We start from the raw sequence: 58,003 nt of genomic DNA, 5'->3' as shown, positions 1-58,003 counted from the left end.
ATTATCTTACTTCTCTCTAGGTTATGGTGACATTCACCACACAGTACTGCTGACTGCAGAAGTTGGATGCACTTCACAACATCCCCTCTCGCCTACTTAATCTGCTCAAAGCCTGCAAAGAACATATCTTTATGGTCTTTTCAAATTACCTGTCAATTGGAAATTAAGCTTAATCAGCAAATCTGAAGTCACAGCAAACACACCAGCATTTAGATTGGCAAGAAGCCCAGGTATTAATCAAGGGTAGTAGTCCTTTCATAGACCTGTGGATACTTCTGTGGATACAGAATAAAGCAAAGCTGCTTTAGGATTGCTCAGAGGAAGCAATCCAGATTTGTATATTCATAGTGTCCTGTGAGAAAAGACAGTCTTTAGACTACATCAGTAGAGTATCTATGGGATCCTGGCCAATATAAGGTGTTTCCAGCAGCTACCACAGCAACACTCAGAAGCAAGAAGGCAATGCTGAGACTCAAAATGTTGACAGAAAGAGTAGAGCCAGTGTAGAAGAGTCAAAGGCAGCACGAGTTCCACATAATATAAAACAGACAGACAGACAGGTAAAACTTAAGCCCTGTGTGTACATATGTAGAGATATACAGAGAGACATGTTCTTTGTATCAAAGCTTTCTGAAGTTCAAGCCTTTGTCCCAGCTTTGTTAGATTCTCAGGGTTCAGCTCTTGGACAACTGCAAAAACAACATCCAAGCCATTAGCCCAAGGCGATGCGAAGATAATTCAGCGCAACCCTCCGTCATTTCAGACTAAGCTAAGCTGCATTATCTCACATTTGCTAGGGAGTAAGGGTGTACATAGAGACTGTTTCCATGGCACAGCTGCTGCAAGGGAATTTCTTAAGTAACTTGACTGAATCCAAGCCCTCAGACCCGGGGCTGATCAATGTCTACTTTTGCAAACAAATGTTATGGACTGGCTTGGGGAAAGTTGGACACTTTTAAACCTCTTGCCTCAAAATATTTACCATCTGTGGAGTACAGCATAGATAGACGAGCTTCTCATAACTCATCCCAGCAGCTCAGACCACTCACCGGAGAGTTAGGACAGAAGTCTCCTTCCTTCACAGAGACAACACACTCCACTCCTGCGTGTTACCCACGACCTGCGGAACAGACAAAACAAATTAATCACATGTGGTGAAAAAAAAAATCTGAACAAAATAGGTGGCCCCAAACAGTTGTTTTCTCCATTGCATTTCCACAACACTGATGCGCAGCAACAGAGTTTTGTGCAAACACTCTAATGTTCCTTAGATAGAAGCATTTATTTCTTTTACATAAAAAACTTGAATTCTCTCATTTTTTATTTTTCACTAGGCCTCTTTGGTTATTTCTAGCCCTCCCCTATCTACATGGGCTTTAATTTTTTTCTTTGGCTTTTAAAAAGCAAAATGTTTCATTTCAACTAGAATCAGAGACATCATGTCTGATTCTAAGCAACCCTCCTCCATTTTACAACTGCAAGCAAGGAAGGATTGTTCTGTTCCTGCATATGGATCTCTTCAAAAAAAGACTGAATTGTGAGATACGTAGATCTGATCAGCAGTGAAGCACACACTGAAGTGCTAAACTGCTCCCCCAAAACTTGGATATTTGCTGCCTAAATAAGATCTGTTCCCAAAAATGAATTCTCAGTACTAAAAACAGATCTGGGATTACTGTGGGAACAGCTATCATAAGTGTAATAAAGTAGCAAATGCTTTAAGTTCCTCTGACAAGTAGAAGCTGGTTGATTTTTCTCTTCTTTTACCTTTGCTGCATGTGCAGTAAGGTCCTGCAGCTTGCAAAAACTTAGCTCAGAGCTCAAATAAAAAGCCATGATGAGCTGCTAGTATTTCTGTTCCTCGTTCTCACAGAAGCTACCTTTCTTGTCCCACTTACACCCATACACTCCTGTCTAACACACCAGCCATGGATGCAGTGATGGGAGATGACAGTAATTCAGAGATCACACTCCCTCAAGCAGAGAAGATCTCAGTGTACCTACAAGGAGCCAGATTCCATTTGTTAGCAGTGTGAAGAACAAAGCACATGGTTTATGGGCTCAGCACACATAAATCTGCTATTATATCTGTTCTTTGCACACACATGGTCCCAAATGATTGCTGGTTTTATTTTGAGGGAGATTTGTAACCTGCACCCTCAGTTTGGACGCTTAAGTTCCTCAGCTGTAAAAGGATTGTTCCCTGACAGTGTCTACCATCCACTGTGCACCTCTCTCCTCTCCCTCGTGCTGAGGAGTGTCTGGCTGCAGCACTTGGAGGGGAGCTGGGGAAACAAGTCCCACAGAAAGGCACGATTTCATTAAACAGCAGACAGTTCATAACTCCTAGATCTCAAAACAGCATCTTCAAAGCGAAAGAGCTTATTTTCAAGCCATGCAGTTGTTTAATGGAAGTATTTTCCACAGGGAAAGCTGACATTTTAGTTAAAATGGCATTTTTCCCATTGACAGCAATATCATAGTTGGCCCTATTACCTAAGAACTGGCACTGAGGTACTTCCAGCTTGGCATCTTGCTAAGGACAGTTACTAAGCACTGGGACTGTGCAGGATGAACCCCTCCATCCCTGGGAACCAGGCAATTAGGGACTTCCTGGGCCAGACATTGCATCCAACCATGTCATCTGACAGCTGTTAATGGGCTACATCCCCATAGCGTGGCAAACCCCATCCTAATGAATTTGATAATGCCTGAAACATCGTTAGGCCCTGTGCAAAAAGCATTCCCTTTCGTACACCTCACACCTGCCACCTGATCTCATCCTTTAGGCCTCATGCGGTAAGAAGTCTCTCCTAATCGCCCCTCTTGAGGCTGCTCCCCGCTCCACCATAGCCTCTAGTCTTTCTTTCTTCTGTGGAGACCCACCATTTTACCCCCTGACCACTAGCGACCTTCCTTCTCCTTGGGGGATTCTGCCCGTTCCCGCCGGGCTGGCAGGCGCTGGGCTCCTCAGGGCGGGAACCGAGGGGGTGGTGAGGGAAGGGCGGGGGCGCTGGGCCGGGCAGGCGGAGGGAGGCCCGCGGCCTGGCCCCGCTGCCGGACCGGGCGGTGGGCGGGAAGCGCGGAGCTCGGAAAGTCCCCGAGGAGAAGGAGGAGGCGGGGACGGGCCAGTCAGCTGAGCCGGGCCGCCGCCGCCATGGGCGCGCCGTGAGGTGGGAGTGAGCGGGGAGAGGCTCGGCCGCGGTCGGCGGGGGCTGCCCCTGAGGCGAGCCCGGCGCGGGGGGACGGCGGGCGGTTTCCCTCACGGTCGCCGTGGGCGGGCTCGCCCGGTGACTCGGCGGATCCGGGGTGGGCCTGCGGGGAGGGCGGGCCGCGCCGGAGAAGGGCAAGCGGGGAAACGCCGGTTTGCGGCTCCCGGAGGCCGGCCCCGGCCCGGGGAAGAGGCGGGGGGTGCGGGGCTGCAGCGGGACGGAGCGGCCGTGCCTGGGCAGGGGCGGGGGCCTCAGCCTTCCCCGCTACCGCGGCGGGGTGCCGGGTGTGCGGTGGAGAAGGAAAAAAAAGGGACAAGAAAGCGAAAATGAAAGTTAAAAGTCAGCGGAAATGGCCTCTCGGAGTGAAACGCAGCGTCGGGGCGCGCTGAGGCCGAGCGGGGCGGTGGGAGGCGGCGGCGCCGCCGCAGGCCCCGTCAGGGCCCGGGCGGGCGTGGGAGCCCGCTCCCCTCGGGGCCGGGAGCTGCCGGCGCCCCGAAACCCTGTCGGGCTGCGCATGCCAGGGCTGCTGAGGGAGAGAGGAGAGAGGGGGTGACACAGGGGTGCTTCTTGTCTCCTTCCCAGAGGAAGGCGCTGCCGAGGAAGGGTTGATTAGCCCGAGAGGCGTCTCGGGGATCAGTTGCTTTATTCATGCCGGCCTGGGAGGGGTTAATGGGATGTGGAGACTCTGGTGTAGCGAGGTCAGAGGGACTGGAAGGTGCCAGGGTGTTATGACAAGATGTGTGCCTTGCTTGTCATAATAGGATGAAGGTATGCGTATGTTTTCTTTATAAACATCTGTTGGGCAAGAAATTGAAGAGTTTTCTCTTTGCAAACCTCATAGCAGATGCTTCAGAGATGTCCAGCAAGTTGAAGAGCTGTCCTACTGAAAATGGAGAGCATCCTAGGAGTAAAATGGAAAACAGAACAGACAGCATGGCAGCCCCTACCCTTAGTACCTACACCCCAGAAGAGATGGTACAACAGATGAAAGAACTAATCGCTGAGAACAATGACTTAAAAGGTGAATGTACATCTGAACTGGTCTTGAAATGCAGAAGCCCTGAGTCTCTTCTATGACCTTTTTTTTGTCCTATGAGTATGAATTCTGTGCTCATTTGCCCTTGCTGGATAACATTTTATACCTGGGTAGCATTTATTGCGTAAGAGACTCTGCAAGTGGTGAGGCCAGTTTGACAGGACACATCAAATTGAATCGGTGTGGAAGATGAGGGGAGAACAGCCCAATGTACGGGTGACTTATTTGCTTTAGAATTATGCATATAAGCAGTATAGCACTGTATTTTAGGAGGTGAGATGAAAAATCTCTTGCTATGATGTTCTCTTTGCTCATCAACCTCTAAAAGCTTTTTTGGTTTGTATTTTAGGACTTTTGGGCAGTCTAACATTTTTCCATAGCTGCATCAGAAGGAGTGGGTATTATTGCACAGTGCCAAGAACAGTTTGGGTTGGGATGCTGAAAGGAGCTGCATCTTCTCGGGCAGAGAGGGGAATTGGAGCAGGCTGTTCTGCATTGTATGTAGCGATGACTATGAATGGTTAGATGTGTCAGCACCTTCTGTACTTCAAAATGAAGTGGTGGCCATGGCATGGTCTGTCTGGGAGAAACTGATAGTTTTCCCTGAAAATGCCTAATGATTTGAGTCTTTCAGGCAAGATAGATTTGAGTTTGGATCCCAGGAGTTTAGGTGTCAGATATTTTTTTTTTAATGGATAGAGCAAAACCCAAGGGATTGGGAATTTTCTGTGTAAAAGACAGAGATACCTCATTGTTTATATGGCAGCAGAGCACAAAGTCGCATATCCTGTGTGCGGTGGTTTTACACTAGTGTATAAATTCTGTCTGAATCATTTTTGGATGTGATCCAAGTTCTCAGCCTTGGAGTCTCATGGGTATCTGGCAGAAAAGTTGTTTCTAGAAGTGCCTCTGGTATATTGCTAAAAGGTCCTATATCATAAGATAATGTTTCGGGACCTTATTTACAGCTGCTGTAACTCATACCTTGCAGAATCATTCTCCAGAGCGGCATTTATTTACATAGCCTGAAGGATTTGTTGGCAGTTTATAATATGACATCAGGACATAATGGTAGTTACTGGAAAATGTATAAAAGATTTTCAAACAACTGGCTTTGAGCTTGTTGCTTTAAAAAAATCAAGTCTGAAATACTTTCACTGACTCTGCCTAAAAATCTTGTAAGCATTTCCGTAGTGAGACTGACGTTACACACTGACTTTTCTACATACACATGGCTTCCCAACCAGGGGGAACTGACTTTGCTGTGACTTGTTTGGTATATTTTTTCACTGCTTTCAATCAAATCTTAACCAAATGTTCAAGTAGAGCATTGTTGGGCATATTTGAGACATTTGATTTGATAGCATCTGTTTTCATGCAGTAATTTACCAGTCTAGGATGTCTGTTTTCCCTACCAAGTCTCAATAGTGTCAGAATCTCAATTCAGTAGTTTATTTGGGTTGATCATGTAAATAGCACATGCAGCAAGATATCAAGTACCTTGCTTATACTTCTTGGTTTAGGAATAAGTCAAGAAGTGAGAGAGTGTGGGCATGTGATTTCAGCAGCAGATTTGACACTATTTATTACAGAGCTAACGGACTATAATAAGTTTAGTTCTGGTTTGGTATTTAAGGTACACAAGAAGTAGGTTCACATTTCATGCCCAGTTATTGCTAACCCATTTGATACTGAAGAATGTTGAGCTCAGCGTAGTGGAAATCTGCTGTTTCATTGTCAGGCTATTAATGTGAATCAATGTCTTGTCTCTGGCTGTCGTTTAGAAGCCATGAAGTTGCATAACCAAGCTATGAAGGACCGATATGAGGAACTTTCCATCTGGCGAGAGAAACAGAAAGAAGAAAGAGAATTTTATGAGTTAAAGTTTAAGGAGGCTAAGGAGTGCTTGCTAGCCAAGTGCATTGAAAATGAACAGCTACAGCAACAACTTCAGAGCTTAAAGGAAAGCAAAGAAGGAGCTGAAATGGTAAATAAGGAATTGGTTGGATTTTCATGATTTTAAATTGAAGTCTGGAGTATTTGTGTCCCTTCAGCACATTTGGAGATTTGTTAACATTTCCATTTTTATCCTTATGCTCTAACAACAGGTCTTGGCCTGACTTATTTTATCAAGTGAGTTTTCTCAGAGTGTAGTAATTGTGCCACAGCTGAGATAATTTACATTTTAATTAACATTTAATTAATAATTAACATTCTTGACATAACATACAAGAAATTAACATTTCTTGCTAACTTTTCATTCTTTATTTTGTTTACTGCTGGGTATCTCTTGACTTTATCCCTCCCTTTGCTTGTTAGATTATCTCTCATGATTGTTAATTGCTTTCGTATTTGTGTTTCCAGGGAGAAGTTGATATGTAAGAAAAAAAAAAAAAACGACCTGCCATCTATTTTTATTATATCATTCTCCTCTCATGAAAACTCTTTTACTGAGGTCAGATTAGATCCGTACTTCTGCAGCCCCGTTTGAGGCTGACTGAGTTTCCTTGCCGTGTCTTACCTTTGGCTCTGTAACGTCATTTCTAACGTTGCAGGTGATTGCTTAGTAGCCAGGCAACATTCTGCAGGTAGTACCGAAGACATCTATGGACAAAGCCTATTAAAACAAAACCTACTTTGTGTCCCATGTGGTCATGTGAAAAGGTGTTTAATGAGAAGTTTCATGCAGAGCCAAACTGATGCATCCTGGTATCTGGTACCTCTGGGCCCCATGTGGATTCTCTGTTGCCTGATGAAGGATGTGTGTATTAGCCTTTTTCTCAAGAGAGACACTAGCAGACTCACCTTTCCTCTCCTGAATGCCTGCTTTATGGAACTCTGTAAGAAATTTTTGAGCTTGTAAATCAAAATTGGCCAGTGAGTTCAGAAGTTACAAAGGGGAAGAAAGTCATGTAGAAATAGTGTTATTGTGTAAGTAATACTTACACAGTCTTTACAGGCTAAAGGTTGTGTTTCAGGATTGTCAAGGAAACTCAGAATTTCATAAATCTGGAATAGTTTTTAAGGGGAAGTAGAGGATTTATTCTGCCTCTACCTATACTAGAATTTCTTGTACTTCTAATACTTAAAGTATATTATTAACTGAGTGATCCAACCTGCTCAAGTAATCCAACATATGGAAAAGTAAAAATATATCTCATCTCATTCCAAGAACTTCATCGAGTAAGCCCTGATTCTTCTGTGATTTTTTTGCAGTTTTATCAGCCAGCGGTAACTTTAAACAGCAACATTTTCATTTCTGATTACATTTTTCAGCCTGACAGCGTCATTTAAGCCAAAATCGCTTTCTCTCTTGAATGCCTTAGTTCTACTTCATTTTTTTTTCTTTTTTTATTGTTTAGAAAGATCATGAAAAGTTTTCCCTAACAGAAAAACTAACTTAAAATTAGTCTAATTTCTCTCACCTCTGTGTTTTACTATTAACTGGGATAGTCTGTAGTCCATTGCTACCATTAAGTGACATCTCTGTTTCACTGAAAGTAAATCAGAGATATATTGTGTTGCCTCCCTTAGCGATAAACTAGCATTCATAAGAGGGTTTCCTCTCAAAACCATACCTCTGTAGCACAGGTTGCTGTAAAGCTCTCACTTCACAGGGGCTGACTCATTGCATCCTCTTAAGCATAAGCACAAAATCAGAGACAGCAGAGCAGGGTGGTACTGCAGGATGAGAGACACTGTCAGCATAGCAAGAGTTTGAGATGTGGCATGCATAATAGATTAGAATGTAATTCAAACTCCAGGAATTGTCCAGAATTTACTTTAGTGGTATGTGGTGTAAGGAGGTGGAGGCTCAGATTACAAAATCAGGAAGAAACAAACTCACAGAGGAGGTTTCATAATGGGGAGAGGCATTTAAAGGAGAGAAAAAGAATGAGGCTTCCTGATTATGTAGAGGCTTAAGACAAGGTTTTGAGGAAAGGGAAGAGGCAGAAGGTGAAGGAGACTGTCATCACTTAATGGAGACATTAAGTTTGAGGGATGGAGGCTTTGTGGAAGGGATGTAGGACTTTGTGTGAAGGTCAGGGAGAGATTTATACATGGAGATGGGCTACAGAGAAGTTGTATGGTGGGGAAAGGCTGAAAGTGGAGTGTTTGGAAAAGCTCTCTGCCCCCTGATCTTTTTTCCCTAAAATCTTGGGTATATTTGTAAAAAGAGGAATAAGTATGTGGGTGAAAAAATACAATAATTCTGTAGGCTGGCTGAGACCCTATGTAGTAGTGAGAGGCATAAATTCACGCAGATTTACATCCTAATTAGCTGTGCGTTCAGAGAACTAGGCCCATGTTTTTCAGAAGCATGACGCTCATCGTTTGATTAACTAGGTTTCCCAGTTTAAACTTCTTGCTGTCGAGTGCACCAAAGCATTGTTCATGGATCTGTACGCTGGGTTTTTCCAGGCAAACCTAAACAGAGAAGAAGGGATGTGGGACACTGTTGTTATGTTTAGGCTCTGTGCTCCTTAGCTGGCGTTTCCTTTTGGTTGGCTAATGCAGGGTTTGTTTATCCCAGGAGGGCTGCATGACTCCCGAGAAGGAAGCGAGGCAGCTGAAATCCCAGGTGCAGCGGCTCCAGGCTGAGAAGGTAGATCTTCTAGCAATCATTTCAGAACTGCAGGTCAAGCTGAACATCTCCTCAGCAGAGGATTCCTTTGTGGAGATTGGGATGAATGTAAGTGAAGGGGATAAAAAGAACACAGTGACCTGTGGCCAGAAACTTTGGGTCCAGCTTGTTCTTCCCTTTTTTTGCAAAGTGAATTTTCTTCTTGTACCAAGCTAAATGATTAGTAAGTCGGGTCTGAGTGTAATCTCAGTGATAATGTTTACTTGATGACATTCTACAGTGAGGTATGTAGAACCCTGTCTTTCTTTAGTAGAAAGGGTGAATCTATACCCATGTCAGTGAAAATATTTATGCTTCTTTGAGAGGGAACAGCAAACTGCCAGCCATAGCAGTAACACAAGATATAATCACAGTGGATTTGGGAGAATAGTTGCATGTTGAACTCAATGATCTTAAACGTCTTTTCCAACCTAAAAGATTCGGTGATTCTATGGTCTCTTAGATTACCTGACACAGAGCACTTGTGTGTTACAAGATGTAGTGGTAAAGGACTTGGAATTTATTTTTGTACTTCCACTTTCATGCTCAAAGTAAATTAATATCCTAGGTAGCCTCCTCCATTGCACTAAAAATATTCTCTAAAAACCTAACACAGTCCAGCAGGTTATTTCGAACTAATTAAAGACGTTAAGTGTATTATCTTAGTTGAAATTGCTGGGAACATCAGTACTGTTTTGTTAAGGGGCAACGCATATGCATAGAGGGGGGCATTTTCTTTTGAGAATGGGGCTCACTTTCTAGTGACAGAGATGCAGGCAAACAAAACTCAGTGCAAAATGTTCACTAGAGGCACAAAAGTCTACTTTTTCTACTGTTCTGTATCTGAAAAATCTTCACAGGTGAAATATGAAAATGTGGATCTCTGCTATCCCCGTAATAGCAGAGCCCTCTCTGGAAAGTCCGAGTACAACAAGAAATTAAGATAATTTAATTAAAACTTGTTTGGAGTTGTTGAAGAAAACTTCAGACTGCAGGAAACCTTTAAGGATGCTTTCTCCTTTTTTTGCTGCAAAGATCCTCCTTTGGGCTACAAAGATAAAAGAGTGAGTGTATGAGTTTTGTAGTGGAAAAGAAGAGTGGTTCTTTTAGGAGGCAGGAAAGTGGATTTTAGGCTTATAAAGTCACCTACAGTGATGCTGGCTGTTGCTGTGGTGCCCAGTCATCTTTATAGGGGAGAGTGGCCATGGAACTTGCTGATAAAAGGAGAAGGCCAAATCTCATTCTTGTTCCTCTTCTCTGATCAGTCTGGATGAGATACAGGGAAAGGCACATGAAGTATTCAAGTTAAGAATTTCCAAACATGAAACAAATCTGTAAGAGTTTTACGTTTTATTTATTTTTATTGCCATGATTGTAGTTTCCTCTGGTTTTCTTTCTTCCTTAACTCAAATAAATAAAACTGTGTCCTGCTTAGTCCAAATACCAAGCTGATAGTGTTTTTTCTTTCCTAGGAAAGAGAAATAAATAGAACTGCAGAGGAACATCAAGAGAATAGTGGCAAAATGACCAGTAATGTTGCTGTCTACATGTACGTAGGTTCTTGTGGGATGTGTATGATTCAGACTTCTGCAACGTGTTTTGTTTTCAGTGCAAGGGAACTTTCTTTTTATGGGGAATGCACTAGAAAATCCTGGTTTTCTGTGGCCTTCCATCCCTCCATTGCAGTAGCTCTGCCTTCCTACCATGTCAGAAAGACCCTCAGCTCTCTGACATTTTTTCCTTCCATTTTTTACTAGCTGATGAGAAGGAGTGCATATTCTAGCCAGTTGGCCAAGCATTTATGTATGTGCTGATTTGCCAACTTTTCAGGCTTTTAAAGGAGGCCAAACAGAAAATACAAAGATAGAGGCTGCAGGGACTCCATCCCCTCTAATTTTTGGAGACCATCTAATAGAGTATCTGTTCTCTACTCACTTATATTCATGTTGGTAAGATTCAGAGCTCTTCTAGTCTTTCAGATCTGAACCTGTCTGTTCTGTTTGTGTGTAGTTGGTATAAAGTGTATCATGGTAGGGTAGACAGGCAGTGCAATTACTGAGTAGTCCTGAGTTTTTCAGGTTACTAGGCTTAAGATACCAGCATTCTGTTTAGGTTACTTCTCAAAATTTGATCTTTACATCAGCTCTAGGGCACAAGGGACTTTCTTGCCCCTAGCTGAACCTTTACTCCTCATGGACATAGACAGCTGATACTGTTAAACTTTCCATTTTGGATACTGCCCAGTTTAGCAGCTAGATGGTTGTGGCTGAACTCTCTTACTAACTTTGTGGCCTTTGGTTTTGGAAGGAGAGGATATAGAAAATGCTAAGGGTGTAGCAGGACAGAAAGCTGTGCTCTACATACAGATTTTTCCCTTAAAGCCCTGTCACTCCATACATCACTGCAAGGGAGAACGGCGCTTTAATGTAATGACATAGAAAACTTGTCCCTCAGCATGCAGTTAAGAATTCAAGGCAGAGAAGAAAAGTTGTGGTCACAGATGAAACTGAGAGAGTTGGTTACCACAGACCAGGCTGCAGGTATTCAGGTTGTCGTTAGCAGTGCCTTGTGAGAAGACATTCTGTGTGTGACTTGCTTACCTTTTGTTGAGTTATCTGGGCCATATCTATGAGAACAGGGAGTATATGTACCTCTTAAAATATTTTCTGTGTCACCACGTGTCTTTGTCCAGCATTGAAACTTTAGACTGGTGCTGTTAACAGGTTCAGAGAAATGTGATCCACTCAGGACAGGTTTATTTCTGTAAGAGTAGAACTGTGCACTAAAAATCCCCTGATAAAAGTTATTTACTTAAAATATCCTGGCTGAACCCTGTCTTTGCGGTATTGAATTTTGCTCACTGAAGATTTCTAGCTCTCGGGAGTACATAGAGGACTGTGCTTTCCTTTCTGTTCTGAACTACAAAAGCAAAGTTTTAAACACATGCTGTTTTACAGCTGAGCTTCTGAGATAGGCAGGTTATATACACTGTACATCCTACCATATAGTTAGGGGATTTTGGCTTTCTGTCTAGATGGACATAAAAATGGAGGGAATGGCATATAGTATTTTATCAATAGGAAATTACCTTATTTTTTAGATAGTTTTGTATTTGTTTTGGTTCACTTCTACAGTAGCATAATGCAACTTTGAAAAGAGCTGTAAAATATGAGGGAGGTGAAATACTGAAGCAATTTATTTTCTGAAAAAGAAAGCAATTTCTGATGACCATTTTTAGTGGAATGTGCCTCCTTTTCCTGGGGCAGATCTCTGTCCTGAGACAGAGATAAGAAATGTTGCATCTTTCTTTGTAAAAAAATGTTACTTTGGGAACAGACAGCAGCACTTTACAGAAGGGGCTGCAGAGTAGGTTAGAATAAATGCACTGGAGTCTGTATTGACTTGACTACTTTTGTTTTCCTTGCTTAAGTGCTACATTGTTCTCCCAGGGACTGTCTGAGCACTGCACAAAGCAAGGACTGCATTTGCACGCGTGGGGACTGTGGCTAGGGGCTTGTGGGCAGGTCTTGGTTCTTGGGAGCAAGCCCTTTGCTCAGAAGGTTGGTTTTCCACACCATATGAAATGGTGGCCTCAGACCGGCTCCCAGAACTAGGGATAAGGGAGTGCTCTAGAAAAGCCGTAGCTTTTGTTATTTACATCTGATTTTGTTTGAAGTAGGAGCAAATCTGCAGATGAATCAAAGAATTTGGAGTCTGAGGAGTTAACTGTGAGCCAGCTGCTCTGCTGCCTTAGAAATGAAACGCAGAAGAGGGAAAAACTTGAGAAGGAGCTGCAGGATCACAAAGAGAGGTATGAAGCAGGTGCACTGTAACATTTGGAGCTGTTCACTTTCAGAGCTGCTGTAGTTATTGAGTCTGTGACTGATCAGAGACAAGCTGAAATATCAGTGTGACCTGGATGGGGAATTTGCCAAGCACTCAGTAGCGATAACTTATTTTTGTGATAGTCCTTATAGGGATAAACCACAGGTTCTCTTCTGTAGGCAAAGGAGTTTCCACATTGTTATTATTTCCTATAGCACCACAGGTCAAGACAAATTAGTCATTTCCTATTGGGTTCAAACTTTCCCCAGGTTATGTCAGAATGATATGATGACTAGTTGAGGATGTTCTCTCCCCTCACTCCTCCATAGTTGTTTTTGTATGAATCATCTGCGTGTGGGGCCTTAAGCAAATCACTATGTATAAAACAGGGATTACAGTCCTCTTCGTGATATTGGCAAGCTACATTTAGCAATGTGTGAGCTTGGAAAAGCTCCTTAGAAATGTCTAAAATAAGTTTAATTCCAAACTTGTCTAAGAGAGTTTTTCCAGTGAGACCTACATGAGGGTCCATTTCAGCTCAGTTATATTGGTATAAATTGGCATGACTGTTCAGATGTGAAAAATTGCCTAAGCAGTAGGTGTTCCAAATCTCCACTTCACAGATAGAAAGTAAGACTTCCTGGACATTATCTACTATGAAAGGTTAGTGTCACAGTAATTGCTTCTACATGATCTTCTAGGAGAGGTAATGAGCCATAACCAAATGATTCTTAGAAATCTCAGCTTCTGAAAATATCAAATCAAAGTAGAGGCAATATTAATTACTGGACTCAGTGAACAGACGGACCCATTTCCAAAGGGATAGCAGTTTTGGACTGTACCAAAGGTCAGTCACTGTGAACTGAATGTCACTGTCCTTCACCACACCTGCAGATTCATGCATCCATTTTAATTAAAGATACGTGCTGGGTGTTCTGTGTTCTTCAGGAACCCCCACTCTTGTGCAGGCTTTCCTGCATGTCTGTGCTTTCAGTTCTGCTTCTCATTTGTGGCAGTGACGTTAGAAAGAGAGTACATCAGTTACATGAAATCCTTAAATAGTCACAATCTCACATTAAATGAGATTCATCATTGGTTCCTTCTGTTTTCCAGACTGTCAGAGCTGGAGAAGGAAACCAGCAACTGCCTGGAGAGTGGGACACAAACTGAACAGGAAGAAGAGGAGAGTTCAGAGGCTGTAAGTACCTGTCCTCCTGAGCTGAGATTTAACAACATACAGCTTACTTGTTGAGGCCAGTAACCTCAGGGCCTAGATTTCCATTTACACTCAGGAAGGAAGGGGCAATCATCCTGCACAGGGTATGGAAGTGAATTTTGAACTCTGCGATCCATATCTTAGAGGTGGTTCCAAATTACACCAGCCACCAAAAAGGGGTGAGATTGGTGACCAAAAATTAAGGAAGCATGGCATAGCTGCTGGTATACCTTATTGGTCTGGCCATGCCCACTAAACAGGGAGAGATGCAGTCCTTTCTAGCTTCAGAAAGTCTTCTAGACTGAGCAAATTTCCTTCCTGCTGGCTAGGTCAGCTTTTGGATTGAAATCCAATTACAGTGTACTGTAAAACAGACTTTAAAGGTGGAGCTCATATATGGCACTTGGTTTGGGGGTTTTTTTTATGATTTTGGTGGGATGTATTGGAATGGTGGGGCATAACTATTTGGGACTGAGACACAGTTCCAGGCAAACTCAGTCCTGATGTTTTCAGTTAAGGGTTTGAATGGATGTTGGGGTTGAGATTCAGCTCCAGGTTTAGACTCCAACGTTTCTTTGCCTACAGTTGTCAGCCTCTCTGTGAAATAAGCATGTAAGCTCCCGTAGCAGTGGAGATCCATTCAGGTTCAGTGCAACTGCATAATGCAGGCAACTAAGAGTGCCTGTATGTGAGGTAGTGTGGGTTATCTGAGGTGCTAGTAAATATGCTGTGGGATCTGCTGGAGACCTGTGCCTTTCTGAAGGCCAGGAAAAATATTTTAGGGCAGGGCTGGCTTAGTTAAACAAGACCAGTTTGCAGTCAGGACAAGCAGGGGAAAGCAGATGATGTCTCCGTTAATTCTTTCCAGTATTTTTATCTCAACTTTGCGTGGGTTACAGCTTGAGCCAGATGCTCCTCATCTAAGTGCTGATATTGAGGTCAGCTTAGTTACGTGCCTGTGATGGCAGTCGTTTCCATTTATGTGCTGTTGGGTTTCTTCAGAGGGCTCTTGTCAGCAGAGTTCATGTTATCTGCTCCTATTGTAAAATGTAGATCTTTAATGAAACAATGCGGGGGAGCAGTGTGGACTATTTTTGAGGGCTCTGCATTTGAAGACATCCTTGGAGAGAGGAAGAAGTTTTGCTTTGGATCCATTTGGAGAGTAAGGAGGGGCTGGGGGAGAAGAGGCTAGAGCACATCCTCTGCTAAACTGCAGCTGGATGCTAACCTCAGCCAGGTCTCCTGGGATGAGTCATCTCAAAGCACCACCACAGTTATTGCTCTGCCTTCCCTGGGAAGCTGCTCGTGAGCTTCCCAGAAGCAGACATCCGGGAGGCTGTGATTTAGGTGTTGCTCCTTTCCTGAGCAGGGTAAGAAATGGGTGTTGAGGAGAGACAGTCCATACTGTGGGATGGGATGTTCTGAGTCGGGTTACCCTTTTCTTTCAGCCAGGCTGCCAGACTTGCTATCCAGAAGCATGGATTGATTGTGTTCCAATTAAGTAAAATAGCTTGAATTACAATTACTTTCACCAAGGACCAAGAATTCACAGTCCAGCTGTATTAGAAGTCAGACTCTTGCCAGTGATACATGGTTTTATTTGTTGACACATTGTCTGTTAAGGCAATTTCTACTGATGTTGAGTTTTTTTGCAAATTGGAATGCCATCACCTTACGAAAATCACTGCTTTCATCTGTGAGTGTGATTGGATTCATTGGATTGCTGCATAAAATGTGGCTTGTCTTGCAGCTATGATGGTAGAAGAACAATCTCTCTTTGCTTCTGAGATAGAAAAAGCATAGTGCAATGTGCTTTGTGAGTGTTTACACCATTTTATTCGGTCCCTTTTGTTTAGTATGACTGGTGAATGATATCAGCTTGGGCAGCTTGTGGAGGGTGTTCTCAGCAACATCTGTCAGTAGACAATTGTGTACTGTCTGCCTCTCAATCACACTGGCTGTGTTTCACACTTCTGCTCTGAGATGAAAGCTGGAAGTGTTCACAGGTCATCAACTTCTATTGCTTCAGTTGCCTGGGGAAGTGCTGGACTTTCCCTATTAGAAAAATGGAGCTTTTCTTCAAGGAAATAGGACAGCAGCATGCTCTTGATACACCTGGTTCTTTTAGTCACAGCCATCCAGCTCTTTCCCATACTGGACTGGAGACTTTCTGTGCATTTGATGAGATAAGCTGTTATCAGTGAAAATTATGGTACTAGGGACAATGAAACTGTTGCTAAGCGTGATGATGAGATTCAGATGTTTCTTTAAGGAATGCTCCAGGATGTACCTCCAGAGACTACAAACCAGCAGGAGTCAAAGGTTTCACATCTTCCAGAGTGTGGGGATATATTTTAAGAATTGAAATTCTGAGGTGTCCTTTGTATCTTGGGTTGGAGGAGAACCCAGCTGCTGTTTCCTTTCTCCTCTTGTTTTTTTGACTGTCTTTAGGATCCTTCAGTGATCTTCCTGTGGTCAGAAGGCCAAATGAAAGGGCCAGAAACTCACAACAAAAGTGATTACGGTTTTACTAGAAATCATCTTCTTGGTTTGCAAAGTTGATTCATGAATGCATGGTAATGGAGTTACCATTTGGGGTTGTATTTTCTCCTTCAAAAAGTCAAGAACTGAAGTCTTCCGGACCTGTGGTTCTCATGCGTGTGGCGTGGGAGAGGCTGCTATATGTAGGGAGTGTGCCAGTTGGCTGGAGGGGTTTCATGTGTAATCAAAATAAATTACAATCCATAAAAAATTCTGTGTTCTCTGCTTTCTGCCTGAAACAAGAATGGAGGAAACTAGAATGGAAGGGATAATGACAAAGTAGGATGTAACTGGGAGGAGAAAGCCTCAGGTTTTAGTCTGCCTCATTTACTTCTCTGCTTCCAAACTGCTGCTTCTAATCTACAATGGCTGTCATGTGTCTTTCTAAAGAGCACACTGATGCTAGCAGGCTGGAAGCCTACCTAGAGATTGACTGATCATTTATGTTTCTTTGACAGACTGTAATTATTGCTTAGAGGAGTGGCAGTAATCACTAAGTCTGTCTGCTTTTCTCATGTGTTTTAAATTGGGAACTCTTGAAAAAGAAAATGTAGATATGTTTCCCATCTGCATCAGGTGTATTCTAGCCCATGTTGGAAAGTCAGAAATAGTGTTATCTTTGAGTCATAGGGGTTTTATGGAAGTGTTAAGTCAAACTGGGGTTTTGCCATATTTAGAAATAACTGGTGATTGCAAAGCCTTGTGGATGGAGCCCTATGACTGAGTATAGAGTGTAACAATGCATACTGACTGATGATGTTTTCTCTAGAGAAGGAATGATACTTCCTGCCTAGATCTTGTAGCCTGCAACTTTGCTATCTTGAATTGTCCGTATGTAATTTTCCTTTTTTTTTTTTTTTTTCTCTAAAAGGTTGGCAGTGAAGTAGAAACCCTGAATTTGCAAGTTTGTGCTCTGTTTAAAGAGCTTCAGGAAGCCCATGAGAAGTTAAAAGAAGCAGAACTGATTCAGAAGAAGCTTCAAGAAAAGTAAGGTTCAGAAGAACAAAAGTTCTGCTGTGACATCCAGTATATATTTCTATGACAACTCCCACCTTAGGGAAACTCACAAGCTCTATGAATATCAACTTAAATATCTGTTTCATAGAAATGCTGTAAAAGATTGCTTCTTCTTTGTAAGTGGAGATGAAAGTACAGAAATACAGTAATTGTCAGAAAATCTTAGCTGCCAACCTAATTCTACAAATAGAACCCCAGTGCCTTGATTTTGAAAATTTGGGTTTTAACCCTTCCTGATATAAAGGAAAATGTTTTCTATTTTCTGCTTCACATAATCAATTCCTGTTCTAGTCTTAGGGGAAGAAGATACGGGACCTGGCTATGACCCTTTTCACATGAACTGTCTGTGCTTTCGAAGACCAATTGTGTAGGTTATAAAAAAGTGGTTATGAGACCCCCACTTTAGTTGCTTAGTTTTCTGTCCAATTTCAGTTCTTTGAGATTCATAACAGTATGAAAGTAAGTGCTGGTTTCAGTAGCTTTGTTTTCTGATGGTTGTGTATAGATTAATTTTTGTCTTTCCTTGTTCTCTGTCAAAATAAGCTTTAAAGTGAGCCACACAAAAAATTTCTTTTTGTAATATGCCTAGTGTGCCAAATCCATCAGGAATGATGAACAGGGGAGATCAACCTTTTTTCCTTGTTCTGTCAGGTGCCAAGTACTGGAAAGAAAAAGCTCGGCTGCTGCCTCAGAACTGGAGGAAAAGCAGCAGCTGATACACACAATCAAGAAGCTGGAACTTCAGGTGGAGAGCATGCAGGCAGAGGTCAAACTGGAACAAGCCAAGACACATGAAGAAAAGTGAGTCTGACTTGGTTTTATATTTCAGGGAGGTATTGTCAGTGAGGAAGGGAAGTCCAAGGGAATGTGGCCAAAGGGGAATTGAATCTGAAATACTAGTTTTATGTTCTGCACCTTTTGAAACCATGTAATATTTGTAGAGTCTGAACTAGAAACCTGCATTCACCTCAGCATCTATGTCACTTTGCATCTGGAGTCTCCATGTTAGGCCCAAACTGTATTCTTTCATCTACTGAACCCCTCACTTAGGAAAATTGGAGCTGTAAGCTCTGACTTGTATCTTCCTTTTGTTGTAAAGTCAAAGGTGGAATAGGGTCGGGTATAACATACAAGTAGAGAAAGCAGAAAAGTGACCATGAACTAGCAGGGGTAAATGCAACCACATCTTGAAGGGCAGGGACAAGTCAGGTGGTGGCGATGATGGGAAAGTGGCATTAATGAAGAGGTCTGCAGTCCCTACAATACATTTGCAACTAGGAGACGTAAGTGTGCAGTGAAGCTGAGGTAAAGAGATGCTGTTTGCTTTGGCTCCCCACTCCCTTTCACGTGCAGTCAATGTAAGGAGTGTGAAAATGTCAGTCCAAGCTGTACAGAGGGGCTCAACTTCCTGAAGGACCTGGAGAAACTCCTCATTATCTTTGGAGTTTCTGTCTGGTTCTTCTCCTGATGCATTCTCCTTCACTTCAAGTATCTGAGTCAAGACTTGGATGTCTTCCTAAGAGAGGTGTTAAATTTTGAACAGAATTTGTGAGCTTGATATAAAAATATTGGGTGATGGATTCTTCAATATGAAATACAGACGATCAGTAAGGACATTTGTTTGGACTTAGTCCATGGACAGAGCAGCACACAACTCATTGGAAGAGAAATGTTGAGGCATGGAGCTTGATTTTTTTTTTTTTTTTTTTTTTTCTCATCAGAAATGCAGATTCATTTGCAAGGAGCTGGTGGTGGCTTTTTTCTAAATTCTAACATTTAGATTTCAGAGAATTTTTAAGTGTTTTAAACTTTCACATCTTTTCTTGTCATAAACAGGGCAAGATACAGTAGTTTGCAGGATGCATATAGCAAACTCCTTCCTGAACTCACTGAGGCAATGAAAAGAATTGATGAAATGAAGCTCAAAGAGGTAAACTCATCACAAGAAGACATCGTAATTAATTAGGGGGAGTGGGAAGGGATGGGAGACTCCATCTAGGAACAAATTTCAGCAGGAAACAATTGTCATCCCTTCCACATAATATAGCGTCCAACATAGCAGCATTGCTCTGATAAACATAGATCTTCTGCTGTCAGTTACAGAAAACTTTATCCACACATCAGTGCTTCCGTGGTGTTTTCTAGACAAGGTCTAATCTACAGCGCAGCATGGAGTCCAATCCTTAGGGATCAGTGATATGCAAAGGCATGTAGGTATTCCTGCAGCGTAATTTGTAAATGTGGGAAAGTAGACCTCTAAACATTTTTGTAACTTCAAGTAGAATGCCTGCCACAGTGAGGTTTTGCTCATAACTGAGGCTCCATGGAACTGCTAGATTCTTCTGTGTAATTTTAGAAAGAGGGAAAACATCCTTTGCAGTGTCCATTAGGGAGTTCTCTTTTGATTTGATACAAGGTAGTTTGAAAGCTCAAAACTAATGTTTAAAGTAAAATATCAATCACCACTGCTGTCTTAGTCCACTAAGTTCCTTTAATGACCAAAATTGGAAGCTTTTCCAAGGGCAGGAGGACTAAGAAGCAAACTTTCACTTCAGGCAGGGTCACAGTCTGAGTTCATCTCATAATCATAGTTCTTCCTTGCAGCTGGACAGAGTGGATAAAGTTGTGGTGGAACAACTGAATGCAAAGGTGGAGTTGGCAGAACAAGCCCTTGCTGCAAAGCAGCTCCAGATAGATGAAATGAAGCAGATAATTACTAAGCAAGAGGAGGACCTTGAGACCATGGCTGTGCTCCGTGCTCAGGTATCAACTCTTCTGCGGAAATTGGCTAGTTCCCCCATCCCATATTCAGAAATCAGAAGGAGGTATTTATTGGCTTGCTCTGGAATACTGAATACGTTTCCTCAGTTGCAAAGCATAATTCCTTTATTCAGCCTGCCTCGCAGATCCCTGCAGAGCCTTTACCACCATATCCTACGGTTCTGTAGGAGGAACTGTGTATGCTGGAGTCTGGCACAACAAACAAAAGTTGGGAGTAGATGTGTTTGTGTATTTAAAATCACTGTCTTAAGAATCACTGCATATGTTTTAGGGATGGTTTTACTCAAACCAGTGTATGTAAACAGTGACTCAGGAGGGTCTGCCTCACATTTAAGGCACAGAACTGGCATCTTGGCCCGGTTCCACTGTCTGTGCCACAGATTTGTCTGTGTCATCGGTCAAGTCGCCTCCTCGCTGCTGGTTTATGCCTCATTTCTGCCTCTGTACAGCAGAGGGCAATAGCGCTGTCCCAGACACTTGAAGTAGCTTACACAGAATCCAGAAACTGTAAGTAGTGCAGGTCTTCACTTTGCAGTGTGTAGGTGCTGTAGGAGTGTTTTGAGTAGATGCAGGCTATGATACAGATTTTCTGTTTTGGCATATATGACTATGGTTCAGTCTATGTTACAAATTCTCAGCATGATTTCACTTCTCTGATCAGATGGAGGTTTATTGTTCTGATTTCCATGCTGAGAGGGCAGCAAGAGAGAAGATCCATGAGGAGAAGGAGCAGTTGGCTGTCCAGCTGGCATACCTGCTAAAAGAGCAGCAAAACCTTGAAGATCTTGGCCGGTGAGAACAGACTTTGGCTGAGCTGCCTTCGGACTGTCTTGTTGACCAACATAGCCTTGCTAGCATCTCAGCAGAAAGGCAAACAACTTCGCAGACATTTATTTCTTGCTTAATTTGAATTTTAAAAGAGAAAAAAAATGAATTGGCTGACTTTTCATTTTAATTTCGTGATAAAGTCTCTGTAAGATGTGTGTTAGTTCTTACTTGGGTGCCTTAGCAAGTTTTCACTTTGGATGATTCATGCTTGGTAAATTCTCCCTGCTGATTCATGTGAGTTTCTTTGGGTTCTGACCTCAATTTTAGTGGTGAATCTGCAGCTAAACTTGCTGCATGTGTGCCAGGGATATCTGCTGCTTCTCCAGGTGGCAGTGGTAAGTGAGTACCTATAGTTTAAAGTACTGTGATACCCTGGAATTGCACCTTTAGCACTCTAAGCTGTAAAAGAGAAAAAAGAAATATCTGTGTATTCCCTGCTCATATTGTAGGGGCCATGGGTACAAGAGGAGTGCCCAGAATTTGAAGAATCAAGTTACATTTCACATTAACTGTACACTGAACCCTTTTTCTGGTATAACTTGCTTTTCTACCTTAATCGGATTTGCAGTTTGCCCTGAATAGCTGAGAGTCCTTGGAGTTTTCCAGAGGAGCATGCCCCAGATCCCTAGGTGTGTAGCTGCCCAAATCTGCTGGTGTCAGTTGTATGACCCTGATTTCAGCAGGACCCTGGCACAATCTCACAAAGCAGCAGCATTTCTAGGTCCTGTTTCTGAGCAGCAGTTGTGAACTAAATGCATGACCAGTTGACACGATTTACTTGCAAATCCTTTGCTTTATGTTGAATCCTCTTACCTTTTCTGGAGTTGAAGGGAAGATACTTTTTGCTGAGTCTTTTTCTAGAGCCCTTGACTTATTTATTCTCTGCAGAAACTCTCTGGCAGAGATGCAGAATCGCCACGGAGCCAGGGCACCAGATCAGGAACACTCACCTCACCTTGTCCAAAGAGGTACTGAAAGCCACCTCTCCAGCTCCCGGGGCCAGGCCCTGCTGTGTTCAGTTTAAAACAGCTTTGCTTGGCTGCAAGCAGCTCCCCAGCTCCCCTGTGGCTATTCTGGCAACTGAGTAGCTGCAGAGAGCACGATTCTCTGGCTGTTAGGAACAAGCCAGTCCCCTCTCAACCCTCCACAAAAAGAGTGGAAAAATCAAGTAATATAACAGGTAATCCTTTATCTTCTCTACTTACAGGAACTGGTAGTCAAGACTGGCCAGAACAGCGGAATATCTCAATGTATTCATGTCCCAAATGTGAAGAAATTCTACCTGATTTGGACACGCTGCAGATTCACGTTATGGACTGCATTAATTGAGTGATGCCCTCCAATTCTTCGTTTTCCGGTATTTCACCTGCCAAACACATGTTTTTTTCTCTTCCTGCTTAAATGACGCTCAACTCTACATCCCATGAAGGAGGTTTTCAGAGTTTTTCTCAGTAATTCAGTGGGAAAATAGTAAAACTCCTATCCTGCCCTGTACTCACTAATCTTGTTTTAATCTGCTTTAGGAAAATAATTTTTATAGGTTAACAACATGGATGCATTAAAGAATTTCCAGTGTGTCTGCTGCTATGAAATCTTTAAGGAACATTCCCCCGATGTGCTGTGCTGAACGGGGCATAATCACTGAAGTCAGAAGGGAGATGGGATATATGCTGATCAATTAAAAGTACTGTGAGCCTGTAAATACTTCATCTCTCATATAGTATATATCAGGATACTAATACATTGAAAAAGCTGTTTGAGAAGCTTTCAGCAAAATGGAGTAGTGCTGTATTCATTGAGCATTTGAAATGAACTCTGCTTTTTCTCCAGATGGCAGTTTTATTGCTGCCCTTGTGACCATACTAATCTGATGTTAAATTTTTGATGGCTTATGTAACTTCTTGCTTTAGCCAGATGGGGGTAAGGTTTAAAACAGATCATTTAGGTCTGATACATTTAGCTCCTGGTGTACCCAAGTCACTTCGTTTTACAGAACTGTTCATTTTTAAGGTGGTGTCTTGATTCTTCTTTATTATAATAAATTCATTTGAACCTGTACAGTGTTGTGCTAGAAGGCACTGAAATGGATGTAACCTACTTTAAAAAGGGGAGTATAATGGATTTCCACATCTCAAAATAAATCTATTACAACTATAAAATTATCTATGCCTGTGACTACTTTGGAGGCTGAAACAGGATTGCAAATCCCTATGGCTGAAAAGCTCGTGTAGAAGGAACTGTAGTGTATTAGTTCTGTTCTTGCCCTCCCTGCTGTTTTTATCTCAACAAAAAAAACCAGTTCTTAATTTGCCATTGCATAAGGGAGGAAAATGCACAACTCTTAACAACATATGACCCAGCATGAATGGCAGGAAACAATTCGAGCAAATTGCTGGGATCCATGCAAATGAGGAGTTTCATGTCTTTTGCAAACAGCTAATGTTTGCACTGTTGAAAACTGGCAGGGAAGGGAAGTAAAAGATGCATGAAAACCTTCAGCCAAAATGGTGTCTCCTTACAGCATCATCTTCCTGCTGAAGAAAAGAAAGCATTGGCCACTTTGGCCCTGCCCAGATGGAAGGAAGCATCCAAGTGGTTCTGAACTGATCTGCCAATCCTGGTATAGGGAAAGACTTTGATTTTATTTTTTTTTTTCCCTTCACTATTCAAAACTGAATAGCTGGAAGCAATCATTACAATCAGTAGTTAAATCTGTGCCATCTTGTTCTGCGGTAGGTCTGTTAGGCTCATTGAGGGGCACCAGCAAGGTTTGTTTGTGCCCAGTCCGCTTCATTCTGATTGCCAGAATTGTGAGCTGGGTGTTCAGAAGGAGCAGGGTAGGATGATCACACAATCTGAATATGAAAGTTTAACTTTATATTTTTCATATCACTTTATTACTTCTTGGCTCACCCTTCCACTTCAAAGTTCACATTATAATAAGCCTAAATGTTTCCTGATTTGATATTACAGTGCACTGGTCTCAGGAGTGTTGGGCTGCCGGAGTGGGGAAGCCTTAATTCTCCTTCATATATAGGCAGTGTGATCTGTAGAAATACTGGGATCTCTACAAGATAAAATGCAAGAGAAAATGCTTTTATAACTAAAGCGCACCTATAGTAGAGTAGGTTTATGTCAAGGACAAAACTGTAACAAAATGCAATTGTAATTAGCTCCTGCTTGTACTGTTGCAATGGCTTTGACAAGATACAGGGTGCTCTGACCCCCAAAACTTGCTGTAACCAGGAGGTGTGCTTATCTGAGGGACTCATTGGTTAAAAAGTTATTCAGAATAAAGCCAGGCAAGCAGGAATTTGTGTCTCTGGATTTTAGGCAATTGCATATTCCTAATGCAGAAAGAAATGAGAAGGGAAAAGGTGAGGGAGACGTTTTTTGTGAAGACAGCTAACATCCCCCTGAAGGACTGTGGACCTTAAGCTTCCCACAGAATTAGTGTGAGCGGAAGTGACTGACTTCATGTATCCAGCTTCATTAGGATAGTGCTACAGTCGTCATAAACTGCTAATGCTGTGCAGTCTTGATCAAAATACTAGCTTTTCAGCATTAGTCTAACAAAATGGTTAAGTTTATTTAATAAAAAGGACATGAATTCTACTCAGAACATACAAGACCATTGTAACACTAATTATTCACCACGAAAGTAGCCCAAAGTGGGAATTTCTGAACAGAAAACTGACATCTATGATGACAGTATTTACTGTGCCCCTTTGCAGGAGTTATGGGAAATAGCATTAGGTTTAGTAAATCAGGTGAGGGACAAAGGAGGTGGGACCGAGCAAGATGAGTTCAGGAATTAACAGATCTCCATCAGCACCATCTTGTCTTCATATGAAAAGTACAGCTGTTTCCATACCTGTTGTGCAGATAATCACATAGTACGATTCAGTCAGAATATATATTGAAAAGTCTTAAATATGAGAAGAAATAATGATATGACTACACTTAGCAATGGTTTTAGTCCTAAAATCTGGGTTTTCTTAGTTTCCATGTACACCAGAAATGAAGAAAGCGATTATCACTGCTGAGCTACAAAAGAACAATCCTTTCCCCAGAAGTACTACACCAGGGAGGTAAGACCCAGTGTTCAGACACGTCTCCTCACACATCTGATGCCCTCACTGGAGTGTTTGTGTATGTGAAAGTGTCATGTGTTCCCTCTCCCTGACGTGGCTTAAGAGCTGTGTCATCTGTCCATGAGAAACACGAGACTGCTTTATGACCAACAGCAACTGGTCTACGGCCTTTATTGCTGACTTACTTCATGGAGGGGTTTCACTTCCAGAACACTGGATTCCCATTTCAAGAGAGATTAGCTAAAAGAAGCATCCATTTGTGTCATTGCTTGTCCTCTCCTCACTGTGTTCATGGGGTCTTTGAGTAGATCCTAGGTCACTGCTTTGATTGGTGAAGAGAAAGGGCACTGGGAGAGGGGTTGTGGTTTGGGGGTGGCTGTTCTAGCATATTGAGGTACATAGAAAACCACTGGGCCCCCAGCATCGGACGAGGTCATGCAAACCATCCTCAAGGAAAAGAAGTCAAGCTGTAGTACGAAGTCCAAGCGTTACCACTGTCCATCAGTGACAGCTAATAGAGAGCAGCAGAGCTTTTCAGGCACAGGGACAGGAATGCTTTTCTTCCAAATGAAGGTAAAGACCAGATCACGTGCGGCTGGTCAACATGCTTCTGTACTCTGGAGTTCTGACCGTTGAACGGATGGTACAACCTGTGAGAGATGCTTGTGCCGTGAAATTTATATATATTGCTTATGTCATCTTGAGATGTTGAGCTAAGGAGAATAGAACAGCTCTGTAGGAGAAAGCCTTAGGGATGTTGGATACCACAGCTGAATGGGCAGAGTTACAGCAGATGTTTTGTACTTGTATGTGACAAATTCTCCTGTCAACCTACTTCCATAAATAAGTGCTTCTCCAAATTGTCATGTGGATGAAGATCCAAATCACAGAGGAGAAAACACGCTGAACAGATCAATAGCAGAATTAGAAATAAAAAGTTCGGTGACCCAATATTCTGCTTCAAACATAAAATAGAAACTATGATTAATTCAAACAAAGGCCTCAATAGTGTAAGATTTGTTTCACTCTCAGCAGATGAATATTCTTAAAATATACACAAGAAAAATACCTGTAGATGTTTCTTGGGCCAAAGAAAATCTTCCTTCAGTGTACTTTTCATGTCATGCTGTCAGTGAATTCTTGGCTTCCAATACCAGGAGAAACAATCCCGATTTTGTCCTTGTAATTAAAGTGAGGAGTTGCTTTTATTTTGCTGGTTGTTCTCATTATCTCTTGTAGACTCTGGATTCTTCTGTTAGCTATAGCTCATGTTCTCACACAATTTCATCCATAATTTCAGGTAACGCAAGAGCTGTCTGAAATCTGTTGTGAAGAGGTATTCATCAGCTTGGTTGCAACCTTCATCAATTACAAGTACTCCCAGCAGATGCAATCTCTTATTGGCTTTTAATTGGTTCTTGTAACAGTAGGATTTATGGACTTTTTTCCCTGAATCCAATTTTATTACAGGAGCTTTGTGATAGTTATGGATTCTGCAGTGATCAAATCTGATGGAAGTGCTACTAGGCCAAAATCAAACTAATAGAATGATAATAGAGCTGATTTCATCTGAGGAGCATTAACCTTAATGAAAACACAGAAAATCAATGTGAAAGGCCAAGGGAGGAATTACATATGCATCTGTCAAGTCAAAATTAATCATTTTAAGAGGCTTCAGAAAGAGAGGGGATCTTAGCACAGGAATACTAACATAAAGATGCAGACATTAGCTGAAGTAGGTCTTCACAGAAAGATAATAGGTCTAATAGTGCAAACCAGGAGGCACAAGGAACTGCAAAGAATAAAACCACAATACACTGAAACCTGTTCATGCAACAGGGAGGATTATTTTTCTGTTGTTTTCACCATAAACTGCAATCCAGAGGGCAGATGAGCTATCATGACAGGTGGCCATGGCCAGCAGATGCTCATTAGCACAGGTTTAAGTGTAATTCCCATTCCCCTTTGTTTTCCCTTAGACGAAGATAAGATAAAATGTATTTGTGTTTTAAAGTGACTAGATGCTACGTATCCATGAAATACTACTTGTCCACTTATCTCTATTTTTAACAAAGGACATTCTTGGTGTAGCAGCATGTCCCTGGATCAGCACCCTGACGATATGGAACAGGAGCCAGAAGCATTTCCTTATATTTCAGATTTGAAATCCAGACTGGGAAGGGCCCATAACAGTCCTGTGGAGTGGGCTTGAGATTTTTGAGCAGCAAGGTATCTCTGGATTTCCAGACTTCAAGTCATGGGAGCATGCAAGCCGTCACCACTCCAGCCAGATGGAGAGTAGGGGCACTTGGTGGTGCTCTGTGATTAGCCTGGGGCTAATTACACAAGCAACTAGCAGACAGAGGGAGAGAAAATATGAAAAACACAGCATTCCGATGCCTGTCCATGGATTTGCACCCATGCCAAGATGGGGCACAAGGTGTTTCCCCATCTCCATCATGGATGAGCAGCAATATGGAGGAGCACCCTCAGCCCCCACATGCTCCTCCCCGGCTCCTGTCATTATTCATTGTTCGGTCTCCCCTGAAGCACATTTGCATGAGCATCACGCTGGTCGATGCATACAGAATGAGTTAGCCCAGCATGTCTGGGCTAGGCATGTGGTTTTTCAGAGAAAACCTGAAAACAAGAGAGTCTAACATGACATGCACTGGACAGCTTGGTTGACAACTATTCAGCAGAGTATTTCAACCGCTCAGCGGAGCATTTCTCTCTTTGAATTTTTTCCTGCCATCTGCTGGAACTTCTTCTTGATTCCTTCAGCTAGCACAGAAATTCTATCCTTAATTTGGCTTTCCTACCTCGCTACTGGTACTGCTGGCCTTTAAATACCAGAGGCACCCTCTCTTTCTTTGTGTAGAATGTACTACCTTGTGCCGAATGGACTTAGTGCAAATCCTTCTTAGCTCAAATCCTTCTGGTTATGGGGCAATTTTGGGGTGATTTCTGCATTTAACTGATATAAGGAGGAAGGGACTAGTGCAATGAGCTCATACATACTCAGAAATATTAATTTTTCACAGAATCATGGTTGCTCATACCAAAGAAATACTGAACCAGACTGCAAATCCCCTCAACTGAACACAGGGCAACAATACACAAGTTTTAATTTGCTGAGTTAACACAAGATAATTTAGGTAATTTAGATGCCCACAGTGCCTGCTGTAACCGCCCCTGGAGGTCACTCCGACTGGACACAGGCACTATTTAAACCGAAAGCGGGCTCAGCCACAGCTTACCCAGAGGCAGGTTTCACACCACCGAGCCGCCCCACAGGGCAGGCCGCGACACGGCACAGGGCTCCGCCGAGGCGGATCACATCGCCATCCTCACGCCCGTGAGCAGCAGCTCTTCCCTCGGCCGCCGTCACCCCCACCCTTGGTCCAAACCCCCTCCTCGCCTCCCACCCACAACCAAGATGGCGCCGGGGGCGCCTCTGCTGCCAGCACTAACGATGGCGCGGGGGCGCCCCGCCGCCACGCCCCCCCCGGCGCTGCGGCCCGCGCATGCGCGGGAGGGGGCGGGGCCAGGTTGGAATTTTGGCGGGTGCCGAGGAGCGCGCGGCTGCTGGTGAGTGGGGCCGGGGGAGGGAAGGGCCGGGGGTGCGGGGACCGGTACCCCAGAAAGCGATCCTCGGCGCTAGAGGCTGGAGTGGGGGGCCGGAGAGCCACGGGAAGCCCTGGGGGAGGTCGGGGTTCCCCTGGGTGGGGGAGGCGGCCGAGCGGAACGGGGAGCGGGGTCGCCTGTGAGGGGGCGCTGGGTTCCGGACATCCGTGGGGAGCTGGGATGGGGATCCCGCGGCTGCTGTGGGCCCTGGGGAGAGGGGAGGCGGCGGTCCCGACACAGCGAGCTCTGCGGGTCCTTGGGAGCCCGGGGCGGGCTGCCAGGAGAGACGGGGGAGGCGCTGGGGTGACCCGGGCGGCAAGACCCGGGCAGCAGCAGGGTGGATCCCTGGGCTGGTGTCACCAGCAGGGCCGCGGGAGCCCGAGGCTCTGCGGTGGTCGCTAACCACGCCTGCTCATGTGTGCTCTTGAGTTCTGTTTTGTTCTTTACTGAAAATTAGTATTGTGAAGCGAGATAAAAGAGAGAACTATTAAAAGTGGAGTTTATGGGCAAAACAAAAGTCTCTGCAGCAGGGAGACCTGTAAGTACGGAGTTAGTCTGGGTTTGTGAGTAATCCATCCCCAGTGGATTTCTTTTCTTGTTATCCAGTCTTCCCTTGGCCATTTATGTCTGCCTGTGCTGGTTATATTTCATGGACACGTGTCCATGAAATGGAGAAGCTGTGAGACGTGTAGAACGTATGCTTTTAAGAATAAGAACTATGTTGTGAGGAGAGAGTGAAACCCTGCTACCTTCTTCCATTTTCAAATCAAGACTGAATCCGTTTTGGAACACTTGCTTTAGTTAAGTGCTAAATTATGATTATAACAGGACTGATGAGGTGGGAATGGTTATTACTAGGAGAACATGGTAGGCATTTCTTAAAATCTGTGTCTGTTATGTATGTAATGCCCTTATGCTGCAGTGAGTTCAGCATAGGTCAGACTTTAGATGTAGAAAATGTAAGTGAGAGTTTTTAATTTAGTGGAGCCCTCATCTGCAGCTGGAAACAAAAACAAGCTGTTCGTTTGCAAATCATCAAATAAGGAGCCTGAACACAGTATGTATTTCTAGTGGAGATGTATCTACTTTAACAGTATCGCTGTTCTTCCCATAACAGAATTTTTTCCTTGGGGAGCTCTTGAAGAAATCCTTGGTGAAATCATGGATGGTAAGGAGGAAAGTACTCTCTTACTTTCAGTAGGAAATTGTCTTCTGAACAATATGTTAATAAGTTCAAGCAGAAAGCTTCATAAATGTTTTAGCAAAGGAAATTATGTTGCACTGAAATTATGTTCACTTGTGGAGGCCTTTGAGTTTGCCCCTTGCCTTCATTGTTGTCACCTTTCTGTGAGGCTGCTCTGTCCCTTCCCAGGTTTTGTTTCCTTCAGCAGCAAATGCTGAGTAAATCTGTGTTGTTCTGAATTTGAGTTCTGCTCTGTCTGTCCCATTCCTTTCTCAATCAACTTGATTTTTCTTTTTGCTATTATTTGTCCCTTTGATCCATGTTTCTTTGCTTTCTGCTCTCTTCTTTCAGCAAAGCATATCTGAGGATATGCTTTCTTGCCTGCCTTGCATCTTTCTCTTCAGCTTCTGTTGGCAAAAAACACATGGGTGTGTCTGTAGAGCTCCTGGATACACCTTTACAAGTCCCCAGGCTTTTCTTTGTAACAGCAGCTATTGTACAAGCAGCTGCATAGGAGGAAAAGCCAGCACTAAGTATTCTGCAAATTTTCTGCTGACCAGCCAGCCTGGATCATAAACTGAGAGTGTCTGCAACCACGTTTCCATCCAACCAGATGGCAGAAAGCTGCTTTATCTTTCTTTAGCCAAAGTTCAAGTAGTGTTTGAAGAATGCTGCTTGCTCTTCTGATTTACTTTTGGCTGTCATTAGATTGTGCTTAGGGTATCATGGATGTTTCATTCCATGGCAACTTTCCTCTAACTGGAAAGCAATAACTCTGAGTTTAATTTTTGCCTTAGCTGATGATGACTTGGATCTGTTGGCCTCCCTCCTGGAAGAAAGTGAGGCAACTGAGGAGGGGAATTCTCCTGAGGAAGAAGATGCCCCAGAGGATGAGGGGGGAGAACCAGATGAATATGATGAGCTCTTTGATGCAGAAGATGATGCGTCCTATACTGAGGAGGTCAATGCTGAGGACGATGTGATTGATGAACAGAAGGAGAACCTGGCTACACTGTTTGGAGATGTAGATGACCTCCTGGAAGAAGAGGAGGCAGAAAAAACTGTCCTCACTTCAGCTTCCAGTCAGGCAAAAGAGAAGACCAACCAAGAACTGCAAGGTTTCTGTAACAGCATATTTTATCAGTTTTATCATATATATCTTGTATTTAGAGAGCTAATGTGCAGAAGGTAGGTCCTGTTGCTTCTCAGGTTAGAATGGTGCCCAGATGGGGAAATGCAGAAAGTCCTTGTGAAGGTTTCTATGTCCAGTTTTCAGTGCTCAATGGCAAATTTCACCAAACCTATTTTCCCAAAAGAAAGACAGAGAACTGAAGTAAGCCAGGGAAGCTAAACTAGGTCTGCTGAGCAGTATAGAGAAGGTTGCTTATGTACCTGCGCCTTGTCTGATGAAGAGCAATGTTGCTTCAATCTTCAGGGCTGTTACCCTGGCATCTTTCACCAACACAGCTCTCCCTTCCCCCTCAATACTTATTGGCAGGAGGTTCTGCCATGCCAGCCGGTGTGAAAATAGAGCTGGCCACTGAGCCTTCCTCTGTCCCGGCCGCATATTTTATTATTATATTAGAAGCATTTCTTTACAGTAAGGAGCACAATCATCAGCTGTTTAAATTGTCTTATGTTCAATAGGAAAGATACATGACCATGGTATGTTCCTTGTCATGTTGTACGTTGAATATTTATATGAGAGGAATCAGCTTCAGGTTGTATGAAAAAGCATCCTCTCACTGTGAGCTATGTATAATCAATTAAATCTGTACTCTGGTTCTAGTCTTTGTTTTCTAAGTTCCTATGAGGTAGTAAAGCTGCCAGGCTTCCCAGAATCATAAATCTCTGTAATGGCTTCTCACTGTCTTCGTTATTATCCTTTTTCTTCTCCTTTCTTCCCTAGCTGAGCTTAGAAAATTGCAAGAGCAGATGAAGATGTTACAGGAGCAGTTGCAGAAGACTGCTATTGGGCAGCAATCCAGTTCAGGCCCTGAGAAGGAAACCCCTGGTAATGAGACTAATTAAATGGGTTTATGATTTGTTGGCCTACCAACATGCAATTTATAGGCCAGACTCCAGATAATCCTAAAGTGGGCACTGAGTAGCAAAGAAGAATGTTGGTCTGGTGTATTCCTGCACAGGTTGTTTCCTGCAGCTACAGACTAAATCAGTGAGCTGCAGTTTTGGTATCTGTGTCATGGATTGATTCTAGATGGGGCAGCTTTCATGACTGAAGTGCTTCAGAGTCTTCTGGAAATGTCCCTTCTTACTGGCAGATGTTGGTACACTCAAAATACAGCTATGTTGTTGCCATAGCACACTGGGTGTAGTAACGAAACTAAACAGGAAAATTGGAAAGCAAGGGGATGTTCCTACTTTCCACAGCTTTGTGGTTTCAGTGACATCCAGAATTTTAGGTCATCATGGGGAAGAGTCATTGGGGCTTTTTCAGCTGTTGCATTTCAGATGCTGGCAACTTAGCTGAAGGGTTTTCATGTATGACACTGACTTGGTCTTGTTATTCAGAGAATTACTTAGTTTGGAGCAATTCTTAGTGTTTGAGTCCAGATCGAGATCTCATATTTTTTTGTTTCCTTGTCCAGGTAAATCTCCCTGTTCACCCTTAAAAGAAAGGAAAGTTCAGAAGCTGCAAGAGTCACCGTATTTCTCAGCCCAGCTGGGCAGTCCTTTACCACCAGCCAAGCGAGGAATCCAGAAATCAAAGGCAGCCTCAGCAGGTACCATTCTCAGTCTGCCTTTCACTGAAACACCCTGGGCTTTTGTTGAAAGCCTGTCTGGTTCACAGCAGCAGTGTGGACAGATTCAGGATAGTTTTATGCTAGTCACTGCACCAGTAGCAGTCTGGTAACAGCAGAGCTTACTACAGAGTTAATTATTGTATTCTTTGCAATGGGTGCTGTGCTCTGTACTGCTATGGTTAACTTGGACACTGCCAGCAGTCTTTCTTACATCTGTGTATCCTACCCTTTAGCTTGCCTGGAAAATGAGAGCTCTTCTGGGAAGCTCCTCACCAGGCAGAACTCATTGCTCGAGTTACGTGTGACTTAGCTGGGAACTGACAGCTCCAGATGATTGGGAGACCAGTTCAATACAAATAAGACAGTTTTACACCTTTTTCTTAAGTGTCTTATATTAGACTTCTGTCTCTGGTCAGTGTAAGTTAGTGTTATTTTTATTTTCTGTTTTCTATTTTCTTTCATCATCAAGACTTTTTTCCTTGCTTTTTTTTTTTCCTGCTAAAGAGAGCAAGACGACTCCTCCACAGCAAGTTCTCAGTCTGGCATTCCAGCCTCTCAAGTCTGCCACAGGGAATACACCCAGTAAGGTGATCAGAGAGAAGACTCTTCACATGCCTGCATGCTCCAGTGCAACAACTCAGCCAGTGTCTGTGGAAACCTTCTCGGGACTGAGATTAAGGTCAGCAGCCCAGCACTGAGCTCTGTCTGGGGACATCACCCTCCAGTCATGGGAGAGAAAAAGCAGTCGGTCCAATGTCCTGTGGTGCTAGTGACACAAGTGGTGCATGGAGGACTGGATTTGTGATTTGATGTATATACATCATTTAACCATGTCAGATTAATCAATTGTCATTAGGGGTTATAACACAAAGCCACAGCATTGTCTGATTGATCAGTAAATAGATAACATTGACTTTTGGCTGAGTACCACACTTGTAATTCTATTTTTACCTTTCTTCTTTTCTAACAAAAAAAGCTATCATTTTATTAGCGCTGCCTTCCTTGGGGTGTCCTCAGTGGTGAAAGAGGGAAGCAGTGGGCATGTGCAAAGCCCAACTGTGCTCCAGTTGAGTAGATTTTGCTCAGCACTGAGGAGCCTCGGGAGCCTCCCGTGATACCCATACTCCATGTGGCCACAAGAGGTCTCTGAATACTCACGGTGTCTTTCCTCACCAGAAACCGGGCTGGATTTCCAAACCATGCTCAGACAGTCCTACCCAGTCATTCCTGAAATGAGCAGAGTTAATGCAGGCTCGGGGCTAAGTTGCACTGCAGCTATTTGGACAAAACCCAGCGTGATCAGTAGCTTTCTGATATTTGTATGGTGTCCTGAATCGAGTGGGTTTGTTTCAAGTGACCTCAGGGTGAAATAAGTCACAGAGAAGTTTTGCAGCGAGATGTAGTCTCCCCAGGAGAATGCTGGATGGATTTGATTGTCTGTTTGCTTATGCCAGTGGATGTGTTCTCTTTTGCATGCCCTTGCTTGATCTAGAAAACCCCGGGTGTCTTCGGCTGAAATGGACAGGAAAATGGCTAACCGGAAGCTCATCCGACTGTCCCAGCTGAAGAGCAAACTTGCTGCAGAAAATCTGGAGGAAATAGACTGGGTAACATTTGGAGTCATACTGAAGAAGGTCACTCCTCAGAGCACAAATAATGTAAGTAACTGTTCTGTCTCTTGCCTCGTTCAAGTGAAATGCTGGTCTTCGTTCCTGAGAAACTAATTAGGTCTTCAACTTAATCGGCCAACTCCATGTAGTTAATGAAAAGCTACTGTATTAAAGATCTTGGCTCATCTGGTTTCATGCAGTAATGCCGGTTTTTGTCCTCAGGGTAAGTCCTTAGTTTATCTGGTACAACAGTAGCATTATTGGCTAATGTAGCCATAGCATAAATCTGTCTTAAATCTGTTCATCCACTGTTATATGTTAAATGCCAGTGTGAAAAAAAGGACTATGACTATTTCTAGACAGCCCTTGTGTTTTAAATGTGCCAACACATTCTGCTTCCATCATTTCCCTAGAGGCCATTCTGTCCTAGATGGTGTCCATGTCCTGTAGAAAGCCTGATGAAACAGAGATCTGGCTATGCCTTGGTTTTATTTGTTCAGTGGGGTAAAAAAACCTCTTTGTTCAACAAGCAAAAGTGCTGTCCAGCTTTAATATCAGGAAGATTGGTGGTAGCGGTATGATTGTGCTATTTTAGCCTTTAAGAATCCCAGAAGTGGCTGTGTGGCATGGCTGGAGATCCTGTGTCTAACCTCTGCTGAGGTTACAAATTGTGCTTTTCTGAATCAGGAAAACCCAGGGTGGGGGAAATCATAATACCTCTTCAAAAGCAACAGTAAGAGGGGGTGCAAGTCAGTGTCCCTGTACTGAGAGCTGAAAGGAAAGCGAATGTCTCTTTCAGGGCAGAACCTTCAGCATCTGGCGGCTGAACGACCTACGGGATCTCAATCAGTGTGTCTCACTCTTCTTGTTTGGTGATGTCCACAAAGAGCACTGGAAGACAGACCAAGGCACAGTCATTGGGCTGCTCAATGCTAATCCTATGAAACCTAAGGAAGGCTCAGATGAGGTGAGAGGATTTTTGACTTGTCATTATCTGTAGATAAAAACCCATAGCTGAACTTTCTCATATCTGCTTGAGATTTAGCTTTATAACACATGTTAAGGCAAAATTACAGCAGTCTGCCTAGACAGTTTGAATTGCATTCAGATATTTGCGTGGTGTATGCTTGCTCCTGTCGTTTTGGAAGACTGAACTTCAAGAAGTCCTATTAAGCATCTAAAACCAGAGTTTATTCGAGTGTTTAATCTACTCTCAATAGCAGCCGGCTCTTCCACAGATGTAGGGAATTCGTTTTCATGTCAGTTTATTTGGCTACTTCAGTGCAATGCTTATTTCAGCCTAGAGGTCTCTCAAAGCTGAAAGAGATGGGGAAGCTCATTTCTTTCTTCAAATTTAAGCATGAGATACGATTGCCAAATGTTTCCTCGTTCCAAAATCATGTCTGAGAAAAAGCAGTATTGGGTTTATTAAATGAATGATGTATTGTGTATAGTAAGTTGATACATGGTAGTTCACTTGTTTGATCAATTTACTTTTAAATGCAGAACATGATGAATTACTTTTCTGTATGTATCAAAACACTTAAGGTGATCATTTTGCTAAGAAATTAATACTTTTAATATCTCTTTAATTGCACTGGAATGGAAACATTTCTTGCTGACTTCTGTCAAGAGAAATTTCAGTCTAGAAGCTGGTGATGTAGTGTTTTGCATATTAAATTCTCCAAATGGAAAAATTAAGAATCTCATTAATTGTCTATTAAGCTATATAATTGCTTAAATTAACATGAATAAGCAGTAGGAAGTCCTGTTGGTGAGTAGAAAGGCATACCAGAATTAATGTAAGGACTGTAACTGTTAAACGGCTGTTCTTAGCTAAAATGTACACATTTAGAACTACATTGAAACTGGCTTCTCGGTGTTTCTTACCTACAGACACAATTCCTAGTATCTTTGGTTGTGTAAAGTAGACAATCTTCTTGTACAGGAGTCAGTTTTGGTAGGACCTAGACACGTAGAGAGGGACAAAGAGCTCTTCTACATCTCTTCTTCCCATCCACTGCTGAATGTGGTTGCCATGATGGTGTCAGAGCCAAGTGGTTGTACAGCACCATCATTTATAGCACAACCAGATCTGCCTTTGGTCGTTTGTTTCCTGAGGCTCTAAGCATAAAAATCCAATGTCTTTCATTCATGAGAAAGAAATACACTTTTTTCTTTTTAGCTGAGGCTTTTCTCAATCTGAACATAACGTGGCTCTCTTAAACTAGGCCTGCATTTTAAAACTGCACTGTTAATACCAGACTTAGCAAACTGGACTAGAGCCAAACCAGTGACATCTAGAGAGGAGCCCATCCAACCCTCCTCAGGGCATGTTCTGATTTCTTTCTAGGTGTGTTTGTCTGTTGATCATCCCCAGAAGATCCTCCTCATGGGTGAAGCTCTGGACATGGGCACTTGCAAAGCCAGGAAGAAGAATGGTGATCCTTGTGCACAGATTGTGAATCTGGTCTGTATCTCAGTAGTTAGGACATTGCTAAGCTGTTGGTAAAAATCTGGCTGCTGATTTTGTACTGATGCTCTGACTCTTTGACTTGTTTCTGGATCTTGACTTTAAAACTAGCTAAAGTGGGTGGAGAAACTGGAAAATCAAAGCCCAAGGAGCTGCTGCTGTGATGACACCATAGTAGCAGCATAGTAGTTCCCTAAATACAAAGCTGGTGCTGTGGTTAAAAGAGATGGTCTTGACCCGTGACTGCCACCTTCTCCACACACTTTTGCTCCTTTGTGCCACTGCAGGCTTCCCTGCACTGTACTAGAGAATTCATCCAGGGTAAAATAATAGGTTTTCCTTGGGAATGGTTGTGTCTTTCAGAGATCGTTTTAACCCAATAAGTCCCCTGGTCCAGTGGGCCCTACAAGCTGCCAAAATATTTATACCTGAATGTGGGGCACTGGAGATGAGAGGAAAAAGGTGTTGGGATTTTTTTAAGGACAGTACTGACTTGTACTAGTTTAAAAGGACTTGTGGACTGTGTCACCTCATGGCTATGGTGATGTTATGATACCTGAAAGGAACCCTGTCTAATTCAGAAGGATTATAGTTAGTAGGGTAGCACTTAGAAGGGGGAGAGAAAACGAAGGGATGAAGAACTGGGGAGGAGCTTAAAGTGTGTGGAGTGGGAGGAATACAGATACAGAAGGTACTTGTAGCAAAACGAGGCTGTGATTACAGACTCACTCCAGGAGGTGGCTGTGCACAAGCCTCTCAATGTCGGTGAGGTGTTCCAATACCACCTGCAACAAACTGTAGATGGAGGCTGGCTGTCAGAAGCAACTCATGAAGGAATTGGCTGTCTGTTTAATTAGTGACAAAGAATGTTTGGTTGTGGGGTAACTGTAGTTATACAGATCTGGGGCAGATGAATATCAACAAGAAGGGGGGGGGTGTTTGATAAAAAGTTAAAGAACACCCTGAGTGAGGTTGTTTATGGCACTGCTCTCTTTGACTGTCAGGCTCACTATCTTCAGTGCTAAACTCTCTCGGATTGACACTGAAAACTGATTAATTAAGGTGAAATGAGTGCATGAAATACCTTGCTTCTGTGTTAGTTTTTCTGTGTTAATACCAGTAAGAAAACTGCATACAGTTCAGAGTCAAGAGTACAGAATCTGCCAAGAGGACCTGGGACATGAGTTAACTTGAGCCAAAGAATAGCCTTAAAAAAAAAATGCACACCTTTTTTTCCAGTGATCACTATGGGCAATTTTAGTTTTGTTTTTCATTGCTGGAGTGTGGGCATGTGTTTGCTGGGCTGGCCAAATGCTGGAGTATGACAGTGGAGTTGTTACTACAGTTTAGCCATAGAAGGATGCATGTGAGTGAGAGGAATGGAGTAAATTGTAATTGCTAGTGTTCTGCAACAGGCTTTTCCTGTCTCTTTTCAGAACGACTGTGAATATTGTCAGTATCACATACAATCCCAGTACAAGAAGCTCAGCTCGAAGCGGGCAGATCTGCAATCCACCTTCTCTGGCGGCCGCATTCCCAAAAAAGTTGGTCGGAAAAATCCTAGTTTGAAGGAGAGACTGTGTCAGGATGGGTTTTACTACGGAGGTGTCTCTTCAGCAGCATATGCAGCCTCAGTGTAAGATAAACCACTTATTTCCCTTGCTTTTTGCACAGAATTTCCCTCCACCTACAAGTGAGCCTGAAGCTATCTCCAAGGGGTTCTATTTAGTTAGAGATTCCTTTGACTTTGGTGTGATCCTGGCCCTATGGGATGACAGAGATGCTATTTGATAGGAAAATTTTAACAGTCAGCTCTAAGATGTGGTAAGAGGTATGTTTATCTTTAAATTAATACTGCATTGTGAAGCCAGGCAACATTGTGTTTTATTAGATGAAATGAACTTTTTCATGAGATCCCAAGCATTTGAGTCTCAGATGAATATTTTTCAGTGCCATTCCCTTCCCATATCTTGTTACGGCTCATTGCATTTAATCCCAGACTCAGTATATTCTGTATTTCCCCCTCCTCTCTCCCTTGACTGAAGTAATACAGCACCACTGTGTGTTAATGAAGAGATGGTAGTACACCCTGCATATATTAAGTGACCAACATCAGTAGGTCAGTATGCATCTCCTAACTAACACGGAGGGGCCAGGTCCTTCAACCCAATCCCCCTGAAGACAACTGTGGAAAGACCAGAGTCACAGCTGGAACAAGCCCTGTGCTGGTACATGGTTTTCATTCCCTTACCACCATCCTCTGATAACTGGTGTGACTCCACAGTGATGAAGCAATTCCAGCCTCCTCTCCATCCCTGGAACTAACTGTGAGCAAACTTAGCCAGTACCTACGTTCAGTTTTCTCTCAATGCATAGGAAATATCTCAACCCAGGGAGAAATGGGAGATCCTAAACATTTTGCTAGAATTTGGATTTAGATCCACATCCTTCCCAAGGACAGAGAGAGGCACACTTTAGGGTGGCTGGAGTCTTACTGAAGCACTGGGCTGGAGTTTGAGCTCCTGTCCTTGCTCTAAGCATGGGAAAACTGATGTTCTGGTTTTGTTTCCTCTTTCTAGTGCAGCAGCTGCAGTGCCGAAAAGGAAGATTCAAACCACTCTCTCCAATCTGGTTGTGAGAGGAGTTGATGCAATTGTCCAGGAAACCAGGCAGAAAATTGGTACCTAATTACCCATGTAGTCTCTTCACCCTTCAGATATTTCCAGGTTGATGTGTAGATGTGTCCCAGGACCCTGCTACTCACTGAATGAATCTGGCAATTGGTTTGCTACGGAGATAGCTGTTTGCAGGCTGCTTTCTCAATTGATCAAAACCCCTCTTCCCTCTTGAGATTGCAGCTGCAAGGCAGATGTAACTAAGCAACTGTGTAGATCCATGCATCTTTTTTTCATCAGTGCCCCTGAATTAAGTCTCCTGTTCTGTCTTTGGACAGTGACAGAAGATCTTTGCCAGATTAATGGGAATTGGAAGTCTTAAGAACTTTGAACCAGATAATTTATTTTATTTGATTAAAATAAATGACTTATGTCAATCTTGAAATCTTCCAAAGAATACTAAGTATAAATCAGTCAGGTCTGCAATGCAGGGGACCTCCTGAGTACCCAGACTATTTCTAGTGCTTTTCTTTTGTGATCTTCAAAGCATGTTCCTTTCCTAGCCTTTGGGATGTCACAGATCTTCTCTGCCTCCATTTCACTTCTGTAAAGCAATTACTATCACGCCCTCTTTATGCTTGTTGGAGAGCAGATGACAGATTATTCAAATTATGTGCTCTACATGCCACTTAGATGATTTATTCACATCTTTCAGTTACCTCAGTTGCCTCCATTTCAGACAACATAGTGTGTGTCCTGTGTCAAGGTTTTAGCTGCTCTTAATTCTCCAGGGATAAGATGTAGTGGCTTTAGGGCTTTCAAACATTCTAAAAATGGGAACCATGGGAGCACCACAGACAGCCAAGGGGCTGAGGGGAAGCTGACTGACTGATGAAATTGCTTAAAGAGTAGAAATGTCTTTGTGATGTGCTCTGTGAGGACACGGCCTTGGGCAATGAAATATAATGTAGAAGTTGGCCTTGCTTTGGGGGGTTGTTTGCTCAAGTGACCTGCAGGGGTTTCTTCCAGCGTAGTCTATTGTACTCTCAAACCAGGCCTATTTCCCTTCCTGGCTCCAAATCTGTTGTTTTTCTGCCTCTTTTGCTCCAGGTGCAGCAAAGAGACCCATGCAATGTTCTGAGGAATTCAAGGAACTGCTGGCACAGCCAACTTTTGGAGCACGAAACCTCTGCAAACACTGGACCAAAGCAGGTGTTGTCCTTTTGCCTGAAGGAAAACCCACTCCTGAAAACACTCAACTTCCTTCTGGGGAAACATTAGTGGCTTTTTATTTTGTTTTGGTTTGTTTCTTTGGGTTTTTTTTCCAGATGCTGAAAAGAAGCAAGGGGCTAATTTCCAGTCCATCTCTGCTTCAGCACTGCTCAAGCAACAGAAACAGAAATTGCTAGAGGCCCGAAAAAAGCGATCTGAAGAGATTCAGAAGCGGTAATACGTACTGACCATAGGAAAGGTTCTGTTATTGTGGCCTTAAAGTATAGCTGTGGGAGGTGTTTTGCTGTTTTTATTAAAATTTAATTTAAATAGAAATAAGTGCTGCAGCACAGTGCCCAGCAACTGGAAGGCATGATAAGAAGAGGCTGGTTAGTGTAAGAAACAGGTTGGGAGTCCTGGTTCTGTTCACTGCTAGCTTGCAAGGGTCTTCTGAACCTTAAGAACTGCAAAATGGTTTGTGCATATCTTGTTAACAAACCTAAAAAGAACCTCAGAAGAGCCACCCTGGGTGAGACTGAGATTGCTGTACCCAAGTAGCTTCAAAAGGCTCAACAGGAGCCAAAGCAGAACCTTGAAGAGAATAAGACTAAGCACAGTCATTATGATACTTCCCCCAAATATCCTTCCAGCCTACAACCCTAGGTATTTTAGGGACTTTCTAAGCTAGAGGTGGTATCTGTCACAGTATCCCTGAACGTTGGATGGGTTTTTTTTCCCAATTAACCTGTCCAGACTCTTCACCATAAAGTACGCCACTGTGTGAACTGAAGCGTTTATGTGACTCCTGTGACAAGGAGTCCCCCTGATAAATTACCTGTTCTGCAAAGAAGCCTATTGTGCTTCCAGCTCCCAGCTTCATTTGATACTTCTCTCTGGTTTTTGTTTTGGAAAAGCAATTAGTCATTCACTTCTGGTGACTTCAAGTCACTCTTGATTTCAGCGACCCAGTGAGTTCCTTACTTTTCTTGTTTTACTCTCTGAATTCCTGAACTGCTGCACGATTTTCTAGCAATAAAAGGCAAATTAGTGAAAAATAAGTCTGCATCCCCTCCACTTCCATCTACTACTCAAACCTTTGTCTCTCTACTTGTGTCCCTATTTCAACGGATTATTCTTGTCTTATAAGGTTTCTCCAGAACACAAGTAAAGCCAGTAGCCCTGCTGTGCCATCCTCCTCCAGGCAGTCCTCTCTCCACTCTCCAAAACCTGGGGCAGAGTTTCCTGCAAAAATGTCAGCTCCTCAAAGGCCCAGGCTAGGCGCAGGCTTCTCGGAAGGAGAAGATATTCTCTTGTTTGATGGGTCTCCACCTCCAACACCAAAGCTAGACAGCTTGGCAGAAGCCAAAAAGGTAACAGCTCTTTGAATCTTGTAAGTATTAAGAGGGGGAGGTTAAAGGAACTTTGGTTTGGAGTGGCAGGAGGAGTCTTCAATCAGATATAGGGCAGCTCAGTTCTGATGTTAGTGAAGTTTCTGATTTGTGAGATCAGACTGGTCTATATTACACTACACAAGAAACCTGTGGTACCTGACAGCTGTTAGTACCAAGGTCTGTGCTACCATCCTGCCCACAGTCAACCTCCAGAGCCATGGAACAGCTGCTAAAGAGGGGCCTCCACAGAGCTGCCATCTCCTGCTTGTTCAAAATCCACCTGAATTGGTCAAAGTGGGTTGTTAGGATGTCTTGTGTATGTTGTTCATGAGCTCACTCTTGATCTTCTCTGGAGGCAAACCTCACTGAAGCCACTGACACAACTGGCAATTTCAGCAAATGCCAGTTGGGAGTGGACAGGGAACAGAGCAGCCTCTTGGGATGGGACTGAGGAAAAGGCAATGGAGAGGTAGGGCATCTCATTTAAATCACAAGCCTGATGCTAACTAAGCTTCTTGCTGAAAAAACACTTCTTTATGAACACTGGCAACTTCTCTGAGTAGAGCTGACTCTGTTCTTCATGACTTGACTTAGTCTGTTACCCGTTGGGCAAATTACCTTTGGAGAGCAGTTTGGAGTAGCTGTGTGGCTGTCCCTGCACCCTTCTTCATGCAGGTGGGACAGAACTTCTGTGTACCAGTGGCTGCTCTTTCTGCTCTTGTGTTTTGGGGCTTTGGGACATCTTAAAGCATCAGGTTGTGGATAGGTACTGGACCAGGACATGAGGTGAATTTTAAAGAAGAAAGGAGAGTAAGGCCTTTTGATATTGATTGTTTTACAAGCATGAAAACCATGAAGTGCTGGGAAGGGGCAGGGGATTTCTGCTGAAAATCTCAGGAGTGCTGAACTGCATATTTGTTCTTTGGCATTGCTAGTGCTGTGTATTGTGGGATCTGTTTGCCAGGAAAGCAGTAGTTTAGCTATGTTGTGCCATGATTGGATAATTCTGGTTTCTAGCCAGAACAGACTGCATCTTTCCTTGGCACAAATCTATTCACATGTTTGTCAAAGAAACCTTTTTCTTCCAGCAAGGAAGCCTTCTGGGAGTATGGAAAAAAAAAAGTTGTATGCAGTTTTCTATTAATTCCCTATTATTACCAATTTCTGTGGAAATCTCAAGTGATTCAATTCCTCTGGAAGACTTACTGATCTCTGAAGCAAATAAAGCACAGCTGCAGACATATCAAGTCTGGTAACACCCCTGGAGGAGTGATTTTATGGTTTGGGAAGTCATAAGAGCTTGGGTGATGTGGTGAATTAATTGTACAGCAGAGCTGGGAACTTTGTTGGGCCTCTCTTTGGCCAGGTGCATGCCCATGGCAGTGGATCTTGTCTCCTCTGTTTGACAGACTTCCTCTGCTACTTCTGAAAGTAGGAACATGGGAGCCAGACTGGTCACCGACACATTCACTGCTCTTCCCTGTTTTCTAGCTGGCTGCAATACACCGACTACGAGCAAAAGGCCAGATTCTTGCTAAAACTGACCCAAACAGTGTCAAGAGGAAAAGAGCCGATGATAACATCCTAGAAATTGTTGAAAGAGTAGAGAAAAATGTTGCTCAGCCACATGGTACAGAAGCAGAGAATGGTATGTAATGTTAGTTTCTAGAATAAAAAACATATGCTTATGTCCTGCTGAATGGTGGGTTAAGGACTTAACTGCTATGCCAAAGAGAGGCCAAGTTATGTTTATTTAGAACTTAGGGGGTTTAGTGCAAAGGGTAAACAATCTCTAACCCTGTAGAGTGAGTGAAAGATGTATTCTCTGATAGCTCCCTGTCCTCATCTGTTCCCTTTCTTCTGGCACTTGAACATCTGCAATGCATGGCTGATCTAACCCAGGGAAACCAAGAAATAGTCCCATCTGGGAAAGTACCTGAATTTTCTGTGGGAACTTGAGTTTGCCCACTAGTGGTTTACTGTGTGTTCTTGGATAAATTGCTTAATTCCCTTTAAAGCTTCTCCGTCAGCCAGAGAGGCAACACTGCTTGCTCCCCTGGGAGTAATGTGAAAATTCCTAGTACAGTGCTTTGAGAGAAGATGCAATGTTACTTTAAAAAAACCCACTTTTTTTTTCTGAAGTCATATTTGAACTTTTTTTGTGTTCTCCTGAACTATGAAAGGCTGCTGTTTGACCTGAACATCTGCCTGAGAGACCTCAGGCTTCCAGAATCTCCTGCAGTGATCATGCCTAGAGATGACAACCTTGTTCTGAACTTGGTCACTGTAGGACTGAGCCTTTTTGTCTCCCTAGCTATAGATGAACTGGAGCCTGCCCAAAAGAAACGGCGTGAGCAGCTGGCCTATCTGGAGTCAGAAGAGTTCCAGAAAATCCTGAAAGCCAAGTCCAAGCACACAGATGTCCTGAAAGAGGTATGGTCTCAGTCCAGCCATGACTGAGGGCTCAAAACTAGGGAGCTGTCTTGAAACTTCACAATGATTTCGGCAAGAATCAGGCATCCGATATGTCACCAAATTTTCCTGATGAGTAGGGTCAGGGGTCTTTGAGCACACAGGGTGCAGTGTCTGCCAGTCAGCATTGTTGCCATAGCCGTGGTAAGGTCGAGTTGCCATCAGGTTTTTTGCTGTGTTTAGAATCGGTGAAGTTTCCTGGTTAGTGGATGACCAAAGAAATCCTTCTGCCGTAAAACCAAATTATCCACATGCCTGTTTTGTCCCTCATTTCTTGACATCTTGGCCACATAAAGATAGTTGCCACCCTCATCTGAGACTCATGTATGTAGTGGAGCCTGTGAAATGCCAGCAGTTGCCCTGAAGAGCAAAGGGGTTGGGTTTCTCCCATCGGGATCTTTGCTGAGCATGTTCCCAGGGATACAGCACCTCCAGTGGCACAGGGCTCTTGTTTTGGACATGTTGTATTGGTATGAAGTGCTAGTTGTTTAAAGGTCTTCTGAGAAATAGTATTTTGGCTAAGAACCAATTCCATTCATTACATCTGCCTACCTGACCTCCCCCTGCAATGTCCTCATAGGCATTGTGCTTATTTCAGTAGTACATGATGTTGTGAAACCCACCTACTCATACACCTTGGGGGCGGCTTGTTTCAGTGTTGATGACACACAGCACGTGCACTGTATGAATTTTTGAAGCAAGAGATTTGGTGGTTTTCTGGCTCCCAGACTGCGGTCTGCTTCAAGCAGGCCTGGTAGTAATTTGCTCTTAAGGCCATTTATGGAGTGGCTTCTCCCACCTTGGTCTCCCCACAACCCTTTTTGTGTGCCCCCACAGGCTGAGGCTGAACTGCAGGAGCAATACTTTCACCCACTGGTGAAAAAGGAAGAAATAGAAGAGAAGATGAGGAGCATTAAAGAAGTGAAATGTCGAGTTGTGACATGTAAAATGGTGAGTGAAGGGGAGCCAGAGTAACAGCAGTGGAGTGGAACATGGATTGTACAAAATGATGCTGGACCATCCTGCAGAGTCCCATCTGTGGCTCTCTTGGCCATAGTCCAGTGCAAGGATTAAATGGAGAAAGCTTTGTTCCTTATGCCTTGCTGAGAGCAGCCCATGCACTTAGAGACTGAGACATGTAGACACTGGCCAGGCAGCCTTTAGGGCTGTGCTGAACATCTCAACTTGATGTTTGTGCCAATGGGTTCCTTGGGTATTGATGTCCTGAAAATATTTACAAGCTTCTTCCCTGAAGTGCTTTGTACCAGGACCCTTTGTTCCCCATATTCTGTGACAACATAAACCAAGTGCCTTGAAAACATAACACTGCGGGGGTGGGATCCTCTACCTGGTTTCAGGGACTTTGCCATCAGGAAGAGGAGTGGAGCTTTGCTACAATCCCAAATGTGCTGAGAGGAAGTGGGGAGTTACAGAGTTCCCGGAGTTTTCAGCCCTTGGTGGACCCTCCCTCTCACTGCCTTTCCTAACCGTTTGGGGGCTGCACAGAGGGTCCCTGTGTGCCCCACGAGGTGCTGGGAGCAGGTGGCAAAGCGGGGAGGATGGCATTAGAAGGAGCAATGACAAAAGGTGATGAACTCAGGCTGGTGGGCTCCTCAGGATGGGGGAGGACAGAGATGATTTTCTCTGAATGTTCAGGTGTTGCCAGCCCACAGAACAGGTCTCGTGCTGAGGAAGCACTCACAGCTCTCTTCTCCCTGACAGTGTAATTACACCTATTTCAAGCCTCTGGAGACATGTGTGCAGGATAACCACGACTACCACTGGCATGATGCCATCAAGCGATTTTTCAAATGCCCTTGTGGAAACCGAGCTATTTCCCTTCACAGGCTCCCAAAAAAGCCCTGCAGGTAAGAAATGAGATTCATAAAATAGTGACTGAGGCTTTTCTACTGTCCATTCACAAGTAATGGTGTTAGGAGTCACATAACCATGTCATAAAATGGGAACATTAGCCCTTGGGCATTAGCCCAGTGTGGGAAAGGGGCAGGGCTAGTTTTGAACCCCCTCATACTGTGCAGCAAACACAGACCACAGTGGTCCTCACCTGCCATCTTCATCTTTCAGCACCTGTGGCCTCTTCAAGTGGGAGCGAGATGGGATGCTAAAGGTAAGTGTGAACCAGCAGTTTCTGAGCACTTCTGGCTGTTTCTCTTGGTACTTTTGTCCCATGGTTTTCTTCAGTGCCCTTACGAGTTCCCAGCAAAACCAGGCAGCTCTGCATTTTGTCAGTACATGCAGGTACCTGCAGGCTTTGTTTAGTGGACTTTCCTTGCTTTCTGTTCTCGAAGCTTTGTTTTAGTTAACCATGGGGAATTTGCTTTTGACCAAAGTTGAAAGAATTCAGAATGTCAAGGTTCTTAGGGTGTCTTTCAATATTTAATCAGATAATTTAGGCCTACTTAGAAGTTAGGACAACTTCTGTCAAAGAAATGTCTGGGAAGCATTTTACCATGTGCTTAACTACTCTTCATGGTTCATGTTTCTAGGAGAAAAAAGGTCCGAAGATTGGTGGAGAAACACTTTTACCAAGAGGGGAGGAACAACCAAAATTTCTCAATTCTCTTAAGTGACCTGGAGTTGACTTTTTTCACATAATAAGGATGGATTTCTGTGTCAAAACCACACATTTCTTAACTGGAATGCTAGAAAGATTCTGGTTTTAGGGATGAATAAGCAGGGGAGTCAATTCCTGATGAAAAGGACATCCACCCAGTCAGCGCATGGATATTCAGCTTTGATTTTTTTTTTTTTTTAAATTGACTTAAGGCTGCATGTGAATTACACATTCATGCCTGTTCTTTCTCTCTGAGAACTTGTTTACAAGATTTAACCTAGAAAAGAGACGTCTAGAGAGAGATTCATACCCAGAAGTCCGTAGGGATCCCACAATTTATGTTGAATGGCTGGTATAGAGTGACCTCACCAGAACTTTAGGTGACAAATCATCATGAACTGTGAGGACTGTAGATTCCCTAAGTACTTGTGAAATTAATACTGCGGTGCATAAATACTAGCCTGCCAAGGTTTTTCAGCTGTTGGCCAAAAAGGGGTGCAAGAGGGTTGTAGCCACAGAGTGGTTTTCACTGACTCAAATTACTCTCTTTGAACCCTTAAGAACAGATGTCAAACTGTTTGAGTTGTCTCCTTGGCTTATGTGTTCAAAACCCCTCCAGTGGCCTTGGCACAGCAATCCAGCTCTCTTGAACGCCCTTTCCCTACCACACAGCCTGTACCACCTTCCCATCTACACTGCAACACCCCAACAGCTACACACCCCCAGCTCCCACTTTGAGAAGGATTTTAATGAATCTAGGACAATTTTATGAGTGGTTTTAAGGAGCTGAGTGATTACATTTAATGGTTTTTATTCTTTTTTCTGGCACTTTAATTTTTCCTGAAATCACAGTGTCACCTCTGGCTGCTGGCAGAGCTGCCTGGGGGACAGCAGCTGTCCCAGACCAAGCAGGAGGAGGTCTCCAAGGGCTGTCTTCATACAGGCATTTTTCTGAAAGCACATCTCTAGGAATACCTGTGGCCTTTGGCCAGCTTTTCTGGGACCTGATCCTCATACCCTGTGGGATCATAGGGTATTTTTAAGTGTCTAAAACCACTCATACCTCAGTGATTTGGTGAAACTGCCATGAACTGTCTTGCATGTCCCAGGGGCCTTGTCAATACCTCTTGTTTGCTTGCACTGAGGCTGGAAGAGAAATAAGTAACCTCCTCTGAAGCAACTGGACAGATTTACCTCAATATTCTGCACCACTTATCTCCTACAGGTGCTTTTGCTGGGCAGCTGTGCTCGGCATGTTGCATTCATTTCAGCCTCGTGTTGGTACCCTTTCATGGGTGGGTGTCACTGGTAGGTGACTAAATAGGTAACTGTGATGTTGCTTGGCCCTGTCTCCTGCTGGTTCCTCATTCAGAATAAATACAGTGCACAATACAACACTCCCTGTGTTTGTATGGTGTCATTTCTCTGAGGAAGAGGATAAGTTGCTGCTTCAACATCTTCATTTTAAGACCAAGTTGGACGGGGCTTTGAGCAACCTGATCTAGTGGAAGGTGTCCCTGCCCATGGCAGGGGTTGGGACTGGATGATCTTTAAGGTCCCTTCCAGCCTAAACCATCCTGTGATTTGCCTGAGAGCTCAGTGCTGAAGCACCAAAAGGAATTAGTTTGTGATCGAGAACTTGGGCTGCCACACAGTTTTCTCAGTCAGACCAACACAAGTTTCTCACCTGGAGTCCACAAAACCAGCATGATGTGCCACATCGGTATCAGCCTTCAGCTGTCATTTTGAAAGTTTTGGGCTTTTTCCGGTTGGTGTCCCTTTGATCAATGGAAAGGAGATTTTTGCAGAAATTGCAGGTGTTAAAGGTGGGATAATACTTTATAAATGCCCCCAGGACTGTGACACATAGGAAAAGTGTGTGCCTCCTTGGGAGCCAAGGAATGAAAACAGTACTCAATTCATTCTTGTATGCAACAACAGGATGAGGAAACTGGTGTGTTGCTTTGCTTAAACTCCAGCAATAAACAACGAGTGGGGAAATTGATATATTGGATTTTATGTGCCTTAATCTATTTTTGGAGATACTTTTCTTGTGCCAGAGCCAGTTCCAGCCCGGCAGAAGGGGAGCTACCCGCTGGGGCAAGCTGCCACGTGAGCATGCAGCCCCAGCTCTGTGCCAGAACAGCCTGCAGCGTCTCTGCTCCACACTGAGCCGATGCATTTCCACCAAAACTTGGGAGCAAGAGCAGAGGCAGAGACCCACAAGAGGCAGCTCAGGCAAGACCCGACAAACCCAGCTGGATCTACACTGTCACACAAGCTGTCCCTGTTTTGGGAACATGATACAAAGACCTTGCAATGAAGAAGCCCAACTGCATGCCAGGCCCTGTTTTAGCAAGAGAGCAGCCAGCAGGTCGATGGATGTGAGTCTGTCCTAACACTGCCAGTAGCTGTAAGGCCTTAAACTGCACCAGCATTACAGAAGCCTCTGCTGCTGCTGTTGGCATCGCCAGTGCATCAAGACAGTGTTGCTGAAGCTGCCATGTCCCCTAAATCGTTAAGCAAAACTGCTCTGGAAATATAATACCGAAAGTGTATTCTCAGAGCCATTATTAAGATTTGCAGGGTAGTAAACTAATAAATCAGCCCCTTCCCCAGGCAGAAAATGTTCTGCTGCCTGCAACGTTTTCTCCAGCTACAGCGTTCCCTGTGTGTATGTGAAAATGAACAGGAAGATCTCTAGCTTCTCTCATAATGACCTGGGAAATCAGGCTTGTTTTTTAGATACATTAAGCATCCTGCCTCTCCTCAGTCCTCAGCTACTGCTGAAATGTTAATTTAGCCACCTTGCCCTGATGACACAAATTATCTTTCCTTGGATTTTACAAACACTTTGAGGAAAAATTAAACCTTTAGCATTTTCTCCCTCTGCACTAACCGCTTTAGCTTTACTAAGTCTCAAAATCAGTGTAATGAAAATTTAATACCCTTTCACAATAACTACTAAAGGACCTTCCCTTTTGCCCACCAGTTTTCCATGGCAGAGCCCATGCAGTGGTCTCTTGGGCCCCTGGCAAGCTGGGCTCACCCAGCCCTTTCGTATAATTTTATTTTTCCCAATCCAGTTGCTGCCTGTCTTTTCCCTCCCAAAACTAAGTATATGTGGGATAAGAGTGCAGGCAAAACTTTTCTCCTTTTATTCTCATTTCCCACGCAGAGCTGTGTTGCAGATCTGATTTCATTTTGCCCTAAAAACAGCCCTGTGATGCCCACGTGGCAGAGCCTTGAGATGCAACTGGGGTCCTTCACTGCTGGCCAAAAAAACAGCCTGGGCAATCAGTGCTCTTTCTTATTTATATGACTAACAGTCATATAAATAGAAATATCCTGTGCTGTTTTCTATTTATATAACCAACAGTGACTCAAAAATGGCAAAATAACTTTTGTCCATGGTCCATTAGACAAAAACTCAAAACCTGACTTTTAGATTGGCAGGCAAATGCAGAGGGAAGGGAAATACATAGTGTCTCTGGGGACCTGGCTTCTCCAGGACAATTATTCTTGCTATTAAGTTTGCACCTTGCTGTTAGATTTCTTCCAGACTTCCCTACCCGCCCGCATGTTCATTTACGGTTTTTGCTGGCTGCCTGACAGCTCTCAGTACAGACAGCCAGACTTGCTGCTGTGTCAACACCACGCGGCTTCCGCTCCAGCACAGCTGCTTATATTGTATTTTTCTGTTTGGTCTTCATAGACTTAGAGCAAGAAAGGAGCAGCTCTCATTTTGGGGTACCCACACCACTCACACTGACAAGGAGAAGGGAGATGAAGAGATACTGGCAGGCGGTTTGCCCAAAGCTGTCTCTAAAATGGCTTTGGCATTGCCATAGCTATGAGCAATGGCAGTAATAGAGTCATGGAAAGTCTGCTAGGATTTAAAAGTAGAAAAAACAGCTTTAGCTCACAAGATTGACTTTTAACGTCAGGCAAAAAGACTTGTAACTGCACTGAAATACGGTGTCAAGGAAGCATCTACCAGCTCTCAGGACTCATTAACATGTCCTGATGAATTTTGGAGAAAATAATGGTGGTAAAGCCAAACTCCCCCTGGGCTGAAAGCCTTCAGGACAGGGTGTCTAGCTCCACACATCAAAAATATGCCCCAGCATCCCAAAGAATCAGGCATCCGTGAACTGCTCCCCAGCCCTGCAAACTGCACTGGGAGGGCTCAGCACCAGGAGCACCTGGATTGCTCTCAGCTGCCCTGTGCCCAGTCCTCCAAACATCCTGTGAGACAGGCAGGACACAGGCAGCTTTTACTTGGGTTTTGGGCAACTCTCAGCTGCAGCATCCTGATGTTTTTCTCAGACCAAACACCTACCTTTGCTGGGTTCACTTCTTTGGTTATTCAGCCACGCACCCATTGGCAGAATTTCTGAACCACAGAAATAATACAATGCAGCCACCAAACGTGGTTTTGCTCTAATTTAATCTTTAGTTCAAAAATAAAAATAAAATCCACATCTACACCAACGGTTTCCCATGTAAGCTCATACTGTAACTTGCATGAAACTCTGATTCACTGTGTTTATTTTACATGGAAAAAGGATGTTAGAAACCTTAAAAACATAATTATGCATAGAACCTTATATTAATAATATTAATTTAATATATTATAATTCTATTAAGATTATTAACAAGCTTACATTAATAGTGCATCAGCTCAAAAGTATATTAAGAGAGACTAGAAAAAAATAATCAAGAAGTAAAGCACATCTCCCATCATCTTTTTACTTTGATTATCCAAAATAACTGCAGCAAATCTGGTTTTGTAGGTCAGATTTTCTTTGAAGTACGTCAGCTGTTCAGCTTCAATGCAACTATTCTGTATTGGCATAAAATGATTTTGTAACACAGTATTTGGGTAAGTTTCTTACATAGGGGGCAAAAAGCTCATAAATCTGACTACTCACAAGCTGATGCTCAGGCACACATTTTCCATCCCAGCCCTCAGAGGCCACTTTAAAGATTAATTCTTTTTCCTTGCATGACCTTTGCTCGCTTCTTCCAAACACACTGCATTAAAAAAAGCAAAACCAAAACCCACAGAACTTAGAAGCCACCACATTTGGATTCGGTGTCTCCTGCTTATTCCTGAGCTTATCTGTTTGGCCATGTATTCAACAAAAATAACCATTAACTTACTAATGGTCTCTTCAAAGTCTCAAATAGAAAAGTACAGACAACACTAAATGAAATAAACCACTATAAATCCCAACAGTCAAACCCACACTTGAAATAAGCCAAAAGGCTCATTGGATTGTTGTGTGAAGAGAAAACACCACAGACAGGTACTGTATAAACTGTGCCCTCCTATTCCTGCAAATTCAGTTATGGTCACCTGAACAGCTGCTGGCATACGTTTGCCCTAGCTGGGCTGATTTGCCCTTAAAAGATACCAAGGTGTGTGGATGAAATAAATTTTGGCAGGTCAGAGGTGGGAATGGCGATGAACAGAGCTGGAGGAGGAACTTGCAGAGCACCTCCATCGCTTTCCAACGACGTGAAGGGGCTGCCTGGAGAGCAAGGGCTCTTCTCCAGCACAGGCAGCAAGTAGTTTTATCAGCAAAAAGGCTAAAAATGCTTGGTAGGTACAAGATAATGTCATGACTGAAGATGGATGGTCTGAAGCAGATGTCACTTTATATTTTGCATGTCCAAATTCAATCACTTCTCCAGGTGCCCTTGGATCATGTTCTTAACATCAATGTAGCAGCACTCTGAGCTGGCAAAGCGACAGCTTATGCTCTGCGTGAGGAAACAGCATCACTCACTACCACATGGATTATGAATGACCGGTGGAAGAAAGCTCACACACCCCAGATCGTGGACACATGTGACCTAAAGCAATACACCACCTCCTTCATCTCAGATTACCAGCAACCAGAGTGGCAATCAGGGAAGTCAGGTCAGAGCAGATCTCTGCGTTCATCAGGACTCTTACTCCGCACTCAGACAGTCACACCAACCCACATATTTTCACAGAATCATCAAGGTTGGAAAAGACCTTGAAGGTCATGTAGTCCAACCATTAACCTAACACTGACCATTTTCAACTACACCAGATCCCTCAGCACTATTTTGTAATCAGTTCTTTGATGGTGTTTAGCAGCTAAACAAATACTGACAGCTGTATCTACAGGTGGTTTCCTAACTTTCAGAAACCTGTTTGCTCCGGAGCCATGAATGAACAGGGGATCGAAGAACACCGTGTCTCTCTGCTTCGTGATAATGTGAACCCTGGGACTCATCATAATCCAGCAGCCCATGGAAAAATGTGATTGGCAAACTCTAGAAACCAAGGAAGAGTTGAAATAATTCAGTAAAATTAGAACAACACTGGTTTCTCTGTAGAAGGAGATTCAGAGGTGGTTACTCATTTTTCCTTGAAGGTAGTACATTTAATATACCTGATGAAGAGTCTGCGTGTCCACTTACAAGCCTTGTTAATCAGATATAAAGGACTTGTAAAGAACCAGAATGGGCCACTGCTTTCTGGATCATCTTTGCACATCTCACAGATAGCTCAGCTTCCCCGGTTGCATGTCACACACACATATGATAGGACTTCTCTGCTCACTTTCTCTTTTGACCTGCAAACTCCTATGAGAAATTCCCATCTCACAACTAAAATGTTCTTCATCTGCTTTCTGAAGTTGAATGACAATTAAGAACTTCACTGGAGAGAATGGAGAAGAGCATCCAGGAGCCCCACAAGTGTTGCCTGATGCCACCTCTGTGGTGTCAAGTCCTGCTTCCTGCTCCAAGCACAGCCATCATCAACACCGGGCCAGGTCAGGAAGCATCTTTGCTTAGGGGAAAAATATTGCTGGAAATTAAATTCTGGTCAGTTGTTTATCATCCAGTTTTCTTCCATGGGAAAATAAACATGCTTGCCTGGCAGAAATTAATTGAGAGAAGGAAAAAGTGTCTTCAGACTTGCCAAGAATAGTGGATAATGGTTGATCGGTGTGAACAAAGACCAGTTCTGTAACAGACAGGTTCCCAGGCACAGACTTTGCCAGAGTGCACCCCCAGCCAAAATGTGGTCCCCTCGTGGGTGCCCTCCTCCACTCCCCCGTGCCACTCCACCTCCCACTTTGAGTAGGCATGAGGCTTCAGGGGCTGCTTGTGTGTCCCCGGCTGCAGGCTGGAAGGGGAAATAGTGCAAGTCCTGATGCATGGGGTGGAGAGAACTCAGGTTACCTGAAAGACAGGGAACGTGCCTGCCTGCACTGAAAATGCTCTTCATGCACTTCAGATGTGACACAGAATTCTCCTGGGGAACACCACGTCACCTGTGGTGGTAATATGCCCCAAGAAGCTGTTCCAAAGCTGCATGCAGGTGAAGCACTGCCTCTAAGCATGCTCCTCGCTGGCACTCAATTGTGAGGTTAAAAGGGTTTAAATCTTATTCTGTGGCCACAGTAAGAGCCCAGACATGGTTCTTGGGTCCAGAGCTGCTCTGCAGAGTTTTTGGGAATGGTATCGACAAACTGAGTGTTTTAACAACGCATCGCACTCTGCCCATGCAGAAGCTGGACACCTCAGTATAAGGAAACAGCTTGGGTCTCCACTCTGCAAAAGCTTATAAAGAGTCAAATCAACTCTGAAAAAACTGTAAGTAGTTAATTAAACTTCTTTTCCCCCCCATTTCTCTTGTATGAAGACTTTGATCTGCAGCACTAGAAGCTAAAGCCAGGATTCAAAATCCTTCCTTTGGCAGTTATTCAACTGTCTTCATATCAAAGTGCTGAGCATGCAACACTGTCAGCAAGGTCAGGAGTCAGACTAAATTTGATATTTCTGAACTGTTAGTCTGGAAAATAGCACATAAGCTTTAAGCAAAGGATCTTCTCTGTATTTATTGTCTTTTACCAAGCTCCAGGAAGCATGTGTTTTCAACACATGTGAAATGCCAAGCCTGAAAAAAAAGTGTGTCTTAAACAGTGGGGCTTCATGCAACTGCTGACAGCTGGATAAGCAGCTGGGTGTCTAATTTCAGCATGTTCCTTTTTGAAATTCGATTATTGATTTAAAAAAAAAAAAAATAGCTGAGGGACAGTTAACATGGTGCAAAGACCTGAGCTGCAGAAACATATTAAATTAGTTGGAAAGAATGTCCTAGATGTAACATGTGGCTAGATATTACAGCACCTCGATTTAGGAGGCACACACGTACCTCCCAATGTGTGAACCTGAACATCTACAGCAAACTGATCGATAAAAAACATCTCCCACCAAACCAGGACTAAACTAAACCACACTATTACCAAAATAACTTCATATATTTTCAGAATGGCTTTTAATTCAATTCAAGCAACTTTTCTAAAAGGGTAAGAGCTGCTTCAGTTAAATACACAGCAACCCAGGCTTAATAACAACTTCTGCACTTCCCACTCCCTGGAGCTCTGCTTACCAAAATCTGGAAGTTTATTTATCTGCATGGCCATTAAGTTTGGCCCTGTGAAGCATTCAAAATATTTTAGGACTTATAAAGGAAAATGCATAGAAGAAATACTTGTGTTTTATGCTGCAGTAATATAGAGCAAGTAAAAGAAAAGCTAGGCAGATCTATACTATAAATGAACTGTTGATTGGGTTATCTGTGAGGGTGGACCTATTAGCAGCAGTTTTACCCAAAATAAAAAGGAAGAACACACAAACCACCTATAGATGCTGCTGTAGGTGCAATGCTGGCCAGCGCTTTCTCTGCTGTAGTTTACACCAAGGTGCTGCCGAAAGGGATGACAGGCAGGGCAACAGCTCAAGAGCTCTGCAAAATCTCGTACGTCCATCTCGGATTCCCCAACACACCCTGACTTCAGTAGTACTCCAGAGTCCAGGACAAGCCAATACATGAGGAACCATATCTACACATTACGTAAATATACTTTCTTGTCTTATGAAAAGTGATGAGAATCTGCTGCTGCTAACTACCCCAGCATGAACACAAAGTACAAATCCATGTAATATGGGATGGAGCATGTATTAAAGTAGGCCTGTACAGAACTGAGCACCACATAACCTTCCAGAAGGTTAGTTCGGCTTGCCCAGCTTGGACATTTCACAAATCTCTACTAGGTTCTCCCACCGCCATCCCCCTACTGGCTTTTTACCTCTGGCAGAGTACAGTATCTGAACAAATCTTTATCTTCCTGGAAATCATGTACTTTATTAACTGGGTTTTTTTCAGACTGAATGAAGTTGGGTCTGTGGATCTCATGTCTCATTATCAGAACTCCCAGTGGATTCACCTCCTTGTTACAGATCCTCACAAACACCTTTCTGGAAAGCAGAGGGAACCGGAGAAGCCAGAGCACATTGCAGCCACATTCAGCCTGGTTACTCTCCTCAAAGACACTGTTGCCACAGAGGAAGGTACCCAGCAGCACCATGCATGTCCATCTGGGAGAGTCCAGCTTCGCAGAGCTCCCTCAGGCTGCTGCTGCACACAGGACTCCCCAGCACCTTTGGCAAGTGCCCCGTACCTGAAGCGCTCAATGTCTTCATCCGAAACAAGCTTCTTAATGAGCAGATACCCATTGTCTTCGTAGAACTGCCTTTGCTCTGCGGTGAGGACGTTATTGTCCAGGGTATAGCTGAGACACAGAGGAGAAACATATTAACAGGGCTGGGCACAGCAACGGGAGCACCGATGGTGAGATCTGTCAGGAGGATGGTGCCTTGCGGGGGATCAGGGGCTGCTGGGGAGAGGCAGGTGGCTCCAACCAGTGTCCGGGGAAAAGAATCAGCAAGAAAGTCTTCCCCACGGCAGACACCAAGGGCTTTTGAAAAAAAAAATAGTTAAAATGAAGGAGGAATTGAAAATCAGTGTTTGATTTTTTTAGTTTCGTATGAATGAAGATACAACTGACTGAAACATCCCTGGCTGAGCAGCAGCAGTGATCTGGGATGTCAGTTAAGGAATGCACACTCTGGCACAATAGGGCGTAAAAACATTGCTGCAGAGAAATTACACCCCTTCCGACACCTCACAGCAAAAGCACACAGAAAGGAAATCTCCAATTCATTCTAATGAGTTTAAACAAACATGCCTGCGTTCTGCTAGGCAGAGGGAGCAGTCTCACCCAGAGGACAGTTACCTTCCCCTTGCAAACAAAGCCTCCCAGCAGCTTTGCACATGGTATTGAAGCTTCAGCCAAAGAAAGCTTAAACCTACCTGGTGAAGTCACACGAGGTGTGAGCATGGACGCAGGCCGTGCACACAAATGCAACTGAAAGAGGCAAGTCAGAGGAAAGTAAAGGGGGAGAGAGGAGCAGCTGAGGAGGGAGATGTAAGAAGGAAAAAGCTCGTGGGAGAGTGAGAAGGAAGAGGCATGTGCAGGGTGCAAGCAGTGAGTGAGAGCTGGGTGGGAAGCACCACAGCAGGTCTTGGAGCAAAGGACACCCATAGGGAGGGCACAACTGCAGCAAGTTTAACAGGAGGCAAATGCTTCACCCCATACTTCGGGTCCCAATTTTGGTGGAAATGGGACTCGCAACTGCCCAGGCTCTCCAGATGTCCAGGGCGCTGCTCCTACCCACAGAACCTCCAGGAGGGTCTCTCCCCTTCTCTTCAGGCATCACAGATTTGATGGAGACACTGGTTGAACCCCAGCTGTGGTTCTCTCCTCAGCACAGCTCCACCTCCCAGAAGCTGGGGAGAGCAGACAAGTCCACCAAGCACTGGACTCCATTTGAACACCTTCCTCCCAGGCTTTGCGGTGCCTCTTCCTTTCACTGGTTTTACTCTTGCCACCTTGCAGTGCTCAAAGGACAAGTCTGAGTTGCTTAGACAACTGAAAACAAGAGGCACAGAGGCTGGGAAGGAGCTGCCACCTCTGGCAGCTCATTTTGGTGAAGACACACAGTATTTAAACTT

The 58,003-nt window shown here is 43.6% G+C and overlaps 2 protein-coding genes across 10 annotated transcripts; both read left to right on the top strand.

Moving 5' to 3' along the window:
- Positions 1 to 3,043: 3,043 nt before the first annotated feature.
- On the top strand, positions 3,044 to 23,138 carry OPTN (optineurin). 9 transcript variants are annotated; one of them, XM_074903480.1, is made up of 14 exons: positions 3,044 to 3,173; positions 4,057 to 4,233; positions 6,033 to 6,235; positions 8,783 to 8,941; positions 10,345 to 10,421; positions 12,549 to 12,683; positions 13,811 to 13,895; positions 17,326 to 17,441; positions 18,123 to 18,272; positions 19,308 to 19,401; positions 20,076 to 20,234; positions 20,914 to 21,044; positions 21,969 to 22,048; positions 22,288 to 23,138. In XM_074903480.1, the coding sequence occupies exons 2-14, from the start codon at positions 4,068 to 4,070 to the stop codon at positions 22,407 to 22,409; spliced, it is 1,677 nt and encodes a 558-aa protein (XP_074759581.1). In that variant the 5' UTR covers positions 3,044 to 3,173; positions 4,057 to 4,067; the 3' UTR covers positions 22,410 to 23,138. The 9 variants fall into 9 exon arrangements, with proteins under 9 accessions (XP_074759581.1, XP_074759580.1, XP_074759582.1 ...); XM_074903479.1 differs by having other exon boundaries at positions 4,054 to 4,233; XM_074903481.1 differs by lacking the exon at positions 3,044 to 3,173 and adding an exon at positions 3,180 to 3,309.
- Positions 23,139 to 29,962: 6,824 nt separating this feature from the next.
- On the top strand, positions 29,963 to 47,436 carry MCM10 (minichromosome maintenance 10 replication initiation factor). The gene is given in 19 exon segments (XM_074901626.1): positions 29,963 to 29,969; positions 30,782 to 31,102; positions 31,894 to 32,019; positions 32,594 to 32,728; positions 33,254 to 33,428; positions 34,242 to 34,407; positions 35,159 to 35,326; positions 36,713 to 36,829; positions 38,269 to 38,468; positions 39,412 to 39,512; positions 40,558 to 40,659; positions 40,776 to 40,893; positions 41,807 to 42,029; positions 43,542 to 43,698; positions 44,365 to 44,483; positions 45,360 to 45,473; positions 46,245 to 46,390; positions 46,608 to 46,650; positions 47,030 to 47,436. Coding segments are annotated over 19 exon segments (2,622 nt in total). The 3' UTR covers positions 47,114 to 47,436.
- The last annotated feature ends 10,567 nt before the right edge of the window (positions 47,437 to 58,003 follow it).

This window comes from Athene noctua, chromosome 3, assembly GCF_965140245.1.
Source record: "Athene noctua chromosome 3, bAthNoc1.hap1.1, whole genome shotgun sequence".
Classification (NCBI taxonomy): domain Eukaryota; kingdom Metazoa; phylum Chordata; class Aves; order Strigiformes; family Strigidae; genus Athene; species Athene noctua.
Note: the sequence above shows the minus strand (reverse complement) of the source record. Positions and strands in the feature narration are given on the sequence as shown.

Bases quoted from the DNA above. Each gene is read 5' to 3' on its own strand.
- OPTN (XM_074903476.1), top strand. The intron at 8,942-10,344 runs GTAAGTGAAGGG...TTTCTTTCCTAG, and splicing joins TTGTGGAGATTGGGATGAAT to GAAAGAGAAATAAATAGAAC. The intron at 20,235-20,913 runs GTATCAACTCTT...TTCTCTGATCAG, and splicing joins TGGCTGTGCTCCGTGCTCAG to ATGGAGGTTTATTGTTCTGA.